At 33.3% G+C, this 60,948-nt stretch overlaps 4 protein-coding genes across 8 annotated transcripts in view; 1 reads left to right on the top strand and 3 right to left on the bottom strand.

Annotated features, from left to right (window-relative positions):
- Positions 1 to 1,989: 1,989 nt before the first annotated feature.
- On the bottom strand, positions 1,990 to 10,468 carry LOC129903012 (thylakoid lumenal 29 kDa protein, chloroplastic). Its single transcript, XM_055978489.1, has 11 exons — positions 10,263 to 10,468; positions 9,726 to 9,821; positions 7,420 to 7,504; positions 7,292 to 7,326; positions 7,135 to 7,200; positions 7,021 to 7,061; positions 6,241 to 6,371; positions 5,668 to 5,774; positions 3,691 to 3,828; positions 2,690 to 2,824; positions 1,990 to 2,380 (listed from the first exon to the last, which is right to left on the bottom strand). The coding sequence occupies exons 1-11, from the start codon at positions 10,353 to 10,355 to the stop codon at positions 2,270 to 2,272; spliced, it is 1,038 nt and encodes a 345-aa protein (XP_055834464.1). The 5' UTR covers positions 10,356 to 10,468; the 3' UTR covers positions 1,990 to 2,269.
- A 110-nt stretch (positions 10,469 to 10,578) lies between these two features.
- On the top strand, positions 10,579 to 16,367 carry LOC129904567 (uncharacterized). 5 transcript variants are annotated; one of them, XM_055980126.1, is made up of 3 exons: positions 10,579 to 10,700; positions 13,951 to 14,144; positions 14,939 to 16,367. In XM_055980126.1, exon 3 carries the CDS (start codon positions 15,156 to 15,158, stop codon positions 15,945 to 15,947), a length of 792 nt encoding a protein of 263 aa, XP_055836101.1. In that variant the 5' UTR covers positions 10,579 to 10,700; positions 13,951 to 14,144; positions 14,939 to 15,155; the 3' UTR covers positions 15,948 to 16,367. The 5 variants fall into 5 exon arrangements, with proteins under 5 accessions (XP_055836101.1, XP_055836104.1, XP_055836103.1 ...); XM_055980129.1 differs by lacking the exon at positions 13,951 to 14,144 and adding an exon at positions 11,778 to 11,816; XM_055980128.1 differs by lacking the exon at positions 13,951 to 14,144 and adding an exon at positions 11,778 to 12,339.
- Positions 16,368 to 16,618: 251 nt separating this feature from the next.
- Positions 16,619 to 23,330, bottom strand: LOC129904566 (O-fucosyltransferase 7-like). Its single transcript, XM_055980124.1, has 12 exons — positions 22,908 to 23,330; positions 22,210 to 22,308; positions 21,877 to 21,976; positions 21,693 to 21,760; positions 20,855 to 20,943; positions 20,535 to 20,715; positions 20,329 to 20,457; positions 20,111 to 20,244; positions 19,550 to 19,763; positions 17,858 to 18,042; positions 17,648 to 17,743; positions 16,619 to 17,136 (listed from the first exon to the last, which is right to left on the bottom strand). Exons 1-12 carry the CDS (start codon positions 23,052 to 23,054, stop codon positions 16,983 to 16,985), a joined length of 1,596 nt encoding a protein of 531 aa, XP_055836099.1. The 5' UTR covers positions 23,055 to 23,330; the 3' UTR covers positions 16,619 to 16,982.
- Positions 23,331 to 55,571: 32,241 nt separating this feature from the next.
- Positions 55,572 to 60,948, bottom strand: part of LOC129904306 (uncharacterized) — a 7,641-nt gene continuing 2,264 nt past the window's right edge. Inside the window, exon 4 of the mRNA XM_055979853.1 lies at positions 55,572 to 55,924. Within this exon, the coding sequence (XP_055835828.1) occupies positions 55,850 to 55,924 (75 nt within the window). The 3' untranslated portion in view covers positions 55,572 to 55,849. The remainder of the gene's footprint in view (positions 55,925 to 60,948) is intronic.

The following is a 60,948-nucleotide window of genomic DNA, read 5'->3' as shown; positions in this document are numbered from 1 at the left end:
CATTGATGAGTTATCGCTCTCAACTACATTCACCATATTGGCACAAGTAGAAGCCGTAGTCCAATATAAACCACGACGCTTGTTACCACGAGCCATAACCAAGGAACCCTTAATAAGTTTTCATTTTCCACCGCCATTGGTACTAACATAGCCTTCATCATCTAGAACACCAACATAAATTAGGTGCAGACGATTATCATATGTATGTTTTGCATTGTTCAAAACTAGTTTAGTTCCAATACTAGTTTCCAAACAGATTGTACCAACACTAACCACCCTAAATACAGTCTCAATACCCATACTCAAGGTTCCAAAGTCACCAGGAGTATAGGAAGAGAAAAATTTCTTCCTTGATGTCACATGAGATGCGACACCAATGTCCACAACCCAACTTGACTCATCACAAACAATATTTATCATATCTTCATCAAGGACTGTAACAAGATCTTCGATGGAGACGGCGGCTAGGCAATTTTCATTGCCATCTTCTTTACTTTCCTCTTTTTCTTTGTTCTCCCTCTTCAATTTCCGGTAGAACCTCTTTGTGTGCCCTTTCATGCCACAATGATAACACTCAATATCCCTAAGTCTGCCTCTGAATTTGCTTATGCTATGTTCTCTATTTTGAGAACCATGATTTTATTTCTCCCCTTGGAGACAGTTACTAGGACATCCGATGAAGAAGAAGAACCCTGAGATTTTCTTCTCATTTTTTCGTTCAAGGCACTACTCTTGGCGGAATCATAAAGATCACACCATCCGAAGTAGAATTTGACAATGAAGTTCTAAATGATTCCCAAGAGTCTGATAGGGAACGAAGTAGAAGCAAACCTTGAATTTCTTCATCAAATTTAATGCCCATAACATACAACTGATTCATGATTCCCTAAAAATTATTCAGGTGATCTGTCATTGGAGAACCATTATGATATTTTAAACTTAATATCTACTTTATTAAGAACATTTTGTTGTTCCCAGTCTTCCGAGCATATAAGCTTTCAAGATGCTCCCATAGGTACAAGCATGTGTCTCCCCAGAAATATTGTTCAACACATTATCGTCAACCCATTGCCTAATAAATCCACACACCTATTTGTGTAACAGATTCCACTCTTCATCTGTTTTATTTTCAGGCTTTACAGTGGTAAAGACTAGTTGAATTTTTTTTTTGACATAAAGCAGATCTTTCATTGTGCCCTTTCAAATGACATAATTAACACCATTCAAAGTAATCATTCTACTAGTGTTGACTTCCATCGTTTTCCCCCAAAAAATATAACTATAGCAAATCAAAGTAAATTTTTTATGATGTGGAAGTTCAGACTATGCTGCAACCATAGAGCATACTCAAATAAAATCTTCTTCTGATACTAGTTTGTTGGGAAAAAATGGACTAACACACACACACACACACACATATATATATATATATATATATATATATATATATATATTCAAAAATAGTAGAAATAAAATGGAAAATAATAACACCAAGAATTTTACGTGGAAACCCTTTTAAATTTGGGAAAAACCATGGGCCAAGAGGAGCAATTGATATCACTATAGTAAAATTTTTTACACTGGGTAGTACCAAGTATAATACTAAAAAATGACTACCACACACTCAAAAGGAATAACACTCTTTTGATCTCCCACCTTACTAAAAAATATCCCTCACGCTCTATTTTTCTTCATAGACTATTTTCTTATATATATAGTCTATGGAAACCTCACAACTAAAATATTTTTTCTCTCCGTCTTGGTTTTTTGTATCAAATGAGGAGCTGAAGAGCTCCTTTTATAGGAACTCTTCTCAGCTACCTCGCAACTTTCTTTGCCAAACAACATGGAGAAGCTGCAAATTGCAGTAACTTTTGACAAAGGAAAAAAATTGGCCAACCACTTTTGACAAAGAAAATGTGGCCAGCAACTTTTTGAAAAATTGGTGGGGACTGGACTTCACAATAGGTTGCACTGTATTCAGTGCTGTTTGCTGTTCTAATGAAATATGATGTTGATTAAAGCATGGATGATCCTGTTGGTGGAAAATACATAAAGAGGTTCTACAGATACAACATACCAGCATATATCACTGTGATTGAAAAATCTAATTGTAAATACAGTTCTAAGAAAACAGTTCCTATCCCCTCTTGTGGGAAAAAACTCTCAAACCTCTCACTTTAGTAATCTGCAAATCTTTACCAGTAAGCAGATGTATCTCTGTTGTGCGTGGTGCATTCATAGTGCAAAAACTGCAGCTGCCACCTTTCTACAACTTGAGTTTGGTAACATCAATTTTCTTGGGAGGATAAGTATATGCCTCATAGTTTATTACTTGTCCCAAACTGCTTAATTTTGTAATAGTAGTAATCAAGTCAACCTGAAATTACAGAGATCTGTTGTTAGGTTTCGCATTAAGCATGTATTATTTTAACGTTGTACAATCAATCACGTGTAACTAATCATGTGGACGGAAACCAAAATGGAAAGAGAGATGACGAAGAGGAAGCAATGGCACGTCTTTGTGCAAATATTCCAGGTAGTTAGTAGCTTGAATGTGAGTTGTTGAACTGTAATGATGGTGGTGCATTCACACAAATAGATAGCTTCTTATTATCTATTTTCGATGAGATTATCCTTAGATATTGCGAAGGTCTTCTATAAATTTAAGTAGGGAGCATATGCTTACTTCATAATCAGTTCGAGATACTGTTTCCCTGCTCCTTTGGTACTTCTGAATCCAAGGAAGAACTTCTGAATCACTGGCGAGCAGGGCCTCTGTTGCAGCTTGATCAGGACCCAAGAATGCAGACATTACTGCTAACTGCGCAGAAATTGAAAATTATAATTAGTTATTTATGCTGTTACACGGTCACTACAAAGATATTATAACATACCGAGAAGAGAAAATGTTACCAATTGATCTTGTTGGTAGATGCAAAACTACTTATTGACAACTGAGAAAAGACATGCACAGAAAATATAATGCATTTGTAAATTGTTTAGCTCTTTGTTCAGAGTATCATTAGCTAAATGATGGAAAGATTGATTGAACCTTAATGTTTTATTTTTCGATTACTTCAGGTGGAAACATTACAAATAGAAATCGTATCCTTTTGTCAAAACTAAGAAGGAAAATATGTCAATTACCAGATTGATTTTATTCAATAACTTGCAGAACTATTTTTTGGCACCTAACAAGGACACACAAAAAGTAATGTTTTTTGTAAATTGTTCTAAAATTTGTCTAGAGTATCAGCTATATTATCTTAGTAATTGTGGATGAACCTAAATGTTTTATTTTCTTTAAGCAAGGAGGACGTGCGTGCCCGGAGACACTTTAACTTTCAGTTGATACATCATTCTTTTCTGGTTATGACAAATTAGGGAACATGTTCCTCTGTCCCGGCTTCTGAAATTTGGCAGTCTACTCACTGCACACAGATACAAGATCCAAAGTGGATCACAAGCTAATGGAGGAAAGCTTAGGGCAGTATTCTGCAGCAGTAGCAAAGCTGAGGGTTTACTCCGTCTAGTCAAGGTCCTTCCTCCTATCTTTTCGATTTCTAGTTTTAACATGCAAGTGATACCACTTGAAAGAATTGCTAAAGGGATCCAAATTATTTATCCTCCAAAAGGAGATATTACCATAACTAGGTTCAAAATGTACAATAGTAACTACTCTTTTACCTGACGAGGGCCCAAGCCAACAGCTTTGAACTTGTCTTTCATTTCCTGCACACTTGCTTTATCCCACTGAGGCACCCTCCCCTCTGGATCAGGCTCCTGGGCATCTGACCTTCCGAATGTCCTATCAAATTGGAACCACTGTGGACAGAAAAATTATACACAATCAATCTTAAGAGACTATGCTTGAACTTATGATTATCTAATAACAAACATAATCTATTAATATGGATATTTTTAATCTATTGTGAATATGTTTCTCTCTCTATATGTAAAAATGTATGTTTTATGTCGGGTGATAAGGATTGAGGTTTCGAATCCTGTCAAGTGTGAGGATGCCGACTAATTTCCGGCTTTAGGTAGGCAAGCCAGAAGGGCGGTCATTAGCCGAAGGGACTGACTTCAGACTGCAAGGTGTTCCTACCTCCAAGATAACTTGACAGCTCGAGTAATATCCAAGATATCTTTGTGTAAAATCCTTGATATAATTCCATGTTTACTTCTAAGATTTAGAAATCTATTAACAATAAATTCTTGATATCTTTATAAATAAAGAAAGTTTGTTGTTAGAATGTCATTGTTTAAAGTATAGTCCAAGGCAACTTTCTCTATGAATAATCATCATTATACTGTTAATAGTGTTAATTTATATATCTCTAAGGTAGAAAACGATTTGCAAAATTGGTCTATTCCAAAAGAACCTTTTGAAAAGATTTACCGGCTAGGTAATTTTTCTATGTTTAGAAAATATAATATCAAGACTTGTGAATCGACTATTGCTATTCATAATTCTCTTAAAACTATTAAGTTATTAATTGTTGTAGATATTGATAGATTTAAGAAGGAGTTTAAGTTCCTTCATATTGGTCTTGTTCAAGTAGCTGTTAAGCCTCTTTTCTGAAAAGGTTTGAATATTCCTATTTGTCTACTGCTTAGAGATGATAGACTCTTGAATTTTGATGACTCTCTGTTAGTAGTTCTTGAAAGTAACCTCGCCAACGGCCCGGTTTATTTTAACTGTTACCCCAATTTCTCGGTTGATATCCATGATCCAATGTTATGGATACCTAACCTGAAGCAACTACTTAATCGAATAACCATACAGGTACTAAATGATTGACATTTCTCTGCATTTTGCTCAGAGTGTTTTTTCAAGTGAAATTTCACAAGTCATGATATAGAATTGAAATTTCTATTTTAACTTTAAGAATCAGAAAGAACAGGGTAGAATGCTAGTTCATACCCTAATGGAGGACCCACATTAGGGTAGAATGCTAGTTCATAGTCTCGTTATTCTTCTCTATTCATAGGCGTAGTAGTGCATTACGATCTCTTGCGCTGTGACTTCTGATTTCTGTTATTTCTGTTATTATTTATTACTTTCTATACTTTGATTACTCTATTTTACCTGTGACGCTATCATTATTTATTTAATCGTTATTTGTTATTTGTACTTATTTATTTGTATTTATTTGTTATCTATTCGTTATTTGTTTGTTGTTTTTCTCATAAAGCTTTTAATTTCCTATTCTTATCTAACATTTTTTATGCATTTATGCTTTTACTGAGCCGAGGGTCTCCAGGAAACAGCCGTCCTACCTTGGTAGGAGTAAGGTCTGCGTACATTCTACCCTCCCCAGACCCCATGTTGTGGGATTTCACTGGGTTGTTGTTGTTGTTGTTGTTGTTGTAATCAGAAAGAACAGAGGTTATATTATACTGCACATTATTCAGATGTGGAAAGAACATAAATTAGTTTGAGCACTCTTTTGTTTGCCTCTCCTCTACCTGTGTTCATGGCCGCTCTCTTTATTTCTCTCCCTCTCTCTCTCTCTCATGACTTTTCCTGTTATCTTGTTTTATCTTTTCAGAATGGGATATTCAAGACAATAAGTTAAAAAACAAGAGAAATCCATGGAGTTCAAAGATACATGTTTCTCCAGTAATCAGGGAAATTAAATACATCCAAAGAAAGCTAACCTGTCCATTAGAGCCATATGCAGAGTACAACAAAGTTCCCTTCTCTACGTTACCACCACATTTGCTAATTGCAGAAGCGAGAAAGGTTGATTTGACTGCACTTTGTGCTGCATCAAGCAAAAGAAAATTGAGTGACAAATTTGCCAGCAAGATGCTAAAAATTAACTAAGGGAATTATGACATTCAAAAGAATCCTAAAGTTATCTGTCTTAGGCTTATGAGATTCAATAGTTTTTCTTATCAGTGCAGTTTTAGCTTCAGACGATATGTGGACATTAAATGACGCTATACTTGGAAAGGAAATGCAGCGAAAAACAGGTAAGATAAAAGAGATTGTAGAAGACAACACAACAGTCAATGTTGGACTCCGGTAACTGTTGTATTTGAGAGTCTGCTTATCTGCGGGTGTATGAGTAAATCCATCAGACAACCCCCAACAATTTTATACATTAAGCAAGAACATGAATTTGTTGGTAAAACTCCTCTAAGGTGTATTCATACTAATGATGCTTGTTTAACAGAAGCATGAAGCCAAAAATATAACAAAACTAGCATCGATCTAAAGTCCCTTACCAGCAAACTGGATGAGATCTGCATATGAGATTGGTCCACCTTTGGAATCTGAATCTATAACCTTCTTTGATTCCTCCAACAAATTTAAAGCAGCATCAAGCCCCTTATTTTCTGTTCTGCTGATCTCTGAGCTTCACATAGGGAATAAGGGTACAAGAAAGACATATAAAAGGCAAGGTAATATCTCAATGGTCGATAAACTTTCAGCAAAAAAGTGAGATCTAATCCTATAACTTGACCCTTGATGCAGATAGTCAGCCAAGCGAAACCTAACAGAAAACTTAAATGCATTTGGATTGAAGAAAACATGACCAGACAATGGCGAAAGTAGGATTTTCAAAGAGGGGATACCTAAAGTAAAAAATTTAAACACACGAAATTCAACATCTAATATACAAACGTAAATTTTCTTTGGGGAAGAGTATTCGATGAACCCCCTTCTAGAGCCGGATTCATGATTTGAACTTTATGTGTTCCTACAACGACCTCAAGTTAACACTCAATAAGAACTGTTTTAACAGTCAAATATTTATTGATATTTAATAGAGTTATATATATATATATATATATAATGTGTGAGCAAAACTATTGGGTTCACGCAAACCCATAATCAAGCCTCTAGATCCAGCTCTGTCCCCTTCCACCCCTAGCTCCACCACTGTGACCAGAGTCTTTTTTATCCAGTTTCAACTTGAAAAACAGGAGATACAAAAAAGGTATATCTGACTTCATGCAGTATAACAATTTATCCAAGACAAGAGGTTGATGAAAAGAAAGTACCTGAAACGTATGGATCCATTGGGACCCCCGGTTTTTGTTGCCTGTAAAATATTCCTTAATTACACAAGTCTTTTACTTTTCTCAGTCAAGATAAAGGAGATAATGGTCTCTGACCTTATCATGTGTCATGGCATCATTAAGTGCTAAAGTTAGTATGGATGGAATTATATCTGGATTTGCCTGGAAGAGATCAAAGACAAATGAGGTACAGAGAACTTTTAGAATTTATATGTTCAACTTGAGTAATTAGCATCAGTTATTAAAGATTCACCTTCATAGCATCAAAAAGAGTCACTTTGACCTTTGCTGTAAATAAAGAAAAAAAGGAATTTCAGTTCACTAGAATGAAGCATGCCAGATTTGCTTGTGAGAAGAAAATGAAGACTTTGATGAGCTTACATTGAAATTCTGACCGTTGTCTGCGTTGTATCAAATCAGCAGCATTAGCAACTTCAATGAATGCGCTGGATCTTGCTATCAAGTCCTAACAGAAATTACAGCTGAAAGTAATCATCATCTCAACACTCTTATATTGTTAGATGAGATAACATTCCACAATGTAAATTTGTAAAATTTATAACTGCATATGCATTTGAATAAATTTGTCGATACTCAGTCCACAATAACTTTATCTCCAGTTGTACCTTTTTCCATCTATTTTATGTCTTTACTCTGAATTTATATGCATTAACTTTGTGATTTCTTTCAGAGAAGAAGAATGAAAACAGAACTGGGAACTATGTTGAACAATTGAAGATTCTACATTCTAGCATAACTTGGAATTACTCCATTGTTTCATTTTATTCAATCAGTACATAGCTGCCTCTTTATATAGAGGTTTTACACTGATTCTCTTATGCAAACACCAACAAACTTCACGTGATGGACATGTGCTTTCTAACAACCTCTAACTAACTAGCACGTGCCTAACAAAATTTTCTAATTAACTTTCTTAACTGATCTTTCACAGCAGAAACATCAATTTTGTAATTCAATAATATGCATGTAAACACTTTTTTTTCTTCAAAAGACAAATACTTGTACTAAAACGAATGAGTTCTTAGGAACAAAGGTGATGGAGAAGTTTGTGCCTCCATGTATTTTGAAAGAGAAGAAACTAATATAATTAGTAATTACCTTCAGTTAGAAAAAGAAAATGCAGACATATATAACCTGTTAGTACTAATACTTATTCCCTCCGCCTCAATTTATGTGATGTAGTTAGACTGGGCACATAATTTAAGAAATATGGGACGACTATGCAGTTTTTCAAAACTACCCTTTGAATCAATGAATTTTTAAATAGAAGAGTACGCCTTTGTGGATTTTTTTCCAAATAAGTGGGACCCAACATGGGTAAAATGTTAATAGTGTATCTAAATATTGGCCAAATAAGGAAATGTGTCATTCTTTTTGGGACTGACTAAAAAGAAAAGTGTGTCACATAAATTGGATCAGAAGAGTAATATTTTTCAGGACTAGAACTACAGTAAAAGAGAAATTTGTACTCTTTCATTCAAAGATGCAAAATGAAGAACTGTGTTTCCAAGGTGCCAATCAATACCAAGTAACAATTCCTTTTCAGAAAAAAAAAATAAATTTTTTTTGATAAGGTCAAGCAAAATGCTACTGACTGAATGCACGAAACCAATACAGACATGGCTTTAAACTTGGTCACCAAACACAAAGGGACGGCTGGCAAGACAGGATGAGTTCTAATGGTTGCAAGATGTGGTAAAAATCCCGAGAACCTTTTTTGTCAATATTTGCATCGCAAGCTCTGTGTGTGAGCAGTGACTAAACAACATTCAATCTTTCTTAACACTTTGTACACTTGAAGGTCCATCCTCTACAATAGGGTACAAAGACAAGGCCACTGATTCAACTCTTTTTTACATAAAGAAATGAAAATCCAAAAACATGCTTCAACTCCATTTGCTTTATTCGGGAAGATCTTTTTAATAGATTTTTCATTCCCCCTCTTTCAGGAGATCGAATATGAAAACCACGTGGGAAAGTTGAAGCTTTTTGAGAATGGAGAACCCAGATGGCCATGGAGTTCGAAAAAAGGGCATGCATTACATAGGAGAAAATTACAACAGGAAACTTTAGGGATTTTTCTTTTGATCTGAATAAGAAAAAGCCTGAACTATCTAGTAAAAATCAGTAACTGCTGAAGAAAAAAAAAAGAAAGAATTAGGGGGCAGCAATTGCAACTAGTCCTTGTTGAGTTAATAATCAAGAATGCACATGGAAATGTATATATGTATGTGTGTGTTTCCAGTTTCTGAATTTTTCTGTTGGAGGGTTGAGAGAGGGAATGAATGACCTTAGAGCTTTTGACAGTAATCATGTAATCAGTAGACTTTGGATCTTTACTCGGATGGATATAAGCAAAGGCCCTAGATAGTAAATATTGTTTTTCAGCACCAAGTTAGTTGATTGTTAATGGGAAATTAAACATTTTCACTTTTGTTAGACACAACATACGTGCTCACAATGCATATTGGATAGCACTACACAACATTGTTGAAGTTTAACTCATTTCTTCTGTTTTGTTAATTGGAAATTGACATCTTTCACATTGTTAGACACAATTGTGTGTTCAAGATGCATATAGGATGATCACACTACACTAAATTGTTGAAGTTTTAATTCATTTCTTCCAACAAAGCAATCCTTCTTAAATGGAAATAAGGACTCACCATGCCTACTGCTGCTCCTACGGATTGAAGAATATCACGTCTACGGAAGCGATCCTCATTATTAAGATCTGGTCCAAACTTACAACAAATCATACCCTGAAATGTTCAAAAAAAAAAATACAAAACATTGTCAATACCACTTGGGAGAAAAAATAAATTCATTCAGTACAATGGGGGTTGCTTTCTCAGATGACCACCCAATAAATAGTTATTTTCTCAAAAAATGACCTTTCTTCTTAATTTCAATATTCTTCAACAACAATGTACAAGATTTTCTGAAATAATCTAAGGAATAAACTTGCAACATTCTTCCCAACCTCACAACTTTCCATCCATCCCATGACTTGCACTAACAAAAATACTACATTCTTTATTATGTTAGTGGGAAGAGAAAGAAATGTAAGTGATGATGAATAGAATAGCATGGAGGTAAAGATTTTAAAAAAACCCAACAGCATTAATTTTAAGAAAACACATAGAAGTTGAGCATTTGAAAGATGTAAGAAAATAGATTAAGAAAAAGAGAGTGATAATTACAGGTTGAGGAGGGTATTTTGAGGCATTGGTAATGGAAGATGGTGAAGGAATCAGCGAAACCAAAGAGGGAAGTGTTGAAACAAAAGAGACCATTCCTTCGATCCTGTCTGTGCAGCACAGGGAACAAGAAAGTGAAGAGAAAATGGTTGTAAGGAGAGAAGATAGTGATCAGTGAGTGGGGTCTTCAAAATCTTTACTTGTGTCTCAATATTTTGTGTTATCCTATCCAAATAGTTCCTATTTCTTTAAAAAAGGAACTATTTTTAAAAATATCGACCAAGGGTATTTCTGACATTTCAAGAAAGAATTGAACAGCAGCCGTCTCTCTCAAATTCATTATTCATTCATCTTTTTGCCCCCCAATATCCTCTAATTTCTACACGTAGAATATACGCTGAGAGTCTCCCATCTGTCAATCTTTCGTCTGCTGATCTTCAGGTCAGTGTATATCTGTCTGCTCTATTTATCTTCTTTTTTTTTTCCGTTCAGAGTATTTGATGTATGAGTTATATGGTTTGGACCTAGGGTTATAAATTGGTGATTCGTCTATGTTCCAGTTTGTGCTTATGATAATTGAACCTAATAAATCAAAGGAGTAGGGCTTCGATTTAGTTTGTTTTGATCTTTCGAGCTCTGCATTCAATCAACTGTTTTGAGCTACATTTTCCCGTTGTTTCATTGAACAAGGGAATAGAAAAAGATTGTCCTAATACAATTTTGTTTGGACAATATTTCTTTAGTACTATAGGTTGGCAGCAACGTTAAACTTGTCAATTCATGGTGAATCCTCATAATACAAATATTGTTGTTGTTACTATGTTTTTAAACCATTTGACACTGATTAAGCTCATGCCATGTATCATTTTGCATAATTGGTTAAATAATTTGATTTATTGGACCTGAACCATCCTAAGCAAATCTCATACTATTAGATGTTGGTTGTGAGCATACTGTTTAGATAAACCATTTGGGATTGATTCTTGATGTAATGACATCAGAAACTAGCAAACTCTAGAGTTTTCACAGTGCAAGCAGATAGTTTGTTGTTTGGTTTAAATGTTGAACTCTCTGCTACATTTGATCTTTATACCGTTTTATAGTTGGGGGGTCTATAGGAAACAACCTATCTACCTTCACAAGGTAGGGGTAAGGCTGCCTATACAATATACACCACCCTTCCCAGATCCCACTTATGGAATTACACTGGGCATGTTGTTACCGTTCTATTGTAGCATAAAGAGGGAAGAAAAAGGTCTTTCATTTCCTACATTTTCTTAGCTAATTGACTGGAATTTACAATACATTTTATCTTCTTTATTTCATGATTCACGACTCCAAGCATTAGTTATATGGTATAGTTGTTACAAATTACCAACTTTTTTCTACAGCTGAATGTTTCTCAAAATACTTTTTATTTTGATAAATAAATAAATAGATATTGAAGCTGTGCAAGTTGCTCAAAAGAGTTCGGTTACTTTGTGTTTTACCTGATCTGTGTTCATTTCTGATTGGTAGATGATCTGGAGATTTAATGGTGTATAGGGCTTATGAAAGGTACTCAGCTGACTACTTATGTCTGTGTATGCACCCGTATCCAATGGAATATGTGAGCCATTTTTATAACGGTAGGGGTATGTGAGTCACTTTTATAACGAGGGATATATCATCTCTAAATGACAAAGTTGAGGAGTATGTCAGGTTCTTTTCCCTTTTTTTAATATCCGTGGTGTTCGGGTGACTAATTCCACGCCCCATGGGGTACTTGCGGACCTGCCACTTTCCACCAACAACAAGTACTAGGTAAATCTGTCCACCAAGGCTAGGACAGATGAGAAGAAATCACCTTAGTGCTTTTTGTCTCTGATGGGATTTGTATCCTCCAGTTTATGTGACTTCTGTATTATTGAAGTTGTGTCTATGGTTGTGGGTAGCCATACGATACATAGAGATTATGAAGGATGAAAAGAAGTGGACGAGGGCCAGAGGGTGGGGTCTATGGTTGGGAGAAGAGAGGCGTGAAAACTACTACAACAACAACATACCCAGTGTAATACCACAAGTGGGGCGTGACGACTAAGTGAGACATTTACCTTGAAAAAGACTCAAGCTAATACTATAAGTTTTCAAACAATCGTGCAGCATTCACCTAATTTTCAAAATAAAACTTGCAATTGCTTAGTACTGAGGTGGATAGTTTATACAGGATCAGCGTACTTGTACTGTGGAGCTTGGAACAAACAGTCCTTGACCGGCAAGACAAACAAAGAGAGCCGGCAAGACCAATTAAAGCAAGCTGCTTGTGAACTGATAGAGTCTCACATTTCTTTTTCTCCTATAAGAAAAACTCATTATACTTCAAATAATCCAAGAAAAGTGGAGTTGTGAGACAATTGGTGCAGAACCAGTGAATGTACATGCTTCATGTGCTGAGTTCATTATCCTAGCATGTGGAAATGCAAACTGCTTTATAGAAACAGATTTATAGATATTCTAATTTTTAATACCAGTTGCTTCATATTCAATTTGCCACTGCAGCTTCATATATTGTTTTCTGATCACAAAGTAACCTAAAAAAATTTAAAAGGAAAAATAAAGACTATTGCTTTGATGGTAAACTGGAGTAATATTATGTTAACATTCTTGGGAAAAAAATAATCTGGAGTAATATTTATAATAGCTGCCAAAATCTAACCACTAGGTCTTATACATGCGGGAAATACAAGCAATTAGTTTGTGGTTTGAGACAGATAGTTGAAATATTGATGACTTCTCATGTGGAATCAATCAAACCTAAGGTCCAGTTCTTCCTAGCAAACCATAAGATATTGATAGGTCTAACTCAAAAAGGTAACTACAGTGTTAAATGAAGAGACAGCTGAGTGTATTTGCATACACCTTATAGTTATTCTTTTCCTACAATCTATCAAAAGATATCAGGATATAAAAGACAAGCCCTTCACACTTTTTTCCATCAATGTTGTAGAGTTGAGAGTGGTATATATGTCGAAGTGATCATTTAGGATATTAATTTAGGGATCCAAACTAAGCAATAATATTCTGGAGATCCTCTTTAACCATGCTGCCTTGGTACACAAGAGGCACACTTTTTGGTTAAAACTGTTTTTACTCGAGAGATATATCACATGATCAAAAAGGTAAGATAGGAACTCTATTTTGAAGGAGTCCTGCTGTGAACTCTAGGAAGCTTGGTAGATGAAAGAATTGCTTACACATTTGTAGTGCACATGACTTGCAAACTTTTTATATATCAAGACACTTACCTGGATGACCTTTAATGATACAAGTGAAAGTAAAATTTCAGGGGGATATTGCGTACTCTGTTGATTGTATACTAAGATATATTGTTGCAATACACATTTGTATGCATTTCTTTGCTTCTGAGGACTATCTACAGAATATAGTTCTTAGTTTTTAGGAATTCAAGAATTTGTTACTTTATCAAATTAATTTTTTTTTATGCGGACACAGTTCATATTCAGACATGTTGCGTATTATTCTGGTTTATGTTTTGTTTTCAGCATTGCTGTAAATTATTCTATCCACCAATTACTACACATTATTAGCGACATACATTTACTTATTGCTTTTATTTTCAGATATACTAGACCATATGCACTATCCTTGTGGAATTTTTATTTTATTTTATGAAGTATTTGTTTCATTAAAGGCATCAAGAAGATGCAAATAAGTTGCAAAAGTAGATACAAAAGTAGCTAGCTCCAGGGGAATCTACGGAGGAAATATTGACCCAACTATACAAGCACATGAGACATCCAGCTGTGAGGGAATGTGAAGGAGTTGATAGACCATCAAACCATCTACTATTCCTTTCCCTCCAAATACTCCAAAAAATTGCTGCAGGTATCATCTTCCAGGTTCGGTTGATGGTGCTGTCAACTTTCCAGCAGCCTCAACTCTCAAAAGCTTCTTCGATGCCATATGGCATGACCCCAACTGAGTTCAAAAAGAGAGTAAAACATGTTCTACTGCTCTGCTGCAATAGTGCAGTGCAAAAAAGATGTCTATGGCTTTCTGCTTCTTTATTACAAGTAGCATCTATTCACACTCTGAAATTTCCTTCTAGAGAGCTGAGAGGTTGTCTTGAGTTAGGCATGCTTCGTAGAGTGGAACCTTTCTGATTGAAGCCACATTTTTTCAAACTTAAAAGTATGAAGGGCTGACATTCCAATCTCAACTATCAAGTAGAATAGGCTTGTGAGGGCTAATTGTTTTACAACTTTGAATGAGTCGTTCCACTCTTTAGAAATGAGAAATCTATCAATTCTCGATACTTGCACAATATGGAAATGAGAAATCTATCAATTCTCGATCCTTTTGAACTTGTATAACTAATTAACATTTATAAAACTATGATAATCATGTTTATCTGGTAACGTGTTCACTTTCAAAACAGAAAACTATGATAACTAGCATATTATCTGCATTTTGATCTGTGTTAATATATATGGATGTCTCCTTATTAAAGTCACTCAGAATATCGCAAGCATGCCCTCAATTGGTAACACTGCTTAGTGATTGTTGAGTGCTGGTAACTTTACTTCTATGTCTTTCTTTCTCTTGTAATGGGCTTGGCTGATAAATCTATTAATTCTTCTTGTTTGTTAGCTTTCTGACTGGATAAATTACTTTTGCAGGAGATTGTGAATACCTACTACAAAACTGTTGATTTACTACGGTTGCTCATTTTGTCATAGAACTAAACCAACTCAAGGATATCAAGAAACTTAAAAAGCAAAGTGATAAAGGAAATACTTCGCTTTGCGGTCTTTAACGTGGATTAGACCCTAAACCTTTGTCTTCATCACTTTTTAAGATATAAACAGGGAGATTGTGCACCCCGTACAGAAAATAATGGCTTCGTTTGGGTCTCTTAAGCAGGCTATCTTTGATAGACAAACAAGAAAACAGCAATACCAAGATCACATACGAGGCCTGAATGCTTATGATCGCCACAAGAAATTCCTCAATGATTATGTTGGATTTTATGGAAGAGAGAGATCCACACAAGAAAAGTTGCCTGTTAAAACAGATCAGGATACTCTTAAAGAAGGATACCGATTCATACGAACTGAGGAAGATGATATGAATCCATCTTGGGAGCAAAGGCTGGTGAAGCGCTACTATGACAAGCTTTTCAAAGAATATTGTATAGCTGATATGACACACTATAAGAGTGGGAAGATTGGTCTGAGATGGAGGACCGAAAAGGAAGTGACATCTGGGAAAGGGCATTTTGTCTGTGGTAACAAACACTGCAATGAGAGAGATGGTCTAGCAAGCTACGAGGTGAATTTTTCATATGTTGAAGCAGAAGAAAACAAACAGGCCCTGGTGAAATTGGTAGCCTGTGAGAGATGTGCAGAAAAGCTTCTTTATAAAAAGAGGAAAGAGAAGGATCAATCTAGAGAAAACCTGAAAGATAAGCAACGAAGGAAAAGGGAAAGATCTGTAAGTAGTGATGAGGATGATAATTACGAACGAAGGAAAAGGGAAAAATGTGTAAGTGATGTTGAAAATAAGGAAGATAATTACGAACGAAGGAAAGGCAGGAATGGACGGTCAAAGGCTCCAACTTCATCTGATAATCCGGTTAATGAAGACAATGAAAATATGGATGAGTATCTGGAGGGAATGTTTCCTTGACAGGAGGATACTGATGTTTTTGTAGAGATCTCAGGTTTTCATTAAATTAGTTTAGATTGCAGCTAGGTATTTTTGTTTGGACAATGGAGAGGAATTTTGGTAGGAAATACGCAAGCAAGTTCATATTTTTGAAAGGCTAGACTGGTTAAAGAAAAACATGAAGGAACCTGGAAAAGCTGGAAGTGGGGAGCTCAAGTATTCTATTTGGTTGTCTCATCCACGCAAAAGCAAGAAGTGTAGCAAGTGATATTTCTAATTAGTTTTCGACAGCTTTTGCTAATAAGTAGCTCCTCTGAATGTAAATATATGATCCTTGCACGCTTTTGTTCGTTATGAATTTTACTCCATTGAACTAACAGGTGTCTCATCCTTCAATGTTGTACATCGATTTAACGTGCAAGTGTGTCGCTTTCTCTGTGACTTTGCTGTTTTTCTAGTACCTACCGGCTTCATTGGTTATCAAAAAGATTGAAACTTAGCTTCACTTTGATATTTGAGAAAATAGTTATTCAATTAAATATGTACTGCTATTTGACCATTTCAATCATGTCTCAAGTAACTGTATTTAAGCATTATTAGAAAAATGGAAGGACAATTTTTTCTACAGAGAGTTGAGCCAATTGTAGCAGTCATGAATAGCTCGATTTGAGATACCATTTACAAGGAGACGATTTTGTAGAGAACTGAATTGATTAGCTTTTGTTGAAAATGTCAAGAATAAACAGATACACCAAAAAAAGAAAAAGAAAGAGCCAAGTGTAAATAAGAAAACAGGCTTCCATAATGTCTGTACAAATTTGACATGATCAACTTCCCCGTCATGGAAAGCCTCATCTCAATCAAACTCCTCTCTCTGTTAAATGGAGAAACCTATTTTCCTTGATCATCTACACCGATAAGTCACTTGGAACAATCTCTTCTCATTGTATATGTACATTTCGCATGCGAATCAGCTCGTTGCCTGCTCCAGCGTCAATAAAATAAGACTGAAACAGCAACACTAATGCAACCACATGGAACTTGGCTTCATCTGAACTACCTGATACTATGAGAATTATTCCTGTATGACGATTCCTTCCGACACAAACAGTCTGGTAAAGGATTTACATAAAATGCTTCCTCTGAACGGAACCTATCCGTTCCCTTTGTACCTGAAATTGGCCCTTTCCTCTTTCTTGGCGATCCTTGCCTGCACAATCATAAATAATAATAAAGACAAAAAGATGAGATCAGATACCAATTTGTATTGGTTCTTACCAAAAGTTCCCATATCTTCAATCTAATAACCATAAGAAAAATGAGTTTGCGCAATGCAGATGGAACAACAGACTAGAACCAAGATTCAAGAGGCGCTAATTGTCACAAGATTTCAAAGATGGACTGTAAAAGTAGTTAAGGGCAAACAAAACTCAAAATTATAGTTTCAGTTTTTAGATCTAAAAATGGAAGTGACAAAGATATCACTCGTTATTGGCCAGTGCCAGAAAAAAAAGACTTCTAAGAGCATCCAGTGCCCAAACACACGACAAAGAAAGTACATCATCAGACTCCGGAAAGATAGGACAAGAATAATTGCATGCAGATAACTGTTAGAATTCATATAGAAATTTAACTACTACATCGGCGGGACCATCTAAATAATGGCATCAGCACCCTGATTATATTTCACAAACAGAAAAATATCTCTACATTTTACATACCGCCTCCTGTGGATTTCAATAATGCGATTGGACAGATTCTTCCCCTCTTTCATCGTACCCTGGTCAATTTTGTCAAAAAGCCGGACAAGAGTTCTCCTGGTGATTACAAGGAATGTATTAGCAGGAGATAGTTATAATCCTCCAAGCAGACTAATACTAAGTGGGAACTAAAAGATACTGAATATAGCATGTGTAAAAAGGATGTCTTGCCTATCAGGAGATATTGTTTTCCTATGCCCCAGAAATCGACGATGTCCCTCAACTGCTCTTGCCATATTTCCTGAGTACGTAGGAATGAATATGTCACTCTCAACAGACACGATATAGTCTAGGGCGGCCAATTGAGATGCATGATTGACGAATGGCTCAAGCTCCTCAATAGAAGCCAACTTTTCCTGCAAGAAAGATACAAATCACTCATTAAGCAAGCAGAGCCTAGCACATAGATCAGAAGTACTTTTTTTTGAGATTATATGAATTCTATGGAAATCTGCTTCATACATATGGGATCGAGAATGGAAGGAACATGCCTTGGTAGATTGAAATCGCGAACTTGATATTCAATTAAAATTCATAAGAGAAAAGGGTAAATAAACAATTCGTTCGACTAACTAATAAAAAGCCTAGGACCGGAAGTGATCTTAGATGCCAATATTGATGCTGCAGATTCAGCACCTGAACAGACTAATCAAATAAGTTCTCTTTGGGATCTCAAGAAGCATCAAATAAGAAGATGGACTTCCCTGATTGAAAAACAATGACTTCAAATTTGGTCCGAATAGCTGGAGTTTTTAGAGACTTTGCTCATCTCAATGGGGACACCACAATTGCCATTTCAAATATTGACAGAGCTTGAAATGGATATCCGAGTGACCTGCTTTCTTTATGACACATTACAGTTAAAATTTAACGAATTCTTCAAAAGATCCAAAACAAATTATATTATTTTTTCCCAGTTCTGTTCTATTCACTTGCCGATGAGCACGAGTTGTTTTTGCCTAACACAAAAACAAAGATCCACGCATACTACTATAAAGAACAACGATATCAATATTTAGCAAAATTTGAGGATGATTTTATTCCAATTCACTCTAGAAAATGTTCTGATCACTATGCTGACTGGACCAACTTAAGTTGTATCAGCTATGTTTTTCACACGCATATACAGACATTGAGGCCAAGAATTTTAGCACATCGAGTTTTTTGAATTAGTTTCATGTGATCCCTCCCTTGTCTACGTAGAACTATCTTCATGTTCTATTTTAGTTCAATTTGAATATAAAACAACTCTAGAGTTGCGAACTAAATGGAATGTGACTCAATGTACTTACAGTTAAGTCTTGGTTATTCATCATCATGTTTAAGTTGTTGAGACACTATTGCGTGTTTAAACATATTAAGTATTGCCTTGAGGGTGATGTGTTGATCTTCTTTAAATTAGACAGTGGTTTGTTCGATGAACGAGTCCATCAGGTTCTGGGTCATGGGCCCAATTTGGGTGGGTTTTTTTTTGGGATCAATTTGGGTGGTGATATGATGTGTTTGATAGCACCTGCAATAAAATTATTTCATCATGTTGAAACTATGAAGGGGAGCCTCTGGCAGAAATGCAAGGTAAGGCTGCATACAATAGACCCTTGTGGTCGGGCCCTTCCCCGGACCTTGCGCATAGCGGGAGCTTTAGTGCACCGGGCTGTCCTTTTATGTTGAAACGATCTATTGGCCCATTTCAAATTCTTCAATCTTTGACCACTTATTCTGCCTTCTGAGTTTATGGCATGGACATTCATAAAATCCACTAAAAGTTACATAGAAATCCACAATCATGTGAGATATCTAACTAACAAAAATCATCCAAGACATTTTAAGCAACAATGCAAGGAAGGTTTGCAGACCATATACCTTGTTCATTAATAAGGGGTAGCGCAACAACAGATCAGACATATGGGAATCACCCCCATATATCTCTCCAGCAGCAATATATATTGGAGTGTTTGATGGAAATCCAAGAGCGGAAAGGAATAGTCCAACTTCTCTTGGAGTTAATGGACAATAGCCTTTACTTCTCTGTTCTACAGGGTCAATGTCTTTCACTTTCCACCATGTGGTGTTTTCCCTACAAATGATCAGGATAATGAAATGAGAGTCATTAGATTACAAATTCGAACAATCTAGTCAATAGCATGCTACTAATGCAAATAAAAGTAAGGAGAGAACATTTCTAAAAGCTTGGTGTAAGCTTGGTGTATGTGACAGGGGAAGGGCTCCAATTCAGGCCAATCATTACACATAGAAACAAGCCAACATCATAGATTTCGAAGAAATGTACCAATCAGTATGCATTAAAAAGTGTTCTTGTTTCTTAGCATACAAACTTTTGCTTGAAGAGATCAGATTTTTGCCAACAATTTATCACAAGCATATGTTCTGGCTATCAAATAACTATACGTCATAATAATCTACCTAATTGCCTTCAGTTCCTCAGCTTCTTCTGGGGATAGATCATGTGTGCATCCGCTAAAAGCAAGCATGTCCTTTTCAAATCGCAAATGTAAAGCAATATAGGGGCCATATGATCTCATCCGATCAACCAACATCTGTAAATAGAAGTTGAATCAATGAATAGCTCGGGCAAAGAAACAGTTGAACATGTTTTTAACTGAGCATCAATAAGTGGTGACCTTTCCCATTGCTTCAATCATGGGAGCAAATCGAAGGGCTTCATAACAAGCTCGACAGCGCAACTTCTGAATATCAGGAGGCAGGTTATTATTCGCCAATCTTGAATCAGACTTGGCAGCTCGAATGATCTAAAAAGATTAGATCGCATCCATTAGTTACAAATGAACATTGTTGCTTTCTTGGTACACGTATTAGTTTTACGTACCTGGTAGTCATCCCACAGTCGTGCAATCTCTTCCTCATAGTAATCCACACCAGACCAACTCCTAAAGTGCTTAACTGCTTTAGTTGCAGATGCTAGTTCCTTTGGTAGTTTTTTGACAACATTTACATCGTTTTTCAAAGAATCAATAAAATGTTCTTCATCAAAGACATCGGAAAAGTTGCTGCAATTCAAGCATAGAAGAGTAAATTTTATCAGTTTATGCACAATTTATGCAGCAAGTATAATACACTCAAATCTTTAAGGATGAAAAGGATGCTGATCCCCTTGCAACCAACAGTTCAAAATGAGACATTACACACCTAGAGTCCTGCCAAAGTGAGCGCTTATCAAGCTCAGGGATCACAAGAGTAGCATTTATGATACGAGCAACAGCAACCATGTCACATATCTGCAATACAACAAACATTGCTTTCAGCAGAAAGCCACAAGCAATGACAAGTAAATGTTTTATGCATACATTGTGTGAACTTTGCCTGGATGACAAAATTTATATGAATCCACAACAAAACAAAAAATATTCATTAAGGACCAATCACCTTATAAAGAAAAGAATTAACTAATATGCAGCTAAAAATTTGGGAACAAACATTTATACTGGTTTAGGGGAGATAAATTGTCTTCTAGAAGAATTGAAATGTAACCCAATGCTAGAAATAAGGGACATAAGACATCAATTGAAGAAACTCATGCTGAGTTTGATTATGATTAACTAAAGATGCATATTTAACATAACAGACTTCCACTCATTTCCCTCCCACCAACCCATAGAAAAGGAAACACAACACCATTTTCTACGAGTAAAAGTAATGTCTGGAGATAGATGGCTTGGGTTATGATAACCAGCCATCAGTTATTCAACAAAATGAATGAAAGAAGGTAAGTCTTAGCACTAAACTTTTTGAATCATTTCTTTCCTCCAAAAGAACAAATCCTAACTTCTAATAGTTACATAAAGGATTAAGTCCAATACTTATGTTTTAGTCATTTGGATCTTTAAATTTAGTGTATTGTCCAACAAATAAGTATTCCAGTGGAGCATGATACTGAAAGGAAAAAAGAAAATAATAATCCTGAAATTGAAAGAGAAACAGACATCATTAATATGTGAAAAAGAAAAGAGATGCAAAGAATACAGACCCCAGCTCTCATCTGATTGAGCCCACCATTGGCATGAACCAGCAGGTAGCCTCGGGACTCTGGAGGAGCTGGAGGTAAATTGCAAATAAAGATAAGCAACATAGAAAAATCATATACATTTGATTCAAGAATGAACAAAGCTACTCTCTAATATTGTATTGTATGGGAACAAGGAGTTGCTTACGTGTATATAATGGACTTGCAGCAACACAAGGAACATGGTCACGATTTGGGGGCGGTTTCCATAACTTGTCCAGACTCCCATTCCGACTTGCAACATCTAACTGTCAAACTAAAGGAGTGAACATGAAATATGCATAACTATATATTTACATAGTCCTATGTCGAATGTCTACAAACGCATGTCAAATCATGCCAGATCCAACACTAATGCCATCATAAACCCAATTTACTCAAAGAAAGAACAGTTTTTCAAGACCCCACTTTGTGGGATTACACTGGATATGTTGTGGTTGTTGAAAGATACAGCAAAATATATTTTTGAAGGATTATAAACCTTGCGAGCAGCAAGAGGAGTCTTTGGCAAATGGGGTGGGGCAAGTTCTTGAATCCAGCTTCGCTCTCTACTCAGCTTTTGGTATGAAGATTCATGTTGCTATAACAATAAAACACCCCATATCAGTACCTAAACCTTGAAGGACAACCATAACCAAGAACAAATGTCAAAAATGAAAGAAATACTAAAAAAGTATTTTCAACATCAACCATCGCCCACGAAACAGGAAAAAATTGACAAAATCCAGAAAATTAATGATACAATTGAATTTCTAGTTAGCATTGACAGTTGCAGCTATTTTAGATCAACAAATAAACCCACTTGTAATCCCTTAACTATATTTTGAGAAATGAAATAGCCCTAGTTTCTAGCTCAGCTCTTAATTTCGCCCTGTTTTCGCCTTCCCTGCATTAATTTTTCTTCAATTTCAGTTAAGTTCCATTTCCAGATTGCACCAATGAATCAAGAACATAAGTCAAATAAACTAGAAAAACACGAATTTTATCAGACCAAATACCATAAATCATAACAAGAAATTACACCTCAATCCCAAAGCATCTGATTTCAGGTATATGAATCCTCAATATCGATTTCGCTCTATGTGACACCGTTTCCATACTCAATAATTAGTAAAAATAGAGAAAACAAAGATAATAGAAAACCCAATAGAGGAAGAAATTACAGTTGAAGAAATGTACCGTGGGAAGTTTATCAGGCAACTTGGTAACTTCTGATGCAGGAAATTCGACATGAACATATAGAAGAGCCACAAGGGCTATTGCAGCTATGCCAAAAGTTAACATCTTGCGCACAGTAGCCACTTTCCTCCACCTTTTCTTCTGCATCTTCAACACCACCCTTTTCTCTTTCTTTCTTTCAAGAACACAAAATCTCACACACCCTTTTGATATTTATGGCTGCTTTTGATTCTTTGTTGCGTGGAATTCGTAACTGTGTTAGATTCTTGAAAGTTGAAATCTCTGAGCTTGTTGGGGGTTAAGCTCTTGGCTTTTTTAATGACATTTATATACCGTAATTATTATTCATAGTTGGGGTTTTGCGCACTAAGCAAAGAGTGATAACAAATGTGAGATGAGACTATGGGTTGTGGTAACGGTGGATTATTTCATCCTTGCTCAATGTTTGGGTTTGAGTATATGGAGAAAATTTGATTGAAAACGTTATTTTCGAATGAGTGTTAGAGTGTGTGATTCAAATTTAATTGGTGCTTTAACTTAAATTTTGGATATCGAATAGAAAAAAAATAAAAAATAATAAGTGTGGGATGAGAGAGAGAAATCAGTGAATAATGGGCCAATTACAGTGAGACACACATAGTATAAAAGGTCAAAAGAGGATTAGTAGATCCTCTTTGTAACTTAATTATCCATATTTATCCATCAATAATCAAACACTTATGGGAATTTCATAATCCTAAATCCATATTTAGTAGGTGTTTCACTTGGCATAATATTATTTTTAATTATTATAAAACATTTAAATGTTAGAGAATAAAATAATACTTGAGATAAGAATAAAATATGTATAAACAATAAATTATTTCTGAATTTTTTAAATCAAATAAAAAAAATAGACACATATTTTTAGTATAGTTACAAGTAAAAATGAATGAAAATAATAGTTTACTACTAGTACTAGTATTCAGATTGAATTAGACAGCTCTAAGAAATATCAGAATCTAGTTTTAAGAATATAATAAAAAGGAAATGCGTAAAATCAATTTCTTTTCCATCCAAGGTAAATAATTAATGATTAGCAAGTTGTCAAAACTCTGAACTTTAAACTTGAAAATTTTACAAAAATTACTAAGAAATAAACTTGCCAAGTTTTTTTTAGGATAAGTTTCCAGAGATATAGAAATTAACATACGGTGAAATGTAATAATTTTTGAATTAGTGGTGATAATATTTTGCATAATTAATTATATGCGCAAGTAAAAATATTTTGCTAAAAAAATGGTGGATATGAAAATTTTATCACATTAGATTAATTACATTATGTGACTTTGTCGTTATAATAGATAAAAGCTTAGTGATTCTATGCTAAATCAACTCATGACATTCACAACCAATTTGGATTATTTTTTTCTCATTTAAAACTTTCATTTTTTTCTTTCTTCTTTTACTGGTTCCTGCAAACAAGAAAAGATATTTACGTCTTAATAAAATTAAAATGCTCAAAGCCAAATTACAATAAAAGTCATTAAATATATACACATGCACATTGCTCAAAATATAGTAATCATAATTTAGAATCGATTGTTTCTGTCTTTGACTTTCAATACGTATTTTTTTATACTAGCCTCCCTCAAATGGTAATAGAATAATTGGAAAAAAAAAAACGAATATTAAAGGAATTGCAGAATGAAAACAGATCTCAAGATGACCTGAGCGAGCTATTGCTTACAATTAATCACCACCTTAGTAATTGACATGATATATGCCTTAGAATACTTCTAAGTTTGTCATAGTTTTCACAAGAAAAATTGGCATTATCCTTTCTATTGTATACCCAACAAGGAATCTAATATATATTTAAAAAAAATCCACTTGTTATTGAACTATTTAATTAAGAAGTTATTACTTCGCTAAGAGTTAAGATTAGTGTGAATCCTATAAAATTTTAGTATGAAATAACACACAAGTTGTAAAGTATTTCCAAAAATATAAACACATCACGGAATCATGACATACTAACACACGTAACATTTTTTATTAATAGAAGTAAAAGAATGTTCATTTTCTTTTATATATGTATCTTTGGGTTGAATATATAAATGACATTGAAACCCCTCCCCCCACCCAATCGCCCGGATTCCACGAGTGAATAGAAAGTTGGGTTGTCTCTTGCCAGTCCATGGATTCAGCAGCAGTTCGAAAGGGTTGCCCTATTCGAAAATCTTCGAATCTATGGTTATTTTCAACTCCCCGAAGCATTTCGAACTGTATAGTACGAAATAACATAAAAACTTATTTTTTTTTAAGAAAAAAATAAAAGATATGAATCCTCTATTCCAATTATTCCTTTTTGACAGGAATCGAAAAGAAATAAGAAATATTTTGCTTCATTTTCTTCTTTACAAATAAAAACTTGAAGATTTAGTTACGATTAGAAATCAACTTTCTATCTTTATTCGTACATTAGTATATATGTTGTTCTTAAGGATTGAAGTTAGCCAAGGGACCAAGAAAAAGTCAAAATGTTAGAATTAATTGCGTGAAATCATTATATATGTATATATAATGCGTTCATACATATGTAACGCTCTATGTCAGTCACTATATCAATAATTAAAGTTATATAGAAAGAGTAATATCGTATAGTTATCATTTTGATGTGTTTATGTATGTGTATATATACATATATATGATCTTGTTGAAATAAGTAATCTTTTCATTATATTATGTGGAAAATGTGAAGTCCAAAAGCAATGTCTCAAAAATGTCATTCAATGTATGTACTAGGGCTAGGCATGGGCAGCCTATGTACACTACCCTTGCTATTGTTTATTTGTCTATTCAGACTGATCCCGTTAAAGTAATTTGCTTATAATGATTTTTGTTTAATAGTATGGACCATATATCAATTTTATTATTATATATAGAATGTCATCAAAATTGGACTATTAATAATAATAAAACAATTGTTTACATGCTTGTAGGTTTAATTGTTTCTCTTTTAATTTATTTTAGTATAAGAAGCCATTAATGCCACCTTAATTTGTAATTGATTACCGTAATCTTTTAATTAGTTTGCTTCTTTTGATCTGTCACCATTATCATTTTTGATCAATTCAAAACATGGACTCAACTTTAGCTATAGCTAACAGCCTAAAAGCATCTTTTTTAGTTTGAGGAGTAAAAGAGTTTTGTGTAAATCTGTTTTATAATATGAAATAATTAGAAGCAGTGTAAACGTTTTCAGAAATATATTGAACTCATATTTATTGTGTGAAAGATTCATGCTAATGATATAATTTATTAGAAGAAAAAAGTATTATAGAATTGCACCCTCTCATTAGAGAGAATACAAAATAGCAAGGAAAACGCAACCTTCCTTGCATTCCTTACTTCACTCCCCCCCCCCCACTCCCCAACCCCCAAAATAAAATCCTCTTTTTTAAAAAAGAAAAAGAAAAACTTTATACCTTTCCATCTGCAAGACTTCAAAGCTTTGGTGACCTCGTTGTGGAAATAAAAATATGGTAAAAATTATTTGTATTTGGCATTTATATTGAATAATCAACGTGACGCTTATGATGGAGGAGGACCAACGTGGGTGGGTCGAGAAGAAGGATTGATAGGCTTCTAGATTGATAATATTTTGAAGAAGGAGAATACATGATCAATATTTTAGGCCAATCTTATATTAAAATAAAGGGGATGATGACAGATGTTAAAAGGAATAACATAAGTTTATGTGATATGTGTGTTTTTGGCTCGATGATGAAATAGCCGAATGACAAATCACTATAAGACCTATTATATCAATATGCGTCATGTGTTTGAATCGCAACAACCGAATGCAAAGACATTTCTTTTTTCTACACACATTTATTACTCTTACTTTATTTGTAATTGCTATGATTAAATTGCTCGATTTGGCATAAACACTAAACGTGCACAAATCTTTTACCATAAAAAGAATACCAACAACAACAAAACAAAAGTAGATTTATGAGAGCAAATAAAGAGACAGCTCTATATTATATATAGTTGCCTTTTGTTGTAATATAAAGTAACTTGGAAAATATAAAAGAGGGAGAAAAGAAAAAACAGAGAGCAGTATGTTTTCTTCTTCTATATCTGTGTTTTTATCCTTTCGATGTTAAGGGTATTTATATACATATAAATGGCTAAAGGAAGAAGAAAATTAGTGGGTTGCCCACTTTCAGTGGGCCCCACGTGTATAAAATAAGTTTAAGTGGACAATCCACCTCATAATACTCCCCCTTGGATGTCCACGTGTAAAAAAAAAACTTTACAAAACATAATATACATATTTATCATGAATATCCATAAAGCTTGTGTCTTACATATCTTGTAATACGCCTTGATTGCTGCCTCATTAAAAACCTTATCAGGAAAGCCCAGTGGGACAAAACCTTGGTTAAGGAAAAAAGAGTGCAGCGCGTATTTTACTCCTCCTGATGAAAGCTTCATTTGATATTTTGGAGACGGCGCATTCCAACTTTATATCTTAATTTCTCAAAAGTTGATGTTGGTAATGTCTTTGTGAATAAATCTGCAAGATTATCACTTGAACGAACTTGTTGTACATCAATATCACCATTCTTCTGAAGATCATGTGTGAAGAATAATTTTGGTGAAATATGTTTCGTTCTGTCTCCTTTTATGAAGCCACCTTTCAATTGAGTTATGCACGCGACATTGTCTTCGAATATAATTGTGGGTACTTTGACATCATTTTCCAGGCCACATCTTTCTTTGATGAACTGTATCATCGATCTCAACCACACACATTCTCTACTTGCTTCGTGAATTGCTATTATTTCAGCATGATTTGAAGAAGTAGCAACAATGGACTGCTTTGTAGATCGCCATGATATAGCAGTTCCTCCGTGTGTAAATAGATAGCTTGTTTGAGATCGGGCTTTATGTGGGTCCGATAAATAACCTGCATCTGCATAACCAATAAGGTCTGCGCAACCTTTGTTAGTATAAAACAAACTCATATCAATCGTACCCTTCAGGTATCGCAAAATGTGTTTGATACCGTTCCAATGCCTTCGCGTTGGGGAAGAACTATACCTTGCTAGCAAATTAACAGAAAATGTTATATCAGGCCTAGTTGCGTTAGCAAGATACATAAGTGCACCAATAGCACTGAGATATGGTACTTCAGGACCAAGAATTTCTTCATCCTCTTCTGGAGGTCGAAATTGATCTTTTTCCACTTCAAGTGATCGAACAATCATTGGAGTACTTAATTGATGTGCTTTGTCCATGTAGAATCTTTTTAAGATCTTTTCAGTGTAGGCAGATTGATGGACAAAAACTTCGTTTGCTAAATGTTCAATTTGTAGGCCTAGACAAAGTTTTGTCTTTCCGAGATCTTTCATTTCAAATTCTTTCTTTAGATATTCAATCGCCTTTTGGACCTCTTTAGGGGTTCCAATGAGATTTATGTCATCAACATAAACGGCGAGTATCACAAACTCTGATTCCGTTTTCTTAATAAAAATACATGGGCAAATGACATCATTTATATAGCCTTCATTTATCAAGTACTCACTGAGGCGATTATACCACATACGCCCTGATTGTTTTAAACCATATAATGATCTTTGCAGTTTTATTGAGTACATTTCCCGAGACTTTTTACATGCTTCAGGCAATTTTAATCCATCTGGAATTTTCATGTAAATTTCATTATCAAGTGAACTATAAAGGTAAGCTGTAACTACATCCATTAGATGTATTTCAAGATTTTTATGTACAGCTAAACTGATGAGATATCGAAAAGTTATTCCATCCATAACTGGTGAATATGTTTCTTCATAGTTGACCCCGGGTCTTTGAGAGAATCCTTGTGCAACAAGACGTGTCTTGTATCTTACAATTTCATTTTTCTCATTTCGTTTTCGCACAAAAACCCATTTGTAACCAACTGGTTTTACACCTTCAGGGGTTTGGACTACTGGTCCAAAAACCTCACATTTAGCAAGCGAGTCTAATTCTGATTGAATTGCCTTTTGCCATTCTGGCCAATCACATCTACGTCGACATTCTTCGACGGATTTAGGCTCAAGACTTTCACTATCTTGCATAAGGTTAATTGCAACATTATATGCAAAAATATTATCCACCGTAATTTTCTATCGATCTAAATTTATCTCATCACCGATAGAACTTATTGAAAGTTCTTCATTCACTTGAGTCTCGGGTTCACTGATTTCTTCAGGAATATTAGCAATACTCAAAACTTGACCTTCTTCAGGAAGTTCATGTGTAGTATCATATTTATTATTTCTTACGCTTTTTTTTCTAGGATTTTTATCCTTTGAACCCAATGGTCTACTACGCTTCAGGCGTGTTTGGAATTCAGAAGCTATGATACTAGTAGATGGTCCTTTAGGGACATCAATACGGATAGGCACATTCACTGCAGGGATATGTGACTTAGTTATCCGTTTCAAATCAGTAAATGCATCTGGCATTTGATTTGCTATTTTCTGTAAGTGGACGATCTTCTGGACCTTCTGCTCACATGTGCGGGTACGTGGATCAAAATGTGATAGTGATGAAATTTTTCACGCAATTTCTTTTTTTTTTTTCGGGTTCTTTTTTCTCTCCTTCGAATGGCGGGAAAATTATTTCATCAAACCGACAATCTGCAAATCGAGTAGTGAATAAGTCTCCAGTCAACGGTTCAAGGTATCGAATTATGGAAGGTAAGTAAAACCCAACATATATGCCCAACCTTCGTTGAGGGCCCATTTTTGTACGTTGTGGTGGTGCTACAGGCACGTATACCGCACAACCAAAAATTCTTAAATGGACTATATTTGGTTAATGACCAAATACTAATTGCGATGGAGAGTATTTATTATAATGTGTCGGTCTGAGACGTACAAGTGCTGCTGCATGTAAGATAGCATGACCCCAAACAGTAATTGGCAATTTTGTTTTCATTAGTAGAGGTCTTGCTATCAGTTGTAGGCGCTTTATAAATGACTCTACAAGGCCATTTTGAGTATGAACATGAGCAACAGGATATTCAATTTTTATCCCAATTGATAAGCAATAATCATTAAATGCTTGGGATGTAAATTCTTCAGCATTATCAAGGCGAATGGCCTTAATTGGATAATCTGGGAATTGCGCTCTCAATCTTATTATTTGTGCTAACAACTTCGCAAACGCCAGGTTGCGAGATGATAACAGGCACACATGAGACCATCTAGATGATGCATCTATTAGGACCATAAAATATCTAAACAACCCACTAGGTGGATGAATAGGGCCACATATATCTCCATGTATACGCTCTAAAAATCCAGGAGATTTGATGCCGACCTTCAGGGTCGATGGTCTGGCAATTAATTTGCCTTGATAACAAGCAGCACATGAAAATTCATTATTTGTAAGAATCTTCTGGTTCTTTAACGGATGTCCAGTTGAATTTTCAAGAATTCGTCTGATCATTATTGATCCAGGATGACCTATTCAATCATGCCATAGCACAAATATATTTGGATCAGTAAACTTCTGGTTTACGATTATATGTGTTTCAATTACACTAATTTTTGCATAATATAGGCCAGATGACAGAGTTGGTAATTTTTCCAAAATATATTTCTGGCCTGAGACACTCTTGGTTATACCAAGATATTCAGTATTTATTTCAGTTAGTGTCTCAATATGATATCCATTTCTGCGGATATCTTTAAAACTTAACAAGTTTCTTGGGGATTTAGAAGAGAATAGGGCATCTTCTATAATAATTTTTGTCCCCTTAGGCAGAATTATAGTAGCTCTTCCGGAGCCTTCAATCATTTTGAAATTGTCAGATATCGTAGTAACATTAGCTTTTCTTCTAAGCAAGTTGGAAAAATATTTCTCGTCTTTAAAAATAGCATGAGTTGTTCCACTATCAATTACACAAATATCTTCTTGATTGATCATTGATCCAAATAAAATTTGAGGCATTTCCATATTTTCTTCAAAAGGAAAGAAAGTAAATATTATAATTAATACAGAATTTATTATACAAAATTTTATTTTATTACATGAATCTAGAAAAATACAAACATAATATTTAATACATACAACAACAAAGAGAATTATTTAAATATTATCGGGCTTATCAACATTTATGTTTACTTCTGGAAAATTAAAGAAATCAACTACATCCAGATGCATGGGCTCAATATTGTCCTCAGAGATGAAATTTGTCTCTAGATTATTTTCTGCCCTTTTTAACGATGTTTGATATAGCTGAACTAAGCGTTTTGACGACCGGCAAGTCCGCGACCAGTGCCCCACACCTCCACATCTATGGCATACACTTTCTGAATTTTTCTTGGGTAAAGCTTCTGGCTTTTTACCCTGCCTTTTATATTGCTGATCATTTCTCGGTGCCAGCCGAGCATCATGATTATAATTTCTTTGTCGCCCATGACCACGACCACGACCACGACTGGGGTCATGACATCTTTCTCGATGGTTATAATTTGTCTGATTCACTTCAGGGAGTGGCAAGGAACCAACGGTCCGACTATCATGATTTTTCATTAATAATTCATTATGGCGTTCAGCAATAAGTAAGTGAGATAATAATTCAGAATATTTTGTAAAGCCTTTTTCGCGATATTGCTGCTGCAGGAGCATATTCGCGGGTGGAAATGTGGAGTATGTTTTTTCAAGTTTATCTTGTTCCGTGATTTCATCTCCGCATAAAGTTAACTGAGCTATAATTCTAAATAAAGCAGAATTATATTCAGTTATATTTTTAAAGTCCATCAGTCTCAGATTTAACCAGTCATAACGTGCTTGTGGAAGCATGACCAACTTCAGGTGGTCATACCTTTCTTTTAAATTTTTCCACAATATCAAGGGATCTTTTAATGTAAGATATTGTAATTTAAGACCCTCGTCAAGATGGGGGCGGAGGAAAATCATAGCTTTTGCACGGTCTTGACTAGATGCTGTGTTATTATCTTTGATGGTGTCTGCCAGACCCATCGATTCAAGATGAATTTCGGCATCTAGTGCCCATGATGAGTAACCTTTTCCAGAGATATCAAGAGCAGTAAATTCAATTTTGGAAATATTTGCCATTTTATAAAAATAAAATTAAATAAAACTCTTACCACTTTTGTTACCTTGAAAAATTAGCCGGAGCCTCGTGCTGATAACGTGTTGTAATATAAAGTAACTTGGAAAATATAAAAGAGGGAGAAAAGAAAAAACAGAGAGCAGTATGTTTTCTTCTTCTATATCTGTGTTTTTCATCATTTCGATGTTAAGGGTATTTATACACATATAGATGGCTAAAGGAAGAAGAAAATTAATGGGTTGCCCACTTTCAGTGGGCCCCACGTGTATAAAATAAGTTTAAGTGGACAATCCACTTCATAATACCTTTCAATTTTTAAACAATTATGTTATCCAATTACTCAAGTAATCATTTTCAACTTGGTTACTCTCGTATATTCTTGGATAAAAGTTGAATTATAAGTTATAACATCTATATTTGACTAATATAAAGCATATCGTAGGAACGCAATTAGATAATTAGAGGGGTCATACCCTCGCAAATCGCAATATAATTATGATTGGAGTACTTAATTATTTTTCTAGTTAACTAGCATAAGATGCCTAAGTATATACCTATTACATTTTCTTAATCTTTTACATTTTATCTTTAAATTACTTCATTTTAAAGTGGAAATGATATATTGTTCCTTAATTTGAAGAGCGATATATATGGAGATAGTGAAAAGCATGAAATAAAATCATTTTAGATTACCTTGTACATCAGAAAACTTTAAACATGTCTTTCACATCAATAAATTGTTTATTTATTTGTAAAATATAATATTATTGTTCTAGAGAAATGCAAATTTTGAAGTAAAATTATATTTAGAGTTATTTACCGTCAACATATATATATATATATCGAATAATTTTATATAAATAATTGAGATCATGAGAAGAAATTATGTCTCGACAAAAATTTAAACATGAAATCTAATGATTCTTAACCAATTTCATCACCCATCGATCACTTGGAGGCTTTTTAAAATTTTCTATTGTGATAGATCTGAAAATAAAAGGCAACAGAATTATCGACTCTTTTGAATTTTATTTTTTTTTACTGGAAGATGAAACCACTAGTCCCCTTCCCCCACCCCCTGCCCCACCCCAAAACACACACAAAAAGAAGAGAATAAAAAAAGGAGCACAAAGTACAGAAAACACCACAAAACTTTAATACTAATATAATAGATCATTCAACAGTGCCAATATAAGTGAGCTACGTGTCTCACATCATAACAGAAGAAATTTAATTCGATTACATGATACTCATCATTAAGTATTATTTCATTTAATTCCATATATGGTATTCATCATTAAGTATTATCTCCCTACCTTGTAAAGGAAAGTCCGGTAGTAACAATAAAAATGTTTAAGTGTAATTTATAATTATAGATTTAATTTGTAAAAATAATTATTAATATTTGCTTAAAGTTGTTTAAATATAATTTATAATTATGGATTTAATTTGTAAAAATAATTATTAATGTTTGCTTAAAGTAGATTATCTATGTCACATTTTTTATGATGCAATTTTTTCTCAAATTTTGCTATCGTGAAATACTTTGTGCATCAAAGTGTTATTTACTTATCCATATGAGACTTTGTTCTCATATTTTACATAAACGTTGAATACTTTAATTCATAAAGTGACATTGATTAATAGCACCAAAAAAATTATATATTGAGAATTTAGTTTGTATCTTGCATTTTGTTTTGATCGTTAGGTTATGTTTTAGTTATGGTGGATGTAACTGTACCATATTTTTATTATATATTATTAATAATGATGTCCATATCATGACTCTGTATTAGTTTCTACAAATTACTAGTAATTTTTATTTTATGGACTCAAATATTAATATATTTGTATATAGATATATTGTTATTAATTTGAAGAAGCCAATTTTTTAATCTAATAAGTGTTATATGTTTGGGACTAAAATATAAATATTTATTAGTATGAATTTAATTTTAGAAGAGTTAAAACTCACAGCCTTTTCTTTAAATATGATAAAACCTTATAAGAAAATGTATCTTTTCTGAAAAGCCACTTCAAGTTCCTTAAAAAGATTTGGTCCTTAAATTAGAAGACACATTTTTTCTCCTTTCCCTCCATCTCAGAAAAAAACCCTTCAAAGCAATCTTCATTGTTTAGAAGATTAAGTTCTTCAAACAAGTTATGATAATGAAACAAAGATAGTGTTCCCTTTTCACTCTTATAGATTCATATCTCTGTATAATGATTTACTTGTGATCTTGGATGATTTCTTTAAAGTTTTCTAACAAACCTACATACTAAACCAGTATTAAGAGTTTCAAGCATCAATAAAAATCCACTAGGAACAAGTCATTGCTCATATAATTAAGGGCGTTGGGGGGGTAATTTGGCACATTATTTGTATTGTCACTAAATTTTACCTCTAGTATCGGTAAGGTTATAAAATTATTTGTCAAATTAAGTTTTGGGCAGAAGATTAACCCAAATTTTATAAGGAGTTTAGAATTTTCATCCTCAATACCTTTTCACCTCTTGAATCGGATATTCTTTATCCTGAATTTCATTGTCTAGTATAGAGCGTGATATTCAAGGATTGAGAGTATATATTCACAACTTCCGCACAATCTAGGGGTCCCATACTAAATTCAATGAGTCTGACTCTAATATCGTGTTATAACTTAGATCTTAAGTCTAACTCGCATCCAAAATCTAATTTAAAAATCTTGAATTGTTCAAACTTTATAAGAATTTAAAGATTTTCTTCCCAAACCGATGTAAGATCAATTTCATCAACAATATCCTTTGTTTCATTAAAATCAACTAAATATTGTAAATGTTACATTATAAAGTCAAATTTCTGACATCGAAAATTAACTTTAATAATCTTGAATATCCCGTAAACTCTTGGATATTTATAAAGAGATCGAAATATGTTAGACTTTTCTTGATAATTAAATACTTCACAAATTCTTTCATGGAGATCAAGTCTAAATCATCCTAGTTCGAGAAATACATTATTAATGACCCTCGAATCACGAAAAAATCTTAGGAGAGAAGAATCAAGGGATAAACAAATTTGTATCCACAAAATTTTTGTCAATAAAATTATGTTTCTTAAAAAAAATTAATAATTAAGGAGAAATCGACAGATAATTAAGGAACGTGATAATCAAAATACATTAAACGTGGGTAAGGGGCAAAACTCAAAAGCATATTGTCTGACTAAATAGTGAAGAAAAGAACAAATGCACATGGGGAAATTAAGATCTTTGTCTAAGATTTCTTGTACTTCACTTCCATGAGAGATTCATTAACTACTGTCTTTAACTTCATGTGAGTGAGTGAGTGTGACAATTACATTTGCCTGCTTAATTTAAGGCACAAGCAATGGAATTAAGTAGAGTAATTCGTTTCTCAATTAAATGGATCTTCATGTCCATAAACATATTTGTATTGTTCATATTGTAATTGCATATAAAGATTTACTAAATTGTTACTCCATCCGTCTATTTTTACTTATCCACTATATTTATTATCGATCAAAAGATAATTATTCATCATTTAATTTTAAATTTACTCGTATTATTATTTATAGTCATTGCCACTCTCTATTTCAAAATAATTGATGTTTTTACCTTCTCATTTTGTTTCAAAATAACTGGTGTTATAGATAATCAAGAAGGCGTTATGAAGTTCTTCCAATTTTACTATTATCTAAATAAAGAGAGTTTTATATAATCAAGAAACTAAAAAAAATTACATCTTTTTCAAAAGTTATTCATTAAGGGTAATTAAGTTAATAAAAGTTGTGTCAAATCAAATATGAACAAGTAAAAATATAAGAAGGAAATAACTAATTAATTACTCCTCATACATTCCAAAATAATTAAGTGATGTTTTAGGATTTCAAGAAGAAACTAATCTTATTCTTCCAAAAATAATTCTTGTTTACATAAAAACAAAAATCATTAATTAGCTTCTCTTTGATTTGGAGTACCTTGGTAAAAATATATGTTCTTTAATTTTTAGAAATAAATATTTTTTTAAAAATGTGTCCAAGCTAAAAATATCATATAGGAGAAGAAATACATGACTTAAGCTTCTATGTCACTTCCGACAAAGAAGTTAATATGTTTTTGGGTTAAATTCCACTATCACCCTGAAGGAATTAAATTTGGGGCACCCATGTAGGTCGATTCAAATTTATTTAAATAAGGGAAGAGACACAACTATTCAGAATGTTTCTGAAAAGTTGTATCTCTTTACTTCTATAAAAGGGCAATCTTAAAAAAAATGATGCTTTTATTCTTGATTTCTTCCTTCTTTCTTCTCCAATTCTTAAAGTTCTATTGAAGATTCTTGTGTAGACTTCTTCTTCAAAAAGGAACAAACTTCTGTAACAGGTACGCTATTATAGACTGTGACTATTATTGGTGTAGTTCGTGTTTCATAAACATGTGATTACACTGTTAGATTAGTCAAACAAATTCAATGATCCTACAAACTATGTGATTACGAGTCTTCTTTTCAGCATCACCAAGATTATGTCAAAATGAGATCCTAACCAAAAGTTATGATCATTTTAATTTTATTTGACATTATATCTTGGACCTGTGTTTCGCCGGCGTTGAACAATTCTAAACTGGCGAAACGCCAAATTTGCATCATTTAGAGTTTGTAGTAGAAAGTTATGATTGTTTTACGGAAGCATGTCCGGACAGTCATATTCGGTGAGCTCACTGCCAATTTGGTGACTCATAAAATAGCTAGGCAAATAGCCGATCTAGCTTGCCAAATGGCTCTGAACACCTTCAAACTCTGAATATTTTGACAATCTAAATCTCTTTTTTGGCGACCCACCGAATAGGTTGGCGAGGAGACCTCCAGTTTGCCGATTTGGCCAACAGATTTCATTAAAAGGTTGTTTTCTTTGATTTTTATGATTTTTTTACGTTTCTAGAAAGGTATTATTGACCCTTCACCCTCAATTAACTTTCCTAAGTCTATCTTATAGCCTAATAACCTCCCCATTCATGCCCAACCCTCAAAAAAATCAAATTCGCACGTTCTAAATTCTCTCATGGAAGAAGAATGGTTCTTCACCTTCAAACCTTAGTTCAAGGTTTCAAGTCAGTATTTTCCTTCCAGGTATGTAAGGTTTCAATGAGAGTATTTCTTTCGCTCTCATGCCTAAAGCATTTTGATTTTATGATGAATCTTATTTAAATCTAGAATTTTACACAATCTTCTTCAAGCTATGATTTTTATGCGAAGCTAGAATTTTTATGAAAGATTTCTCATGTATATCAAGGTACTGCTATGAACTATCTGTTTTATTATATGATTATGATTCTTCAAGCATGTGTCAATATTATTTATGAAGTTATGAAAGTTACTTTTGAGTATTTACAAGTTATGGAAGAGATATTTGAGCATTGCCTCACAATACTTATGATTCAAGATATGATTTTTGAGCTTAGTCTCACTTATGATTAAAGATATGACTTTTGAGCTTAGTCTCACATATGATTAAGATATATGGACATTTTTTATACTTATGAATATTATATGTATGTATATTATTTTGGGAGGACTATTTAGCACCGAGTGGACTTTAGGGATGAAGGTTTCCGTTAGTGTCCGTAGACCTTTCGTAGCAATTCCTAAGTCCCATAACTATGTGTCACCGTAGGACTTGAGTATACTGCCTTGTCGGACAACTCCATATGGCCTTGAGAGGCACAGATTAGTGGATCTACATAGATATGATATGGTCCTATATCCTGGCAAGATATAGGGCATCTCGCCCAACTGGTTAGCTGTTGGACATTATGAGCTCACATAGTGTATGTCAGTTATAAGAAACTCCCCAGTTTATGCATCTTTTTGCTATATACTCTTAACCTAATATGGTTCATTTTAAATATGTTGTATTATGAATATGATTATGTAAGGCTGCTGATTTAGACTCACCTTGATGTATATGATTTTGAAAGAAGGTCTTTTTAAAAAGATATTTATGGATAGACTCCAGCTATTTCTTTTAGTTCATTTATTATGATTATGATTTTAGAAATCCTATTTCACTATTCCTCTGTATGTTATTTATATGATTATGATAGTGTTTCTTTACATACTCAGTACATTCAACGTGCTGACGCATACTTTCTCTTTGTTGCATCCTTTTATAATGTAGATTTCGGCACTCGTTCTAACACTCATGACTAGTGAGGTTGCATCAGTTCCCAATCAGCAACAGTTGGTGTGTCCTCCTTATTCGGAGACTTCATGTAGTAGTTTTATTTAGCTTTTTAACTAAGTTATGGTAGCCGACCATGTCCTAACAAACTTATTTCCTTTGACTTAGATATTAGAGGCTTGTTTCAGGCATTAGTTTTCAGTCTTCATGGATATGTTATCTTTCTAGTAAGATCTTTTATGCATATGTTTCAGCTTCGGCTTAGTTTTCTTATAATATGCTTTGATGTATTATGCCAAGGTTTAACTTGAAACTACTTGCGGTTCTAAGTATCGTATCTCGGCTAGGGTATAGACTCGGGTCATGACAAAAGTATTTCTATTGGCCAAGTTTTCGCATAAATTCATATATTGATCAACTTCAAACGATCATATCTCTCAGCATATAAAGATTTAGATGGCCCATACCTATTAAATTAAAGAGCTACGAGTCTTCTTTTCAACACCACCAAGATTATGTCAAACTGAGGTCCTAACCAAAAGTTATGATCATTTTAATTTTGTCTGACATTTTATCTTGGACTTGTGTTTCGCCGGCGTTGAACAATTCTAAACTAGCGAAAAGCCAGTTGAGGAAATTTTTAGAGGTTTTCTATTTAGAAGATTTGTTTCATTGGAGTAAATACAATCTTGGCTATATAAGCGTTTCACCGATCAAACGCGGTTGAACGACATAAAATCATTGATTTTAGTTTGATTTTTCTCATTTTGGTCATTCCTTCAAGCCCTAGAAGTGGTTTTCTCTCCTTCTTCCGCCCTCATTCTTCAAGGTAAATTCTTCTCCATAGATTTCAAGCTTTTCAATTCAAATTTTTTCGTCTATTCATGAATCACTGATAGAAATCTTAAATCTTCACCATCAAGTTTTCGAGAAAAAGAACCCAAGAATTTCAAAAAATGGGTATCTCGATTGTTCTTCATCAAGTTAAGTTTTTTTTTCAAGAATTGTCAAGTGTTTGAGGTATGTAAGGCTTCAATGAGAGTATCATTTCACTCTCATGCCTAAAGTATTTTCATTCTCAAGAATTCTACAAGATTGTTAGAAGCAAAACTAGGGCTTTTTATGAAATTATGATCTTTCTTCATTAACTCCTATTTTCAATGTTTTCTTTTGATTTTAAAGCCTTATTGTGCTGAATTAACATGATTTCTATGATTTCCTAAACTTTCTGGTTCTTAAGCATGAAAATTTGTATGATATGAACTATAACCTTAATTCAGGTTATTTTTTATGATATGACTTTGAGCTTAGTCTCACATATGATTTCGATATATTGGTAGTTTTGTATTTATGAGCATTAATGTGTATTTATGTATTTTTGAAAGACTATTTAGCATCGAGTGGACTTTAGTGATGAAGGTTCTCATTTAGCATCCATAGATCTTCAGTAGCAATTCCTAAGTCCCATAACTATGTGCCACAGTAGGACGTGAGTATACCGCTTTGTTAGACAACTCCTTATGGCCATGAGAGGCACAGACTAGTGAATCCACATAAATATGATATGGTTCTATAGTCTGGCAAGGTATGGGGGAGTCCTCCCAACTGGGTAAGCTGTTGGACATCATGAGCTCACATGGTGTATGACAGTTATAAGAAACTCTAAAGTTATGCATTTTTATGATATGCTCTTAACTCTATATGGTTCAATTTAAGCTACTGATTTAAACTCATCATCATATATATGCTTTGAAAGAAGGTTTTAAATTGATACTTATGCATGTACATCCAACTGTTTTCTTTCAGTTCCTTTATTATGATTATGATTTTAGAAACTTTATTCACTGTCCCTCCATATGTTATTTTATATGAGTATGTCGGTGCCCCTTTCATACTTAGTACATTTCACGTACTGATGCATACTTTTCTCTGCACTGCATCCTTTTATGATATAGATTCTGACGCTCGTTCTCAGACTCGTGGCTAGTAAGGTTGCAGCATTTCCAATCAGCTTTTGGTGTGTTCTCCATGTTTGGGGACTTCATGGATTCAGTATTAGATGTTTCTTTTATTGTTGGTCGTTTGACTATGATGGTAGCTGGGGGCCATGTCCCCGACAGACTTAATTCTTCATTCCAGTTAGTAGAGGCTTTATTCAGACATTAGTAATGTTTTTCATGGATTTCTTGACTTTATCATTTAGTATTATGTTAAGCATGTGTTACAGCTTCCGTTTTAGTTTCATATAGTATGTTTTGATATGTATACCAAGAGTTAGTTTGGGATCGCTGGTGATTCTAAGTACCGTGTCTAGACCAAGGTGTAGACTCGGATCGTGACATAATATTTGTCTAATGTGTAGTTGCTAAGAACACAAAAAATATATTGTACCTAATTACATCAGAATTTTAACAAGGACATTTTGAATTATTACTTTAACCCAAAAAAAAAAAACTACCTACCTAGAATGTTGAAATGGTAAAAGGTCAATGAAACCTCTATCGTGACAGTCCATATTGGTCGAAAGACGTGATTAAAACTTCTCAAGTCTGCCAACTATTTTGTGATGAATATTACTGGTGCTATTCTTGTAATGGATCATTAAACATTTGATTTGACCAACACCAACAGACACACACATATATATCTTTTCATTTTCCGGTCCAAAAAAGCAACTCTTTTTTTAAATTAAAAAATGAAAAGTCTTTGATATGCAAATAGCCATATTATACGTAATGAATTACGTTATTTAAATTGTTGTGGGGAGGAAAAATGAATGCCATGGGCTAAAATTATTAGTAATGATAAAAAAATAAAAAAAGGGGGAGGGGGGGGGGGGGTATACACATTATCCGCATGTTGTCAAGTTTATCAAAGAGTCGGATATATAAAATTATTTTCTTAGAGCAATAATTAAAGATTATAAATATTTGTTGGAAGCAAATGAAATCAGTATTAAACATATTTGGATGAAGGCGAACTAATATGCAGAATTTCTGGCGCATGAATGTCCCAACCACGATAACGATTTGCTAATCCGGGAGAATGTACTAAAAGAAATGAAATGTCTTCTAGCTGATTTGTGTCTATGACTTACGAAAGAGCTTAAGATTTTTATTTAGTAATTTTCCAAATATAACGAGTAATTATCCCAAAGTAATTGTTTTTTTTTTCAGAACCATCAAAGGTTACACATTTATAACTTTTCTTAAGCTTTACTCAGAGGCCGTTAAACCAACTTAAAGTCCCTTTTTAGCTTTTGGACATGTTTGCCTAATGCTAACTTTAACCCATAAAGTTCTTAAAGTCAGTCAAAAATAAAAAGTTAGGATTCTTAACTTTTTTTTTCTAAGTGCTTAAAGTCATTTTCTTTGATCATGAAAATTACTTTTATATCCCTTATATTTTAACTAAATTCCAAACTACCCTTTTTATTTTTTTAACCCTAAAATTCACATCATTTTCCTCATTTAAACACTTTTATTCAAACACTCAACTGCTTATTTATAAAAATAACTTTCAGCACTTCAAAATTCTAAAAGCACTTCAGACATAAAAGTTATTTTTTTAAGCTCATCCAAACGGGCTCTCAGTCTCAACTTATAATATCCATTTTTAAAAAAAAAAAAAATTGATGATCTTATGCGAGTGTATTTTTGGTTTACCGTGAGTTTAAGATTTCATTTCCTTCAAAAGTCAATTGCAAATTTGAACTTGGCTAAAGGTAATATTTTCTAAGTCTTACATGACTTGATAAAATTATGATATAATTAGGTGGAGTAGAAATTGGGGAACAAAATGAGTCAATAAACATGTTAATTATTACATATGATCTTTATGCAAATAAGATCTACAATTTATTATTTTAATCAATAGATTATACGCTGATTATATATAGTTATGCACATATTATATTAGGAAAAATTACTTAAATACACAACTTATTTTGTCATATTTTTTAAAATTTTCTATCATTTGAAAACATTACAAAAATCTCTGTCTCTGCTATTCTCGGATACATCACTTTACGCGATTATTGATCAGATACATCACTTTACATGATGTATCAAAACGTCGGATACATCACTTTACGTAATGTATCTCACTTTACGTAATGTATCGATCGGCTACATCACTTTACGTGATATATTGGTCGGATATATATCACTTTACGCGATGTATTAGGACACTTGGGATGTATCTAGATTTCACCAAATTTAAGGAACTCTTGTAATTTAGAAAATAGTAGGGATATGATGTAATTAAATCTTAACACTATGAGATTTGTGTAAACTATACATTATATTATATCTGAATTACAAATAAATTATATATCCTTTGGATAGTTTTAATATAAGCAATCGGTTGTTTACATTAATTCTTCCTTTTGAGGAAAGAAGAGAGAAAGAGAACCCTTCTTCCTTTTTCTTAATTGGCATCATTAATGCTTGTTTGGAAGGTAGATTTACTCTAAAATCTCCAATTGACCTAACTAGGAAAAGCACCAAAATTGAAAAATAATGTGATAGCACCAAATGGAACTTAGTCTATTGAGTGAAAATTTATTGTGGGATGAGTTGTTTGTTCTTTTTCCACTAAAAACTCCAGAAGATACTTTTTTTTTCCATGTTGGATTTGCTTAGAGGAGATGTCTTTTTCACTCTCTAATGGTTGAGAATTAGTTGAGTTACACCAAATTATGGAACCAATCCTTTCATTTTTGTTGGGACCATGAATATATAAATAAATCTAATAATTGTATTAGGTTGCTAAATATAAGTATAATTTTCTTTGTAGGTATAAACAAAAAACATTATCAAGAAACTACACAAGAAGGAAATAAACAATAATGTCATTTTCCGAAGGACGGATAGGCAAGTTGATTACTTAACATAACCATTTATTAAAAACTAGCTAAAGTTTATTACATAGGAAAAAATTTAAGTGTCAAAAAACAAAATCTGTCTAAATGTTATTGATATCTCATAAATAACGATCTGACAATTAAAATTGGTCTACGTTTTTCATGGACTATTACAAAACTAAAAAGAGTAGGCATTGGCCAAAAATGGTCCATTTTGAGGCTACTATTTAAATTATGTCCATGTTAGCTTAGTGGATTGAATTTGTCTACAGAAAAATTCGACCAACTACGTTCGAGACTTAAGCCCACTGGGTTACGGACAACAACAAAGAAAAAAATGAAAATTTATATAAATCCCACTAGTTTAAGAGCTAATTATTTAGATACACTTGAGTTTGTAATATTAAGAATATTGCTATATTTTTGTGTGTCCAGATACGTCCAGACACATGGGGTCAAAATTAGGTGTAATTTGTTCTAAATATACTGTATCCAATTGAATTCGCATGTATCTGTGATACATAACAAATCTCGCTCGCCTCACTCGTCTCCCTCCCATCTCGCTCACCGCTCTCCTATGTATCTGGTATCCCTGATACATATGAATCATACTAGATACATACATATACATGTATCTAGTGTGATTTGCATGTATCTGGGATACATAACAAATCTTCCTCGCCTCCCTCCCTATTTTAGTGTATCTAATAGTAGAAATGCAAGAAACCCTTAATTAGTGGTAATTAGATACATAATATTTTAAAAGTATAGGTAATAATAATATATATGGTAGTAGAATATGTCTAATTATGTAGTTTCTCCAAAAAAGAATAAAGGGTGGCCCCCAAAAGGTCATACTTTACAATAAGGACAAAAATTAAAGACTAACAATTTGAAAAACAACTTGTTCCTACAAATTTTATGTCATTTCAGATTTCACAAAGTTATGTCTTAAGTTCCTACAAATCTTTTGTCGGACAAGGCAAATTTTTTTTATAAACTTATGTCTTGCCAATTAGATATTACACAACTTACGATCAAACAAGGCAAAAGTTCTCTAAGCTTATGTCTTATGAATTAGATATTACACATCTTATGCTGGACAAAACAAAAATTCTCTAAACCTTTGTCTTGCTAAACTAGGTCATAGTTAAAGGCATTTTGACCCATAATTTTTTGTTAAATAAAAAATAAGGACAAAAATAAAAGACCAATAATTTGAAAGACGAAAATTAAAGACATCCCGAAATAGGGACATTCCATGAAAAAACTTGATTAGCCATAGATATGAGATAGGCCTTGAATGACCCAAAAGCATTTTCATCGACCCAACCCTTTCCTTCTCCCGGAGCAGGGCCCAAAACAGGTAATTAATAGGAAAATGACACGAATTAGCAAATATATACTAGTTAATTAATATACATAGCTATAGTTTAAGTTAATTTTCACTCGCGACAAACCTTTTCCAGTAATTAATATACATAGTTGTAGTTATCTAGAATTTATATAATTAAGCTCTCAATTGTATAAATTCAGAATTTGTTTGTATAAATTCAGAATTTTCTATTTATGAAATTTTCACTTAATTAATAACCTTTTCTTACACCTAATCAATAAATATAAAATACGTATGTGTCATAAATTTATCATTTAATTATAATTAGTGATATATATTATTACTTTAATTTCTAGTTAGCTAAGGTTAAAATGATACAAATACGGGTAAGTATGAACCAAACAAATAGTTGCATATTGTAGGCGTTTGTGACAATATTTAGCTGAAATTGAGAAAGTGAATTGTCAAAAATTGAAATTTTTGGAAGTTGATCATGTTTAGGCATGTAATATTTCAAATAGTGAAATACAACTTTACAAACATTGATGGCAAAACCAGTGTATCCAAATACTAAAAAACTGAGTATTTGAAGTATTGAAACATAATATTATTGAGTTAAAGGAACACAAATAATACTCTTTGACGTGATTAATTCAATTTTCAAGGTGATAATTAAATTCATGACTTGAGGATATTTCTAGTGAATGACATGGAGTCTTCTGAGTGAGTTTCATTATAATTATTCCAAAGAGAAACACATTTTTTCTAGCTTGTCCCATCAATGAATAGTTGAATTGAAATGGTCTAATTGTAGACTAATATGAGGCCCAATTAGAACAAGATCCCCAGTCAACTAAACAAATCTAATTTTCACTAAGTTACATTCAAAGTCCTCCTTTGTGATGCATTGAGTGATTCATTTGGATCCAACAAACGGTGGAGTGAAAAATTTTACTATATAAATTTTAAATTATAATTTGTTTTTTTAAAAATAAATTATTTTATATATATTAAATAAATTTTATAATAAGAATATAAAATTTAAATTATAATTGCTGAATTTTATCGAATTTGTATTCACCGTTGTGGCTTCACCCTGTCCACAAAAGCACTTCCTAACTCTCAACTTTGCATTTTCATTTTAACTTCTTTTAATTCATATTTAATAAAGTTATGATATATGAGCTGGCATAATTGTTTATAAGTGTTTCAATGCAAATAAATCTTTTCCTTGAAAACTATAGTGAAAATGTCAGACAGGTAAAAATGGGGTGGACCAAACTTGGCCTTACCTAAGTTGTTGGCATGGAAATTATGGTCCTTTTTCTTTGGTCACAAGATAAAGTAAAGAGAAAATATACGGGCGTTTATTATTATTTTTTATTAATTTTAAAATGAATTAAATATCATCTACATAACAGTTAAGATAAATATTATTTTTTTAGATACATAAATATGCTAAAAAAAAAAGAACGATTCTTTGCTGGAGAAGCCTAGATCACTAGTTTTGGGCCGCACGCAAAAGAAGAGAGAGGATAGCCAGAATTGTATTGAGGTTCACCCCAACATTCCCCACTTGTCCGACTGTTGCTGAGCAGTTTTTGTTTTTCCGCCGGACCACAGTCTTGACCTCCGCCTATCCTAGATCTTCCCATTTCCAAGAAGATCCCGGGCTCGATCTAAAACCGACGACTACACGGCTCTATACCAAGTCATGAGCGCCTTGCCGTTTTCATACGTTTTTCAGTGGGAGCCTGAAGCTGAGACCTGGGAGAGTAGGCCTTCTTTCTCAAAGTTCTCTAGCAAGGGTGAAGGCTATTATTTGAATTCGAAAGTCAATCATTCCCAGCGCACTGCGATTGAATGGCGGATTTCAATGATGGTTCTTAGAGGAATGTTATGGTAAAACTTCGTTTGAAACGATGTGGTAGAAAGCAACGTGCGCCCTGAAACCGGTGGGAAAGAATGGTCAGCACCTTTTGACGGCTTTTTATTGGGAACGTAGCGTAAGGCCTGGTTATGGAAACTCTTTAAGCATAGGAAACTCCAACTTAAGCAGGAACTGGCCCTTACCCATGAGGTTCCAACATTTTCTCCTTAATTGATCCTTCCCTAAACTAAAGAATTTACTTACCTTCAGCCGGTATCATTTCGCTTGAGCCGGGAGTGACGAGAATCTGTCTTCACAAACCTGCCCCCCTTCTTAGAATTAGAACCCATTGAGGGGGGGAAGCGTAGCTGGCACGTTGAACCATGTCTGTCAACGCATCTCGTCGATTGGCATTCCGATCCTGGTCATTCATAGATAGTCGGCGCTTTTAGTCATAGGCTATCAGATTCGCCCTCGGAAACAAGAAGTTCTGCTCGCGACGAGTCGAGAAGAAGGTTCGACATTGGCCAATTAGTGAGATGCAATTCGCCTAATGGCATGATCAAAGCCGATGATCGTAAGCTATGTCCTCCATCACGATCTCGAATGAAACTATCCATGGACCCTAGGAACCGGGGCCTGGCCATCCTTCGTTTGCGGTCCCAGATACAATGTTGACCGGTTTGATTATTGCTCCAAGTCAATTTGCTGTCATTGAAAGCCGATCCATTAGGTTCTTTTTTTTTTAGAAATGCCTCGAGAGCTGCCTACGAAAGAGTTCCGTCTATTCATTTTGTATCGTACAAGAAAGGAATTCCAGCCTCGTTTATGCACCGAGAAAGATCGTCGGTAGGAAACCAAGCCCTTCCCGTATTAGTACATATTTTACCGCCGGAGCTTCATGGGCGTTGCCCCGTTCCCCAATTAGATGTTTGGATGTGAGCTATACTCCGCGAGGAGCCAAACGGGCGTATGGCATGCAATTCGCTCACTTCGGGAAGAGCGGACGGAAAGAGAAGGCCTTTGTCCTATTTGCTTCTTCCTCTTCCCAGGAATGAAGAATTTTCTAAAAAAAAAAGATAAAGCAGTAACTGTATTAAACGTACTAGCAAGACTACTACGACTACATCATCGTCGAGGCGCCCCGGTCTGAACATGCCAGGTTGGTTGACAAAGTCATTTTTTTTCCAGTCAATATCTTCATTCCTTCCTCTCCCTCACACCCCACCCTCTCCACCCCTCCCAACCTTGGATCTTCTTCTTAATCCCCACCCCCTTTGTCCTTCTTCAAACCCTCTTTCCCAACCCTCTTTATCCCTTTTCAAACTCTACACACACATAAAAGTATATTATCCATTAATTTTTCATCTAAATGAGAACAAATTCTGAATCCAACCCCCTCCTTCTCAATTTTTTTTTTATAAAATTGATGTTGAATCTAATATTTAATTGCAAATTGGCATAGAGCCACAGTTGTCCTACAGGAAGTTAATGCTCTAAGTGAGATTGGCGAAAGGTAAATTTACATGTCCTTGATCCAAAATCTCTTTGTATCAGTGATTAGGATATCATCACCGAATAGGGCGTAATCAACAAAAGAGATAGTACTCGTCGAGTATACCTATTTCGCAGCTTGCTGCACCATATAATGGTGGGAAAGCGCAAATATGAACCATGATTCATAGTAACCTATCGGTTGTCTTGTTAAGAAGGCAATCTCACTAACCCTCTTGATCATCAGAGGATCGATCATGAAAAGGTTGTGACCCAAGAAATCGCTGACTATTGATAATGTCAGTGTACTCCCCCACATGCTGGACATGAAGGTGTAACACATACATAAAAGTCACAAGAAATTTCAACACTCACATAAAAAAAAATTATTCTATATTTTCAAATTTTAATTTCTATTTTTTTTATTATTTAAAAGAATTTCTTTTAAAATAAAGACTCCCAATAGAGAAAAAGGAGATTTCATCACACAATTTAAAGTTAAGAACTAATGAAAACAATGGCAAACTGAAATTGAAAACTTTGATACATTTTCATGGAACTCGGATTATTTTTTAAAAAAAAAACTCTCTATTTTTTAAAAATTAATTAGCTTTAAAAAATCGTGTATAAACTAAAAGAAATGAAAAAAATTAAAAGAATAAAATAAAAATAATTTTTAACGTGGCGCTTATGTAGAGCTGATGTAGCAATGATATGACACTCGTGTGTAATGCACTCTCCATTGTGAGATTGATATTATATTTTTAGGATAGTATTTAATTTACTTTAAAATTGTTAAAAGGGATAAATGAATGCTAAAATAAATTTTGTTGCAAAGTTGAGGGAGAATGTATTTACTGAAAAGTAAAAGAGACAAAAGAAGAAGACTATGCTAACATACAGTGATAATATCAGAAATTTAAATAGGTTATTTCAGAAAAATTGTAAAAATATCACAATTATAATTTAAAATTATATCAAAAAAATAAAAAAAGTTATATGCATATTTTAAAAATAATATTTTATTCTTTTTACACGGTGTAATTTTTCAATTAATGGAATCCCATCTACTAAAGTAGATACATGTACTATAACAAATAAAGAATTTAATTAAAGGCATTAATATAATTATCATTATATTATATATATTTAAAAGTAACAATAAATATAAATATTTATAACTAGCACTTTAGATAAATATCTCTAAAAATCTTTAGCAATTTTAGATGTAATGACATTATTAAATATTTTGTAATAATATATATTATTACTAAAAATATTTATTACCATTAAATATCTCTTTTACGTGATATGTTACCTGCTAACATGACAAGATCAGAAAGCAAATTTGCCAATTAAACCTGCCCTACTTGTTTCTTTATGTTCCCATTTAGTTCTGTGTAGGATAATTCTACAAAAATGGAATATATGATTAATAATTTAATATAACATTTCTTTTATACATTTCTCAACAACTCAAAGAAGAAAACATATTATATTCAAACGTGTAAAAATATTATGTATGAAACTAAAGAATTACTAGTAAGCAACTTTACTGCGCACTCAATAAATTCTTTAATCTTATTTTTAGTATACTTTATAATATTCAACTTTTGATAAATAAAAATTGTAGAGGAAATTGCTGAGAACTTATGGTAGTTAGGGTTCATAATATCTCTCTCTTAGCTGTCATGGAAAATGTTAAAGCTTTTGATTACTTTTTAATTTGCAAGAAAAGTAACCTAAATGATGAAAAAAATAGATAAATAGAATTAATTTTCTTGTCAACTAACCCATTCAGATGATTTATTTAAATAGTGGTAGCTTTTATATTTTATTATGTTAGTAGTATTTATTCTTTTTATTTTATTATTACTTGTGTTTCTTTTACTTTGATTATCTTTAATATTTGTACATTTCTTTTCATATTTTTTTTTCAATATTTTCATTATAGCTTTTTACACTTGCATTTCTTTCAATCATTTTTCGAAAAATGATTTTCTTGAGCCAAGAGTCTATCGGTAATACTTTTTCTACGCTCACAAAGATAGGGATAGTAATTAAGATCTTCGTCACTACTAAAAAATTACTATTTTCCCATTGAAATTTCCCACTAAAGAATGTTCAATAGTTATCTTCAAAAATAAGAAAACAAAAAAATAATAGTGTTCTCACATAGAAAAATTAGAGAGCTTCACCGCATTTCAGTGAGAATCTATTTTTCACTAGTTGTTTGTCACTAAACTGGTTTGGTAGAAAATGAATGAATTTTTTTTTATATATTTTATAACATAAATTTCTCACTAATTCTTTGATTCTACTTTCCAGTAGTGTGTACACTAAATCCTCTCCTTAACCTTATTTGTTTTCTATATTGAATATGTTATTCTTGTTTTATTGTTGCAATGGTAGCTTTTATAATTAGGATGAAGTTTCTTGGAGAGATCTTTTTGACACTTTCACCAGCATGACAACAGCCTAGCAACAGTACATACAAGTTTAGTGTTATGTGAGGAATATTTTGTCTCATCATTAACCTCATATATAACAAAAATGTATTCTACTAATTAACTGGTCTGAACTGCATAACAACAAATACTTAAGATCTCAAAAATGATCTGGCTAATTAATTTTTGGGTAAGTACAATGATTTGCCAGTCTTTTTTTCCCCATTTTTCTACTGCTATTTGCATGTGTCTAGAGGTGGCAAAATTATTGGACATAGAAATGAAAGGATCAAACTAAGTTTGGTGTGATTTTGATTTGTTTTGCTTGATTTTGTGTATGAGGGTCAAACTAATTAATATTAGTGGAATTCAGATAAAAAATCTTTATTTTTTTTGAAATAAAATTTACATATTTAAAAACTACATTAATGATACTCTATAAGTAATTAATAGTTAACAAAATTCAAAATATTTAGAAAATATTAAAATAGAATTATGATAAAAAAGAATAACAGAGACAAATATGTATAGAGTTATTTGATTAAAATATATACACGTCTCTTAAAAAATATTTTTTTCTACTATAATATTGTAGTAGATTTCGAGTAGCTAGATGCATGAATTGAGTCGTTTAAGAGGTCAAATTGCCCCAATATACATGCATTGATATCGAAATCGAATTACGTAAAAGTTTAAATTTAGAAAATGTGTGCAGCTGTTTATGGGCTCGAGAAAGAAAAAAAAAGAGAAAGGTTGAACGAGCGAATTTGTTATTTGTTTTATATCTTTTTTTGAGAGAGATTTTCATTTTTATACATAAGAGATTTAAAAAAATTATTTTTTTTCTATTTAATTTGTAAATGATCGCAAGTGATTATTTTTTTCTTGAAATGTAGCACTAGTTGTATCAAAGCTCGAGTTTCGATGTGGTTAACATTCATTTTGTTAAAGTCCAATATATAATATGAATATTGTGAACATGCAAATGCTAAGATGGATATGTAGTTATATCAAATTAGATAAAAACTAAAAATAATCACATTCATAGAAGGTGCAATTAATAGCTTGTACACATTGAGAATAAAATGTGAAAATATCATTAAAGCTAGCCGATCGAACATGTTTTGTATCAATCTATAAATGCATCTGTCCGTAAGTATGAAAGTATGATAAGTGAAGATGTTAAAAACTATTTTGGTAAGTGAAGCTGTTAAAAGATATGAACGGAATGGATAGACCTAAAACTATATGGAAGAAAGTGATCTCAAAAAATTTTCAATTGTTTAGTATCAATATTAGCTTGGCTAAGGCCTAAGGATAAGACGAAGTAAATTAAAGAAAACGGTCCATTTAGACAGGGATCAGCTAGGAGGATAGGTTTTAGACCCATATGAAACTTTTATTTTTAGGAAAAATTAAGTTCATGTCCATAAAATAAAATAATTATAGATAAATATTTTTTTATAATTCATACTTCTCAAATCATGAGATTCGCAATAAAAATATTGTCGAAGTATCAATATACTAACATGGTATGATTGAAGCTGCTTCAGTCTTTAATGATACCACCACAATATACCTATATATTGTGATGGTGTCATTGATGTGTACTTCAATCCTTCAGTTACATCTCCATAAAACCATCATATACTGACATGATATCATTTAGAATCGTTTCATACAAATGTTGAATGATACCATCATAGTATATATATAATGTGATGGTATCATAAAAGTTTTCATATGTCATTCGATATTACATGAATGATAGTACCACAGTATATTTATATATTATCATGATATTGAAAATCCTTAATAAAACACTTTTAAAATCCTCAATGATACCATAATAATGTATTGATACCTTATCGATATCGTAAAGGATTAAACTCTTTTTTAAGAAATAAAAATAAAAAATTTAAGAGAAAATTATTAAAATCATAATTTTATTTATTAAACTAATTAGTAAATATATTCTTTGTGATATTCCGTCGGTATATTGATTCCATATCGATATCATATATGATTGAGCTTAATTCTTTGTGATACTTTATCGGTATATTGATACCCAATCGATATCATATAGAGTAGGCACTGACGACAACGTGCGAATTTAAAAATAATTAAAGGGGTACAGGATAATTAGTTTGGGCCTTTTTACTTTTATTTTATCTTTATGATAATATAATTAAATGATATGAATTTAAATGTTGACTTGTTGTAATAGTTTCCCACATGATCACTTGTACATCAAAATCAATACTAAACAACTGTTTTGATGTAAAAAAAAAAAATACTTTCATTTACTTGGTGATATTACAAATCATCATAGCATTAGAAATGAAATAATTGAAAGTGAAAATTGAAAATTGTTGTATACTGATCAAAAGTGATTGCTTTTTCTTACAAGCACACCAATGAATTCCAATAATTTATATATGTGCCCTTATATACTTCGTATATATCTTTTTCTTAATTTCGTGTAATTAATTAATCTACCTAGCTAAACTAAAAACAATACAACAGATCTCATAAAAAAATAATTAAAAAGGAAAAATCTCATGCTGCAGTATTTCTAAGTCTTGTTATGACCCTTTCTCTCATTGTTCTTGAATGTGTCAATCCTTCATCCTTTCTATTTAATTTTCTCTTTGGATTTAATAGTTTTGACAAAAAACCTTCTTTCTTTTTCTTCTTCCCATTACTATTCTCTTCCAATATAATTCCACCATCTTTTCTTCTCATAATCAAAGCCAATGATCTACTCTTCATGAGAACATTAGTGTTTGTTCTATAACGAGGTGGAGAAGAACAAGAGGATACGTCTGAAGACGAGGACAAAGAAGATAAGGAGGAAGAAGAAGAACAAGAAGAAGTAACAGTCGTTGTGTTACTTCTTGAAGTTCTTGAAAGCAGAGAGAGTTTTTCACTAAGACATATAGAGCAGACTCCGGGATTTTGCTTGTGCTTTGGATGCTTCTTGCAAATTATAATAGCATTAGATTTTGATTTGCTTTTGTTCATTTGCATTTGATGATCTCTATAGCTCTTGAAAAATCTCCTTTTATTATATTCCATGTTTTGATCTTTTTTTTTTGGGTAGATGTTCTTGGAAATGAAGGGTGTATGTGGGGTATTTATAATAATGTTAAATAGAATGAGAAAGGTTGGCAAGTGAGGTTTCTGTGATACTTCATGTGAGGTTCGTAATGAGGTTCATTAAAATGACTTTTTTGACCTGTTATGTGACATTTTTAAATTTTATTTTTTGAAAAGTCTGGTTCATGGCCCAATGCACGGCTGGAAAAATTGAGATTGGGAACAATCAATTTCATTGACTATTATTTCACATCCTCAACTCTCGAGTACTGACTGCACCACCTAGACATCAACCCCCACACCCTTTATCGGGTGCCAAATATTAATGTATCAACATGTTATAACCGGTTAAATAACATTGACAATATATAAAAATTCTCTGTACCGTCAGTATATATATAACTTACGTTCACAGAAAATTATATTATCTAAATTATTTAAAAGATGATTACAAAAAAAGTATTCGAATAACTTGAAAAATAAAATATTATTATTATTATTAAAATGCATTAATAGATAATAAGAAATTATTATCATCAACTTGTAGGAATAAACATAAATCACCTAAAATCGAATTATTCAAAATTAAATTGAAAATTTCAAAAACTCGATAACCGATACAATATTCGAGAGTAAATTTCAGAATTTTAGTATTCCATTTCAATACCCAAATTCTTACAAAGTGTATACAACTGTGTAAGTTAAATGGTTAGAATGACGGTGGATTTGCTGAATCGGTGGCTAAAAGACACAAATCCATGAAGCTTTCTTACGTGGGACATGCGTGGAAAATGGAAATTGACTCGTAATTCTACTTTGAATTAAATATTTAATACTATAGTACTAGTTATAAATTATACTTTTAAGTTACACGATTATCCTTCTTGTACGACAAGAAGAACGGACTCCCAAAATTCTTCAACTTGTTATACAAGTATATGTCATATTTTATTTTGATTTTGCAATTATAACTAATATGAACTATGATTTTTCATTTTGCACGTTTAGTCCTGTCTTTTTGTTGTTGTTGGAATTCAAATGTGTAATTATCAATTACTGACATTGATAAACAACCAAAAGGGATTACCTATGGTAGGAGAAGTGAAAAACTAGCCAGATATAATTCAAGATTTTAAATCTGTGGGAGCAAACTACCAAAAAAAACAAATCCTTTCTAACAATAAATGATATATATATTATGTTTTTAAAAAAATTATATACACAGGTATGAAACGCTACCGACATGGTAGATTTTACCATAGTTAAGAGTGTTTTATCCAACATTAAAACTAGATACTAAGAAGCTACAAATTGGAATCTTGTTGTCTCGAGAATTTGTTGTAAACTAAAGTAAACCTGTTTACCTTTTTTTCTTTTCCCGAGCCGAAGGTCTTTCGAACACAGTCTCTCTACTTCGTGGTAAAATCTGCATATATTCTACACTCTCCAAACCCCACTTGTAAAATTCCACCGGATATGTTGTTGTCGTAGACAAATATATTTTTTACTTTATATGGATATAAACAGAGTAAATGTACATATTTGTGCTTGTGTTCTCCTTCCATTGGTTATAGTTTTTGTTCATTCTTACCCTTATTATTAGTCGATTATCTCGTATTTGACCTAGTCATTAACGGAGCCCCCGCGTGAAATGGATGAACTCTATGTGTCCACATTTTCGGATAAAACAAGTCCAAATTTATCTTAACTTTTGACTATAATTTTAAAACTACCTTGGATTGGAGCTTCATTAGGAGTAGAGAGCAAAAACAAGATTTTCCTAACGAGTTAGTTAATGTTAGATCAAAAGTCAAATGGACGACAAAGTTGTTCAATTTTGCTTTCCAAAATAAAAATAAAAAAGAGAACCAAATTTCTATGAACATTTTTTTTTTTGCAAGTGCTTTGTCTAGATTTCAAGAAAATATACACAGAGGAATTCAACTTAAAACTTTTGATCCCCACTCTAAATGTTATTATCAATAAAATAACACATTGGTGTAAATGGAATATTTGCAAAAGAAGAGCACAAGACAGTTAGTGCACCTACCATATCACGCTTTGTATCCTTTTGCAGAAAAGTTTCTGCCTTTATCTTATTTGATGTAATCTAATCAGCAAAGATACTTTTGTTTATACTTTAAGCTTTGAAGCTGCAAAAATTATTCTCCTACTTCTGCCAGTTATTCCAATCTACCGATATTATTCCTATCCTAACCACCTCACCGTTTTCTGGTCCAAGAGGGGTATTCAACCAAGCTAGTTAATCAACATAAAGAATGTAGCTACAAAAGCATCAAACAAGAGTGATCATGTCACCCATGACATGTTTAGATAACAAAGATGAGTAACTAAAAAAGGAAAAGGAAAAAGAAAAGCACAACTTTTTAATCCCAGCAAAGTAGTCACTATAGAGATGTGCAAGAATGGGGATCAAACAAGTCGTCTCCTTCATGTTACGATAGAAAATGAGGATAGAGAAAAACCTAAATATCATTGAAAAGGGGATCATTTTTCTCCTTCAACCTTATTTTGCAGATTCCTTTGCCTCCGTACTTGCACTTGTAGTTTCCCTCGGGCATTGGGATACATAAGGTTTCAGCTGAAAAAGAAATTCATCAATTGCAAAGTTCTGCAGACTTCACATAAATTGAGTAAACAAAAAGGTCACAAGTTTCATAAACATTCTCTATGATCCAGTGAATACTTAAAACTTTTTCCAACACTAGATACAGAGACTAGTTTCTTTGACCTAAAAGACTATAGACTATGTTTTTTTAATGGAACTCTGTATATTCAACGATAATTTCCAGAGAAGCTGAGACAAGGAGCACTATCATGGAAAATAATGGAAAGTGAACTCCCGCCAATATTTAATGTCAAGAGGAGAGAAAGCAGCAGCAGCACAGAACACAAGAAAGTGCAATCTGATCATTGAAAATTAAGCTCATTTTGGGGTATGCTGGAAAGTCCATGTTCTAATCCATGGGCTAGAAAATTGCTGGGTCTAACCTACCTCAAGCACTATCTCTTTCAAGATTTTAAAAGACTTTAGAGGAAAAGATCAACGTGATGGAATTACCCAAAGAATGTAAAATATTCCATATTTTTTGACAAAAAGGAAGTGTATGGTGTAAAGACAAATCAGAAGAAGGTGGTGATCTAAGCAAATGTTGGGCTGGTGGGCCCAATAGAAATCAGAAGTGACAATGTATTTCCTAGAAGGGACTGAAAGTTTATAGAACTTTTTTTGATAAATCAAAAAGAGTTCATTCATAATACACCAAGATAGGTTATCTTAACAGAAAGCGTCTTGTAAAAGTTGTGGAAACTGGCAACCTCTAGCTGACCAACATATTTAGCATTTATACCATCATCTACTCTTTTAACTCTTAGCTCATCTAAGATACATCATGGCAAAAGAATAAAGGTAGGAATGAAAAACTAACACGTATATACTTTGATAATCCGATTCCCGAATGACTAAAATCTAGCTACAAATTTATATACTTTCGTTAAACATCTCATAGGTAGAAATAAAGTTGAAAGCGAGTAATTTCGGTCACTGTGTGAACAACAGAAATTCTAATTAGTAAATACATCTATATCAGGTCTACTCTGTAAGGCTCTTAGCTCATCTAAGATGCATCATGGCAAAAGAATAAAGGTAGGAATGAGTGAAATAACGCATCATTACTTTGAAAACCAGAGTACAAATAGACTACAATCTAGTTGCAAATTTATATACTTCCCCTAATCATCTCATGCATAGAAATGAAGTTGAAAATGAGTGATTTCGGTCACTGCATGAACAATACAAATTATAATTAGTTCTTACACATGACGGATATTTTATAAACTGGCCTGTATAACTTCACAAAGGCCTTATGTGAGGAAACAAGATGATTACTTCTCCAAATGAAAGAAAAGAAAAGGAGAAATGAAAACAAGTTGAGTAATGAAAGAAATTGCAACACACACAGGGCCAGCATAACAGAAAGGATTGTTACACAAACAGATATTCTAGGCATTTCTATCTCATTACCATAAACATAATAAGCTGCAAGACTTTGGATATCACCCATCCAAAAGTTCGATACTAAGAGACATAAGAACTCCTAGGTTGTTCTCACTCCTAAGAAGAAACAGTCAGTAGAATGTAAAAGTAGTTGTCCTATAGAATATACATGCCTGCTACACAACTACCTTTTATCTTTCTTTCTCCCATAAAATGAAAAGAGGTAAGTAAAGTTTTTACATGACATCTTTTAGATTATGAAAGACATGATAAAACTAGGTTTTGAGCCTGATAGAAACATATGTGTAATATAGCAAAGTATTTTGGAAAATTACTAATAGAACTTCTCTTTCATTGGCAAAAGCAGATCGTGATCCAGGAGCAGGAGGCACAGTCAGTGTATTCGGAGTGTTAGCCGGCTGGGAGAAAATACACTGGGTAAACACTTACTCACACCGAGTGTTTACACCAAACCAATAAATGTAAGACATGCATCTTTCACATACATATTTAACACTTAACCATGGTTAAGTGATATGTATTTACCCTTTCATTGTTAACTTATCGGGTATTACTTTATTGGTTTGATATATACACCCGGCGTGGATAAGTTTTCACCAATACAACACACCCATTGATGATTGCTCTCTAAGAGATTGGCGCCTACCTATGGGCCGCACTTTTAAGACCTATTAAAACTCTTACGGGTGGTTTGGTAGGTAACAAGCTATCTAGGGATTATAATCGGGGGATTAAATAATGACGGGACTATTTAGTGGATATACTTCTATTGATAGTTGTTTGGGCTAAATATGGGATATAATATAAAACATGTGTTTGGTTTAAACCTGATAAATTGGTATAAACTTTTATTCCACTTTTAATCTTGGCTTTCTTAAAAAAACAAATTCGGAGAAAAGCTTTGGAAAAAGGCAAATTTTGTTGTAAAATTAGAGTTGGATGCCCATATAAGATGGGACCCACCCACCTTTCTTCATTCCAATCAGCTTTCCACTTGGTGACCAAGGAACAATTTTGTTCATTACATTTTGGCTAAAAATAGCCATGTCAAACAACAAAGTAAGAGATATACATACAGTTCTCTCTTTCTCTTTGTGCTTATTACTTTAGTTTATTTAATAACACGTTATCAGCACGAGACTCCGTCATCTCAAGCTATTTTAAACAGGTAAAAAGGGAAAGAATTTTATTTTCCTAAAATGTCTATTATTTCTAAACTTGAATTTGTTGCCCTGAATATATCGGGCAAAGGCTACTCGTCATGGGCACTAGATGCTGAAATCCACCTGGATTCGATGGTCTGATAAATATTATCGAAGATAATAACCAGGTATCTCACCAAAATCGTGCCACATATTAATTGGGGTATAAAAATATTACCACAATTTTTTTTGAAACTTAAAAAATAATACCACGATTGTGGTATAAAGAGATCTTTTTTCACACCTCCCTAGGAGCTCGTGACTCGAATCCACAACCTTAAGATTGGAGGTGGAGGGTGCCCACCACCTGAGCAACCCTCTCTTGTCAAGTATAAATAATCCTGAGATTGCTAATCCCGATTTTTTTTACTAAACATAGGATAAAATAATCTCACATCTATCTCACCAACCGACCCCTTGGGGACTAATAAATAAAAAAGAGGAAGGAAATCTAGATGAGTAGTGAAAGAAATTGCAACACATAGGTCTAGCATAACAGAAAGGATTGTTTACACATAGAGGTATTCTACACATTTCCATCTCATCAAAGATGAGTAGTGAAAGAAATTGCAACACATAGGTCCAGCATAACAGAAAGGATTGTTTACAGGTATTCTACACATTTCCATCTCATCACCATAAACAGAAGAAGCTGCAAGAATTTGGATATCAACCATCCAAAAGTTTGAGGCCAAGAGACATACGAACTCCTAGGTTGTCCTTAGAAGAAACATAGTTTGTAGCACTGTATTCTACACATTTCCATCTCATCACCATAAACAGAACAAGCTGCAAGAATTTGGATATCACCCATCCAAAAGTTCGAGACCAAGAGACATAAGAACTCATAGGTTGTCCTTAGAAGAAACATAGTTTGTAGCACTGTCAGTAGAATGTAGCAGTACTTACAGATGTTGTCATCCTTCAGAATATGCATGTATGCTACACAACTACCTTTTATTTTTCTCTCTCCTAAAAGTTGAAAAGAATGAAAGAAGGTAAGTAAAGTTTTTACCTGACATCTTTTAGATTATGAAAGACGCAATAAAACTAGGTTTTGAGCCTGCTAAGTATTTGGGAAAATTACTGATAGAACTTCTTTTTCATTAGCAAAGGCAGATCCTGATCCCCGCAAAGTAGGGATAAGGTATGCACACACAAAGACACCCTTCCTAGCTAAGACCCTATTTGTGGGATCACACTAAGTATGTTATTGTTGTTGTAAAGGCAGATCCTGATCCAGGAGCAGGAGGTACAATCAGTGTATTCGAAGAGTGAGCTGGGTTGGGAGAAAATACACTGGTTAAATATTTACCCGCACCAAGTGTTTACGCCAAACCAATAAATACAAGACACGTGTCTTTCACATACATATTTAACACTTAAGCATGGTTAAGTGATATGTATTTTTACTTAATTGTTAACTGATAAGGTTAACTTTATTGATTTGATGTAAACACTCGATATGGGTAAATTTTTACTCGTACACCGCACCCATTGCTCCCAAAAATATTGGCACTCTGTCCTTACTGACCTTGCCTTTCTTTAAAAACGCTTCGGGAGAAAAGCTTTGGGAAAAGGCAAACGTATCATTTTGTTGTTTCTTCAAAAGAACAGTGATACTAAGATTGTTATCCCACAAATCAATTGTGGTATAAAAATAATACCACAATCATGGTATTACTACTACTACTACTACTATACTGGCTACTTACATTCTCAAAAAAGAAGGAAGTATTATTTGCATTATCATAAAAAGTATTTTCAAACTATAAACTATTATACGCTAGGTGGTTTGATAACCAATTACTAATTTAAGATGGCACTGCAACACAATATAATGTTAATAGAATTCAGGCCTTCTTAGGGAAGAGTTGGGAGGAATTGGACTTGTTGGACCCCAAAATTTTGAATAGGACTTGAAGTCCATTAAAGGGAGATAGGACTTGTGTACAAACCTAGTCCAATTGGTTTGTGCAAGGATGAGACTTGACGCTACACATTTGAGCAAGCACTGAATTGAAAGAAACAATGGGAAAGAAAAGCACATTGGCCCCATCTCTCTTCGGTTTCCTAGATTCTTTTTTTGTTAAGAACTACTTAACTATAGATAATGAAATCCAAAAGCAGGACGTCCTAAGAACATATGAATAGCAACTGATGTCAAATAAGAGATTCTCCCACTTAAGTAAAGGGTGGGAATGGGATGAGGAGGAAAACGTTTGTTTCCTCTCTTTCTGTCTGCTTGATTCCCCTTGCAGAAGAAAGAATCTTGGAATGGCAGAAAGGATAAAGAGATTAAAGGAATACAATCAACTTGCTAAGTTGCAGCCGAATTTTATAACCTAAAACGGGCTAAGACCAGAGGCAGAAACACGGGTAAAT

The sequence above is a fragment of the Solanum dulcamara genome, chromosome 9, assembly GCF_947179165.1.
Source record: "Solanum dulcamara chromosome 9, daSolDulc1.2, whole genome shotgun sequence".
Taxonomy (NCBI): domain Eukaryota; kingdom Viridiplantae; phylum Streptophyta; class Magnoliopsida; order Solanales; family Solanaceae; genus Solanum; species Solanum dulcamara.
Note: the sequence above shows the minus strand (reverse complement) of the source record. Positions and strands in the feature narration are given on the sequence as shown.

Excerpts from the sequence above, each read along its gene's own strand:
- LOC129904566 (XM_055980124.1), bottom strand. The coding sequence starts at position 23,054 with ATGCAGAAGAAAAGGTGGAGGAAAGTGGCTACTGTGCGCAAGATGTTA. Across the intron at positions 21,761-21,876 it reads TGCAAGTCCATTATATACAC|CTCCTCCAGAGTCCCGAGGC; the intron begins GTAAGCAACTCC and ends ATTTACCTCCAG. Across the intron at positions 17,137-17,647 it reads ATTGAAATCCACAGGAGGCG|GCAAGGATCGCCAAGAAAGA; the intron begins GTATGTAAAATG and ends ATGATTGTGCAG.
- LOC129903012 (XM_055978489.1), bottom strand. The coding sequence starts at position 10,355 with ATGGTCTCTTTTGTTTCAACACTTCCCTCTTTGGTTTCGCTGATTCCT. Across the intron at positions 7,505-9,725 it reads TAGGAGCAGCAGTAGGCATG|GACTTGATAGCAAGATCCAG; the intron begins GTGAGTCCTTAT and ends AATTTCTGTTAG. Across the intron at positions 7,201-7,291 it reads CTCTTTTTGATGCTATGAAG|GCAAATCCAGATATAATTCC; the intron begins GTGAATCTTTAA and ends GATCTCTTCCAG.
- LOC129904567 (XM_055980127.1), top strand. The coding sequence starts at position 15,156 with ATGGCTTCGTTTGGGTCTCTTAAGCAGGCTATCTTTGATAGACAAACA.